Source organism: Phascolarctos cinereus, unplaced genomic scaffold (genome assembly GCF_003287225.1).
Source record: "Phascolarctos cinereus isolate Bilbo 61053 unplaced genomic scaffold, phaCin_HiC Scaffold_4;HRSCAF=312, whole genome shotgun sequence".
Classification (NCBI taxonomy): Eukaryota; Metazoa; Chordata; class Mammalia; order Diprotodontia; family Phascolarctidae; genus Phascolarctos; species Phascolarctos cinereus.
This window is the reverse complement of record NW_027555847.1, coordinates 560,273,304-560,340,356: the sequence shown is the minus strand read 5'-3', so window position 1 is coordinate 560,340,356 and position 67,053 is coordinate 560,273,304. Positions and strand designations below refer to the sequence as shown.

Below are 67,053 nucleotides of genomic sequence, written 5' to 3'. Positions count from 1 at the left end.
GAAGGAAAAAGGACTATGTGGGCTTAGGTTGTTACGGACTGGGAGGGATCAGGAAAGGTTTTGCAAAGAAGGTGACATTTGAGTTCTTCAAGTAAAAAGAGGAAGAGAGAGGTTCTAAGTGTGTTGTCCAGTCATCTTAGTTGCATGCAACTCCATGACCCCATTTGGGGTTTTCTTGGCAAAGATACTAGAATGGTTTGTCATTTCTTCCTCCAGCTCATTTTACAGATGAGGAACTGAGGCATATAGGGTTAAGTGACTTGCCCAGCATCACACGGTTGATAAGGGTCCGAGAGCAGATTTGAACTCAGGTCCTCCTGACCCAGGCTCAATGCTCTATCTGCTGTGCTACCTAGCTGCCCTTCTGAGTACAGAGAGCACCATGAGTTAAAGTGAGGAAAGTTGAGGGCACAATGAATATTTAGGGATCCAAGAGTTTTGGTATGACAGAGTATACAGCAAGTAGGAATTTGAGAAAGGTAGGGTAGCTCCTACTGAATGCTTGGTAATGTTTACTTGGTGGACAACAGACAGCTAGTGAAGATTTTTGAGCAGAGATGAAACATAAGATTCATGGCAAAGACAATTCTCGGTGTCATAAAAGATGAATTAGAGGAAATGTGGGAGAGTGGAAGTAAAACCCCAATACTTTGACCTCACATGCCTTGGGCAAAGAACATGTAGAATGAGTTAGTGAGCATGAGTACACCAAATTAGCTGGCCTAGCTAGAATATATTTTTTCATTAGCAAACCAAGAGAAAAATAACATCTACCAGTTTAAGTTATGATGCCTCTAAAATTTCCTGGCAACTATTGCAAATAGAAGTTTGTGTAATGAATATAAGAAAACATTGGAAGAGCATTTGTGTGCCTTTTCCATTTTCTATTTTTAAAATTTAGCTTTTAAAAAAAGAGAGTGGGAGGGAAAAGAATGGAAATGAGGTTATTCTAATAGTTTAGAAGAGTGAAAGTGTTGGCCTTCAGCAGGATAGTGACTGTGGTAACAGAGAGGAAGGGATGGTTTTGAGTCAATAACATTGATAGGGCCTTATAATTTATTGTTTATTGAGTAGACCTATGATTTTGCTAGTACAGAGAATTCCCATCAACCAGACAGCAAGTATTTATTAAGCGCCTACTATGTGTTAGGCACTGTGCTAAGCACCAGGCGGTACAGAGAAAAGAAAAAACAAAAAACAAACAAACCAAAAAACCTCAGTCCCTTTTCTCAAGGAGCTCATAGTCTAATGGGGAAGATAACACGTAAACAACTCCATACAAACAAGATGCGTACAGGATATGTGGTGGATAGTCTCAGAGGGAAGGGCCTATGATTAAGGAGGAGCAAAAGAAGCTTCTTGCAGAAGGTAGGACTTTGGATGAGACTTGAAGGTAACCAGGGAAGGTCAGAGGCAGAGATGAAGAAGAAGAGAATTCCAGGCATGGGGGGGTCAGGCAGTGAAAATGCATGGTGTTGAAAGGTGAAGTGTCTTGTTTGAGGAATAAATAGCAAAGAAGCCAGGGTCACTGGATGACAGAGTGAGTAAAAAGGATTAGGAGGTAAGAAGACTGGAAAGGTAGGAAGGGATCAAATTATAATAAAGGGCTTTAAAAATTAAACAGATCAGACACTTACTAGCTATGTGACCCTGGGCAAGTCACTTAACCCCGATTGCCAAAAAAAAAAAAATGCTTAACAGAGAAGTTTATAATTGATCCTGAAGGTAATAGAGAGCCACTGGAGTTTACTTAATGGAAGGTGGTGATATACTTAGATCTACATTTTAGGAAGATCATTTCGACTAGGCTAGATGAAAGCCAACCAGCAGGTTACTGCAATAATCTAAGCATTAAGTGATGAGGGCCTGGACCAGGGTGGTGGCAGTGTCAAAGAAGAGGAGGAGTATACAAGAAATGCTACTAAGGTAGAAATGACAGGACTTTTCAATTGATTGACGGAGAGAAGAAAGAGGAGTTGAGGATGACACATGTTGTAAATCTAGGTCACTAGAAGTATGGTGGTGCCCTCCAATGTAATAAGAAAGCTAGAAAGAAGAGAGGGTTTGAGGATATAGAGAATTAATCCCATTTTGAACATACTGTTTCAGATGTTAATGAGATATCCAGTTTGAGATGTCCAATAGGCAGTTGAAGATGTGAGACTGGAGATCAGGAGAGAGATTAGAATTGAACAAATAAACCCAAGAATCATCTTCATAGAGAAGATAATTGAATTCATGGGAGCTGATGGGACAGATTATCAAGTGAAACTGTCCAGATAGAGAAGAGGACCCTGGACAGAGCCTTGAGGGACAACCATGATTCATAGTATAGCCTGGGTGAAGTTCAGCAAAGGCAACTGAGGAGGGATCAAATAGGCAGGAAGAGAGGGAGATAGTGGTGTCCTAAAAACCTAGAGAGAAGAAAGTGTCAAGAAGAGATTGACTGACAATGTCAAAGGCTGTAGAGAGGTCAAGAAAAGGCTGTACGATTTGGTATTTAAGAGATCATTGATAACTTTATCTATTTTTTAGGCAACTGGTGACTTGCCCAGGGTCACACAGCTAGTAAGTGTCAAGTGTTTGGTCTGAGGCTGGCTTTGAACTCAGTTCCTCCTGACTTCAGGGCCGGTGCTCTTTCCACTGCGCTACCTAGCTGCCCCAGATCATTGATAACTTTAAAGAAAGTGGTTTCGGTTGAATGGTGAGATGAGAAACCAGATTGTAGAGAGTTAAGAAGAAAATGAGAAAAATGGAAATGGAGGCACTTAGTAAAGATGGTCCTTGAACACAATACATAGTATTTATTATGTAGGTTTTCTTGAAATGCAAATTTATTGCTGTATATTTTGAATTCTCTCTTATATTCTGCTTTGTGCATGGCAATGTTATTTTTTTCTTCCTTAATTTTGTATTTAAGTTTTAATATTTAAGTTTATATTTCTTTTTCTCTTCTTATTGTATATTTAAGTTTTGTATTTAAGTTTAAAATAAATTAATTTTTAAAAAATAAAATTTTTTTAAAAAGATGGTCTCATGGAGATTAGCCATGAACAGGAAGAGAGATGTAGGATAATAGCTAATAGGGATGGATGGATCAAGTGGAGGTTTTTTGAGGGTGGGTGAGACATGCTTGTGTTTGTAGGCAGAAGGGAAGCAGCCAGTAGATAGGAAGAGACTAAAGATCAGTAAGAATAGGGATGAGAGAGTAGACAATCTTCCAAAGAAGACAACATGGAATGGGATCCTTTGTGCACATACAGGGATTGTCCTTGGCAAGGTGAAGGGCTACCTCTTCATGAGACACAGGAATAAAGGAGATGATGGTAGCTAAAGGCATCTGAGTATTGTGATATGAGGAGGAACAGAGGAGAGGGAGCTCCCGGTGAATGGTTTCAATTTTTTTTTCAGTGAAATATGAGGCAAAATTCTTAGCTGAGAGGGTGGAAAGAGGGAGATCTACAGAAGTATGAGGAAGGAAGAAAAGGTTTGGAAAAACTGCTGCAGTGAGTAGGATAATGAGTCTTAGGAAGGTATGAAGGGATTGTCTTATTGCAAGTGAAGGCCTAAACTTGTAGAGGACAGCACTGAGGAAAAGCCCTCTACTGATAGGGATCAATAACTGTCTCTGCTATGGATAGTCTTAGAGTAGGAGTGGGGAACCTGCAGCCTCAAGACCACACATGGCTCTCTAGGTCCTCAAGTGTGGCCCTTTGACTAAACCCAAACTTCACAGAACAAATCCCCTTAAATAAAAGGATTTGTTCTGTAAAACTTGGACTTGGTCAAAAGGCTGCACCCAATGACCTAGAAGGCCACAGGTGGCTTCAAGGCTGCAGGTTCCCCATCCCTAGTCTTAGAGGGTTGCCAGAACACTAAGGCTTTAAGTCACATACCTTCAGACACACACTACCATCACCACCATTTCAAAATTATGAAACTAAACAACTTAATCACAGAACCTTAGAGCTGGAAAGGACCTCAGAAACTATCTTGCCCAACCTGTAGCCAATAATCTCTTCTACAATATCAATAAATGGCTATCCCGCCTCTGCTTGAAGTTCTACAGTGAAAGAGAAACCACTACTCCTCCAACCTCCTTGAGGCAGCTTGTTTTACTTTGGGAAAGCTTTAATTATTAGGAGATTTTTCCTTACATCAAGACTAAATTGGCTTCTCTGGAAACTCCCATCCAATGTTTCCAGTTCTGCCTTTTAAGGTCACACAGAACAAATTTGATGTCTCCTACACAATTCAGCACTTCAGACTCTTGAAGACAGCTATCATAACCCCTTTATTGTTTAATTGTTTCAATTGTGGCTAACTCTCTCTGATCCCATTTGGGGTTTTCTTGGCAAAGATATTGAAGTGGTTTGCTATTTTCTTCTACACCCATTTTGCAGACAAGGAAGCTGAGGCAAACAGGGTTAAGTGATTTGCTCAGGGTCAAATAGCTAGTAAGTATCTGAGCCAGATTTTAACTCAGATCTTCCTGACTGCAGGCCCAGCATTTTATCCATTGCACTACCTAGCTGCCCCACGTGCCTTCTAGGTCTCTTTTTCAGAATGAACATGCCCACTTTCTTTGACCCATACTTATATGACATCTCTCCAGTTCTCTCACTTACTGTTTCCTCTCTTCTACTCCCATCCCAGCTTGTACACAGAACTGAACACCTATAATCCAGATATGGCCTTAAGACAGCAGTACACAATGGAATAGTCATCTCCTTCAATCTGGCCACTGGGCCTCTTGTTTAGCCTAAAATTTTAGCTTAGCCTAAAATCAGATTTATCATTTTTGGCTCCCATGTCACACTGTTGTGTTTGTGATCCACTAAGGTTTGCAATCCACTAAAATCATGATCTTTTTTTTGCACCCAAACCCAAATCTTCTCTCTATTCTGTATTTTTGAAGCTGGTCTTTTGAAACCCTGTGGAACTTTCCATTTATCTTTGTCTAATTTCATCATCTTTGATTCAGCCCATGCTTCTAGCTTGCCCAGAGATTTCTGAATCTGGACTCTGTCATACAATGTATTAGCTACTTCTCCATGCTTTCTAGCGTCTCCCAATTTGACAAACTCTCCCACTAGAACTGAGTAGAGATGCTTTATCCCATTAAGAGTAGGGATGGTTCATTCTTCGTACTTGTATCCTCAGCATTTAGCACAGTGCCAGGCACACAGTAGGTGCTTCATAAATACTTGCTGATTGATAAAGTGATTGAGTCTATGCTTTTAAATCACTGAAAAAACCTATAGAACTAATAATCCCTGGAGCATGCCACTAGAGACCTTCCTCCAAGCTGGCATTGACCCATTAATGGCTTCTTTAGAGCATTAGTCATCTAACAAGTTCCAAATTTACCTATTTTATCATCTACCACATTCTTTCTTTTTCTTTTTCTTTTCTTTTCTTTTTTTTTTTTGGCTAGGCAATGGGGATAAGTGACTTGACCAGGGTCACACAGCTAGTAAGTGTTATGTGTCTGAGGTCAGATTTGAACTCAGTTCCTCCTGACTCCAAGGCTGGTGCTATATCCACTGCGCCACCTAGTGCCTACCACATCCTTTCATCTTAACTACAAGCTAATCCTTTGTTGAAAGCTGAGCATGTGATATCTATGTTGTTGTCATCCAGTTGTATGTGCTTTTCATGGTCCTGTGGACCATACTGTCCAGCAGGTTTTCTTGGCAAAGATACTGGAGTTGTTTGCCATTTCCTTCTCCAGTGGATTAAGGCAAACAGAAGTTAAGTGACTTGCTCAGGGTCACACAGATAGTAAGTATCTGAGGCTAGATTTGAACTCAGGCCTTGCTGACTTCACACCTAGCACTCCAAAAAGAAAAGTTGTTACTCTGGCACGACTTGATCTTGATGAAATTGTGCTGACTTTTAGTGATTGCTCATAAACTATGCCCTTAATATGTTTTAGAATTTTGTCAGGAATAGAAACCCAACTCCCTAGTGGATAGTTATTCAGGTACCAATTAATTTAATTTTGTGAAAATCAGCACATTTGTTCTTTCCCAGTCCTGCCCTACTGCTCCTGTTTTTTACAATATTTTTAACTTCATGAACATGCTGAGTCACATGACCAATAAGACAGAAGATTAGACATTTTCTCCAATCTTTATGACTTTTCAAATCTCTCCAAAATAAAGAAGATAAATAAGAGATGGGCAATTTCAGCTATCTCTGTGGTCAATAATCCAAATGAGTTTAAAAAAAAATGAATTAATACATTAATCCCTCACCCTGAATGTATTCACTTGGTATCCCTTTTCCCACAGTTTACCATGCTGCACAAGCTTACACATGGATTTTTAACAGAACTCAACTCTCCACCCCCAGCCTCCTCTTGTGCCTCAAGAGACCCAAACAACACACATTTTCTCAGGTTAAGACAGCAGCTCACAGAATTTTGTGTCACAACAGAGTTCACCAAAGAACGGAAGAACAGAGGGGATTGGGGCAGGACATATGTAACACTCCACTTAGCCTGAGAGAGTCTAGCATCTAGATGGGGACAGTTTGTCTCTGTAGAAGTCACTTGAGGCACAGACCAAAGCTGGTAAACCATGAATTGCCCAATGTGGGAGAGGGCTGAGACAGCTTTGAGATCCAGCCCAAAGAAAAACTGCTGTCAAAGGGGAGAGTGCCAGAAAGTGAACAATAGGGGGAAATAAGGGGGGAAAGACTGAAATACAAAATAAGAGTCTTATTATTCATTTGTCTCACCATAGTCCTTTACCATCATCTCATCCAACCCAAGCAACAGTCCTAACCCTTCCTTGATCTTATGCTTATCCCTAATAGAGCTTTAAAAAAACGAAAAAAACTTTTTATTATCTTTACAAATAACTGTGAACTGACTTGACCTGTCTTCTTTCACATTTCAAACCTAAAATAATAAGTTTCGAATTCATCATGAATTTTTCTTACCAAAAATCATTATAACTTTAATTATCATGAAAATTGTACACATGAGAAGTGACATGAATACATAGTTATCATGGGGTTCAACAGCCACTTCAAAATTATACTCTGTAAGTACTGAAAATCACAATCAATCACAATCAAAAGTATACTTTGTAAGTACTGAAAATCACACTTAAAATGTTAAAACAAGAAGAAATCAGAACTTCTCCAGAGGGATTACACTAATTGTGGATAGATAATCAAGGTCCCAAAAAAAAAAGTTTAAACATGAAATAAAGAAAAAGATATTTTTTCTTTTTAAAAATTAACTAAGGATAACCAATATGTAGACAACCAAAACTCTTAGTTATACTTTTGAAACAAATATTGATTTTCTTTTAGTACAAAAAATGTTTTGAACTAATTAAGTATTTAATATAGGTTGCCCTTGGAGGGGCACAGCCAAGATGGCAGAGTGAAAGCAGTGACTTGCTTGAGCTCTCCCCCAAACCACTCCAAATAATTGTAAAAAATGGCTGTAAACAAATTCTAAAGCAGCAGAATCCACAAAAAGACCAAGTGAAGCAAATTTCTAGCCCACAACAACCTGGATGGTTGAGCAGAAAGGTATATTGTGCTGGGCTGGAAGAGGAGCCCAGTTTGGTGTGGGCCTGCAGGCCACAATGAACCTGGAACAGGCCTCTGAGGGCTGTATTGCAGGCAGCCGTGGAGGTTTCCAGACTTCACAACCTATGATCACCAAAGACAACTGAGAAGGTCAGTGGGAAAAGTCTGTTTCTGTGGTGCTGAGAGTGGAACATGGGGTCTCAGCTCCAGTTCCCCGAGAGCGTGGCCCTTGAGGGGGGACAGCTGCCATCTGAGCTTCTGGCCCACAGACTGAGGAGGAATCCAGTGGCTGATCAGAGAGGGATTGCAGGGATCTCTCTGCTGGTGCTGAGGAAGGAATCTCTTGCTTTGCCCCTGCTTGGATCTGGGTCACAGTCCCGAGGGGCGGTCCTGGGGCAAGGAGGAGCGTTGGCATGGTGGAGCTTGTAGTGGCTGTAGAGAGAAAACCCTTCTCACAGTTCCAGGACAGAAACGAGTGCTTGTGGTCATTAATACACCAGAGCACAGGCCAGGAAAAGAGTAAATACCTCGCTCCTTATCATACCACCTTGGAAGAACTGAAAATTTACAGGTCCTTACAAGTATCTCTGAAAACAGCTGTACAAACCCCCAAGCTTGGGACAGTACATTCTCCACATTGGAAGCAGATTCTTACCTTAACAAAGAGGTTAAAACTCGAGTAATTGGCTGGGATCATGAGCAAGCAGCACAAAAAGAGTCAGACTATATTATCTTACTTTGGTGACAAAGAAGATCAAAACATACAACCAGAAGAAGACAACAAAGTCAAAGTTCCTACATCCAAAGTCTCCAAGAAAAATATGAATCAGTCCCAGGCCTTAGAAGAGCTCAAAAGAAATTTTGAGAAGCAAATAAGAGAAGTAGAGGAAAAACTGGGAAGAGAAATGAGAGTGATGCAAGAAAATCATGAAAAACAAGTCAACAGCTTGCTACAGGAGACCCAAAAAAATACTGAAGAAAATAACACCTTAAAAAATAGCCTAATCCAAATGGCAAAAGAGGTCCAAAAAGCCCATGTGGAGAAGAATGCCCTAAAAAGAAAAAATTGGCCAAATGGAAAAGGAAGTCCGAAAGATTCCTGAAGAAAATACTTCCTTAAAAATTAGAATACAGCAATTGGAGGCTAGTGACTTAATGAGAAATCAAGAGACTGTAAAACAAATCCAAAAGAATGAAAAATTAGGAAAGCAATGTGAAATATCTCATTGGAAAAACAACTGACCTGGAAAATAGATCCAGGAGAGAGAATTTAAAAATTATTGGACTATCTGAAAGCCATGATCAAAAAAAGAGCCTAGACATCATCTTTCAAGAAATTATCAAGGAAAACTGCCCTGATAATTTAGAACCAGAGGGAAAAATAGAAATTGAAAGAATCCACTGATCTCCTGAAAGAGATCCCCAAAGGAAAACTCCTAGGAATATTGTAGCCAAATTTCAGAGTTCTCAGGTCAAGGAGAAAATATTACAAGCTTCCAGAAAGAAACAATTCAAGTATTATGGAAACACAATCAGGATAACACAAGATTTAGCAGCTTCTACATTAAAGGACTGCAGGGCAGGGAATATAATATTCCAGAGGACAAAGGAGATAGGATTACAACCAAGAATCACCTACCCAGCAAAACTGAGTATAATCCTTCAGGGGAAAAAGTGGTCATTCAGTGAAATAGAGGACTTTCAAGCATTCTTGATGAAAAGACCAGAGCTCAATAGATAGATAGATAGATAGAGGGCACAGGGTGAGTTGAAGATGAAGGGGTCATATCTGGAGAATAAAATTAAGGGATGAGAGAGGATTATACTAGGAGAAGAAGAAAGGGAGAGGTAGAATGGGGTAAATTATCTCACAAAAAAAAACAGAAAAGAAAAGTCTCTTACAGTGGAGGGGAAGCAGGGGAAGGTGAGAGGGAATGAGTGAATCTTATTCTCATCAGATTTGGCTTAAGGAGGGAATAATATACACATTCGATTGGGTATGGAAATCTGTCTTACCGTACAGGAAAATAGGGGGAGAAGGAGATAAGAGAGCAGGGGGATGATAGAGAGGAGGGCAGATTGGGAAAGGGGGTAATCAGAAGCAAATACTTCTGAGGAGGGACAGGGTCAAAAGAAAGAATAGAATAAATGGGGGCAGGGCAGGATAGGATTAAGGGAAATAGAGTTAGTTTTTTCACAACATGTCTACTATGGAAGTGTTTTGCATAACTGCACATGTATGGCCTGTATTGACTTGCTTGCCTTTTCAATGAGGGTGGGTGGGGAGGTAGGAAGGGAGAAAATTTGGAACCCAAAGTTTTGAAAACACATGTTTAAAAAAAATGTTTTCACATGCAACTAGGAAATAAGAAATACAGGAAATGGGGTACAGAAGTCTATCCTGCCATACAGGAAAATAGAAGGGGAAGGGGATAAGAGAAAAGGGGAGAGAGAGAAGAGAGGGTAGACTAGGGGAAGGGGTATTCAGAATGCATGCCATCTTGGGATGCGGGGAGAGATGAGATGGGGAGAAAATTTGGAACTCAAAATCTTGTGGAAGTAAATGTTGAAAACTAAAAATAAATAAATTATTAAATATATATGTGTGTATATATATATATATATATATATATATATATATATGTACATATATATGTATATAGGTTGCCCTTGAATCAAAATGCTTATTAACCTTATTGAACGTCTAAATTACGGTTCCTTATATTTTATGTCCCCATCCCTTTATGTGGGTAAGGCAAGTTTTAATCCTTGGTTTCTAAAGAAGATGCTGAGGAGTCCAACATGATCAAAAAACCAAGAATTTCTCTTCCTAGACCTAACAATGGTTATCACAAGCCTAATTAATTATCACAGAGAGAAGACAACACAGCATATTAGAGAGAGCTAGGCTTCAAGTCGGGAAGACCTTACCAAACTCCAACCTTGGCTTATTCTCACCATCTACTGCCTTCACTCTTACTTATTTATTGCTTTATGAGAAAATCATAAAACCAACATGGTCTGGGAATATTACAGATTGATGTGTAATCTAAACTGGGTTTTCACTAAAGCAAAGCTATTCTTTCATACTACTGTAATACAGTCTTTATTCCACTCACCACAGCATCTATTCCAAACCTTTTCATTCCTCCTTTTCTTCCCATGACATACCCCCCTCCAACCTTCTCAGTCAAGGACTTACCTTTACATTTCACTAAAAAAAGAAAGTACATTTGTGAAGAGTTCCCTCTTTTCCCCTCTCCCTCATCTCACTCATTCAAATGTCTTCCCCTACTGTCTACTCCTTCACAGACCTTCTCCTTACCAAGGCAAACCCTTCTATAAGTACCCTTGATCCCATTTTACCCCATCTTCCTGAGCAGATCTTTTCAATCATACTCACTCTCTCACTAATCTTGAATATCTCCCTATCTACTACTATCTGCTTCCTTGCTATTTAAAAACATAACCATACCTTCCCTCAACCTTAAACAACAACAACAACAACAACAACAAAAAACAACCCTACTTGATAAGTATCCTCACTAACTATAATATTACATCTATCTTCTTTTTGGTGGCTAAACTCCTTGAGAAAGACACTGACAACCACTGCCTTCACTTCTTCTCAATCTCTTCCAAACATTCTACAGTCTGGCTTCTGCCCTCATCATTCAAATGAAACTGCTGTTTCCAAAGGCACCATGATCTTTTTGTAAAGGGAATCTGGTGCATGTATAGAATCCATCAGTTTGCTAAGATGATGCATCCACGTGGAAGGCAATCGGGAGCCATTTCTGGGAGAAGCCTGAGGACCAAAGCATGCATGGGTATTCCAAAGGGCAAGCAACAAATGCATCTGAAAGAGCAAGGTGACTTCTTCATTAATGGCTTCCAGTAAGAGAACCATGCTGTTAGGGGAAGGGCTGTGGGCGCTTCTATCCCACTCCCACCAAAACCATGTGACCCTCCCCCAAAAAATCTGCTTGGCCTTTTCATTTGTTCTTTTCCATTTTAGATGCAAGGAATAGAGTCCCCAACCTGGACCAGGAGTAGGAGCCACAGGGATTCAGTAACCTAGGATTCCAGGACAGGTGTTACAGCCTGCCTTGCATTGATGCTTAAGGAGCAAAGGTCTAGGGCTCCAAACCAGTAGTAACTGGAAGTGATACTAGCTTTGGAGACACCAGTGTTGCATAAGAACTGAAGTAAATTGTAAGCTTAATCATCAGCTTTCTCCCTTCCTCTACCCCTAGAGACTGAGGTAGTATAGAAGGGATTATGTCTTCAAGAAGTTGGAGAAAATGTACTTTGTTCTGCCTAAATCTCTGAAGTAAATGTTCCTTTTAAAAGCTACCTAATGTTAAGTGGTAAAAATGGAACTGAGACCCTTAAAATGGGGGGGGAAAGGGACATAGCCAGTGGGGAGCTTGAGTCAAAAGCAGAGAAAAGATGCCTTAGAGTCTTGAGTTCCTGAGGGAGCTGAGAGAGTGGAGCCAAAACATTCCATGTTGCATCTGGATTGCCAGATTTAATGTTTTTTTCTCAGTCCTAATCCTTCTTGGCCTCTCTATAGCTTTTGACACCGTCAGTCACCCTCTTTTCCTGGATACTCTCCTTTCTCTAGGTTTTCATGACACTGCTCTATCCTAGTTCTCCGCATACCTGTCTAACATATCTTATCAGTCTCCTTGCTGGATCTTCATCTGATCAAGTCCATTAACCATGAATGTCCCTTAAGGGTCCTTTAAACTCTTTTGTTCTCCCTCAGTACCAAGCATTCTTAATCTGAGGTGCGTGAACTTTTTTTTTTAATAATTGGTTTCCTTTGCAATCCTATATATTTTATTTTATGCATTTAAAAACACTGTTCTGAGAAGGAGCCTATAGTCTTCACCAAACTAGCAAAGGAATCCATAACACATAAAGAAGGTAAAGAATTTTTACTCTATACTATTCCACTTGATAATCTCATAGGTTTCTATATGTTCAATTATCATCTCTATGCAGATGATTCTCAGATCTATTTATCCATACGTAACCTCTCCCCTGACCTCTAGACTCCTGTGACTAACTGCCTGTTGGACATCTTGAACTGATGTCCTGGAAACATATCATAATCAACATGTTCAAAACTGAACTCATTATGTTTTCCTCCAAAGACTCTCCTCTTCTGAACTTCCTTATTACAGCCATGTGTCGGGTATTCAAGAGAACCAGCACCCCTGGTTTTAGGGCTGTTCATCCATTTTGGGCTTCTCCCTGGCACTTGACTCTCACCTGTGGCTCAGAGAAGTTGTAGCATGCCCAGTGACCACATCCTGGTAAACCATCTTGGCAAATGGGCTAAACCAGGTTGAGGGTAACCAACAGGTCTCAAACCCGTCAGTGAGTCAGGGGGATGTCTACCCCAAGCATGTGAAGACTTCCCCTGGCAGAATGAGCAGATGAGAACAGTTTGTTCCAACAGCCATGAAGGCAACTGAAGCAGGTGCCATGGAGTGCTTAGAACTTCGTCAGACAACAAAGATGCCAAGGTCATTCAATGCATCCTGGGTCATTGCCAGTGGTCTTGACTCTTGTCTTACCACTGGACTTGGATAACTCTGGAAGACAGAGTGAGCCTGACAATTTCAAGCAACTCTGCCTCACTTAAATCCAATTCACACTCAAGTCAAGACCTCATCCCATGATGTCATTGGTCCTCTTTGAAAATGAAGGCCTAACAACAACAATTAAAGTTGAGGGCATCGCTATCCTTCCAATAGGGCTTACAACCTCAATATCATTCTCAGCTGCTTATCCACACTCATCCCACATATCCATTCTGTCGTCAGGTCTTAGCTTCTCTACTCTCACAACATCTCTGCATAAGTTTCTTTTCTCCATTTACAGCTGGCACCCAAGGGCTGATCCTCATCACCTCATACCTAGACTACTGCAATAGCTTGTTGATTAGTCTCCCCAGTCCAGTCTACCATCCACATGCTGCCAAAGTGGCCTTTTTTTTTTTTGGCTAGGCAATGGGATTAAGTGACTTGCCCAGGGTCACATAGCTAATAAGTGTTAGATGTCTGAGGCCAGATTTGAACTCAGGTCCTCTTGACTCCTGGACTGGTGCTCTATCCACTGCACCATCCAGCTACTCCTCAAAATTGCCTTCTCAAAGCATAGTTCTGACCATGTTACTTTCCTATTCTATCAACTCAGCACTTAGTACAGTACCAGGAACGTAGTAGGCCCTTAATACGTGGGTTATTGATTGATTGAACTCTGGTGACTCTCTACTACCTACCTACCTACATACACACACACACACATACACACACACACACACACATACACACACACACACACATATACACATATATATGAAAGTGTCTATGTATATATATGTGTATATATACATATAGAAGTATATGTGTGTATACATATACATAATCATACAAGCATATATACATATATATATGTTGTATATATGTAAATACTCCTCTATTTAGCTTTTAAAGCCCTTCACAACTAGATCCCTTCCTATCTTCCCAGGCTTCTTACACTTTACTCCCCTCCACAAACTCAATCCAGCAACACCTGCTTCCTTAATATTCCTTCATCTATTAATCCGATGACCTTTCTTTTTTGTGTTGTTTTCTTTTTCTTTATTTTTTATATTTTAAAGTTTTAAATAATATTTTATTCATTTATTTTGCCTCAGTTACATATAAAAGCAATTTTTAACATTCATTGGCATTTTTTTAAGTTTTGAGTTCCAAATTCTATCCCTCTCTCCCTCCACTCTCCCCTGCCTGAGATGGTAAGCAATCTGATACAGGTTGTACATGTGTAAAAATGTAAAACACTCCCATATTAGCTATTTTGTGCAAGAAAACTCAAACAAATAATAGAGAGTGAAAAATAGTATGCTTTGGCCTATATTCAAACAACATCAGTTCTTTCTCTGGAAGCAAAAGGCATTTTTCATCATGAGTCCTTTGGGATTGTCTTGGATCATTGTATGGCTGAGAATAGCCTAGTCATTCACAGAACTTCATCATACGATATTGCTCTTATTATGTACAATGTTCTACTCTTGATCCTGCTCACATTGGTTTGTATCAGTTCATGTAAGTCTTTCTGTTTTTTTCTGAAATCATCTTTTCTTATAATACAATAATATTCCATTACAATCATATACCACAATTTGTTCACCCATTCCCCAGCTGACGGGTATCCACTCAATTTCCAATTTTTAGCCACCACAAAAAAGAGCTGCTATAAATATTTTTGTACAAATATGTTCTTTTCTTGGGATATAGACCTAGAAGACCCTATGATTTTTCAGTGAATATCTGCCATGCTTAGAATGCACTTTCTCCTCTCCCTCACCTCCTGGATTTCCTAGTATCCTTCAAGACTCAGCGCAAATCCTATCTTCTTCCAGAGGCCTTTCTTGGTACCCCCATTAATAATGCCTTCTCTCTGAGATTTTCTCCCATTTAAACTGAATATATCTACAGGTACAATTTTTTTTTCCTTAATGTTATGGCCTCTATTAGAATACAAACTCCTTGAGGGAAGTCACCACATTTTTGCCTTTCTTTGTATCCTCAGTACTTAGCACAGTTCTTGGCTCATAGAAAGTGCATAATAAATGCTTGTTGACTAAGTGTCTGACTGGGTTGCTGTCCGATGTCTTAACACACCCAAGCTACAAGTAACATTGTTTCTCATCTGCATTAGTAAAGGATTTTTCCACAACAATGAAATCACAGATGCAGACCAATTATCATAGTTAATTAAGATAATAATCCATAATAGCTCAGGGAACCCCTAGGAGAAAAAGGTTCTCAGACTAATGAAGATTCTATTTTCTCTTCACATCCATCACATTTTATATAGATTCTTTGTAAAATGTTTAATTTTTCTGCATCAGGGTTGGGGAAGTAGAATGAGAAAAGGGGAGAGGCTGCTCCCCTGATCCTTCAAGCTTTGCCCAATGGTTCTGGCATGAATACATAATATAATGCACACAAAATGTACCTTACAAAGTATTAACTTACTGATTGGCCCAATCCACCATGTTCTACAGCTGATTCATTGTATTTATTCTACTTGGTTTGGACTCCCCAATGTTATGCCTTCCTTAGGATAAGTTAATCACTGAAATCTCATCCTCCCAAAGCCTTTATAAAGGGCTCAGAATTTTCCAGGTAATTTTCCATTTTCCATCTGAGGTATTTCCTGGTTTGGACTCCTGACAACATCATGCCTCCTTCCAGGATAAGCTGATCACCTGAAATCTCACCCAGCAGACTGACTCACCACTTCCTCAGCTGCTTCAGCTGCCTCTCCTCTCTGAGTAGAGAGCAGAGGGTAGGACCCTAAATTCGCAAAGCCTTACTTCATTAGAGGGCTCAGAATTTTCCAGGTAACTCTCCATTTTCCATCAGCAACTCTATTTGGTTTGGTCTCCACCAAAATCATGCCCCTGCTCCCATGCTGGGTACCTGCAGCTGGGTCTCCTCCCTGTTCTTAAGTTTCCTTTTGTGTATTGTCTTCCCCCATGAGATTGCAAGCTTCTCGAGGGAAAGGACTGTCTTTTTTTTATTTGTACCCTCAGTGCTTAGCAAAGTACCTGGCATATAGTAGTTATTTAATAAATGTTGAATGAATTGAATCGAAATTGTACTCCTTCAAATATCAATTAACCAGTTGATATCTCCCTAATGTTAGTTAACTAGTTAATATGAATTAACCTTTTTTTTTTTAAAAAAAGGAATATTTAGCTTTTTCAGCTCTGTTTCTTTCCTGTCTGGCTGGCTTTCAAGCAAGGAGGACAAGAGTCTGTGGGCTTCTGGGTGGAGGAGGCCCTTCCAGTATTCTCTCACTTGGAGCCAGGATGAAGCCAAGAAAGCATGGCCCTGATGTTTCTTCCGCCTTTATTGCATCTATTCTTTCCTGATTGGAGATTGCTATGACTTTATGAGCCACGGAAGGTAGCAGTGATGAGTCAGCAGAAGTTCTGGAGCTGGCCTCCACGCTAGGTTGTGCAGCCAGCCTCAGACACTACAGAATGATCTTCAACACCCAGCTTAGTTGGGTGACCCTTTAGAGCGACCTAAAGCACATAGGCCATAGTAGCTCAGATGAGAACTTATCCACTATCTATGATGCTACATTTGGAAGTAAATCCAGTAGGGGAGGATGTTATGTAGAAAACACTTTGAGTTTGATCCTGTTCTCCCCAAACACCAAGGTGGTATAGCAGAAAGTATGTCCCTGGGTCTTGAGAAAGAAATGTTTGTAACTTCTCTTCTTGCTATAGCTTCACAGTAAGTTACATCAATTAGTTAAATAGACCTGGGTTGATAATTCCTGGAATATAATAGTGAAAAGAAAGGGCAGTAGATAGAATACCAGGCCTGGAGTCAGGAAGATCTGAGTTCAAATCTGCCCTCAGACATTCACTCATTGTGTGATCCTGGGCAAGTAGCTTAACTTCAGTTCTTCATCTGTAAAATGGGGACATACAAAAGAAGAAAATGGCAAACCACTCCAGCATCTTTGCCAAGGAAACTCCATGGACAAAAAGTCAATAGGGGCAGATACAAGCAGACCTGACTGAAGAAGAACAAACAAAAAACAGTGAAGAGAGAACATAAGATTAGGCATTGTAGATGGTGTCAGTAGTTAAAGACATACCCTGACTCATTAGAAGTACCTCTAGAATTCTGAGTGTTGATCTAGCCAGCCTTACTCTGAGAGAATGAGTTTGGAATCTTACTATATGTCGTGCCTCTTCTGAGATAAAATTGGGCTCTTTTGCATTTGCGGAGATCCCCAGGAGAGATTATCCTTCAGTAATTTCATTATTCATCACCTTAGTTTTTGAGAATCACTAGAATGAAATTGGCAAAATGCTTTGTTTTAGGCTGTACTCATACACTCATTTTTTTAATGGGGGGGCAGTATGTGTTTTCCTTATAAGTCAGTACCTTTTGAATTGATTTTCGCAAAAGTTTACATCTGTTTAAACAACTTCTGTTTTGTTTATTTTGAGCTAGGCAATTGAGGTTAAGTTACTTGCCCAGGGTCACACAGCTAATAAGTATCAAATGTCTGAGGCCAGATTTGAACTCAGGTCCTCCTGACTCCAGGGCCAGTGCTTTATTTACTGTGCCACCTAGCTGTCCCACATCTGTTTATTCATTGAATATTTAACTACTATTACTTACTATATTACAAAACACTGTATCGGTATCGATATTGAAGGCAATATGACAAGTATAGGCTTTCATCATTAAAATGTTACTGCTTAAATAAGTAAATCTTCCTATTTTCTTTTTTTGCCATTAAACAGACCTGAGAGTTTGCCTTTTTGTGAGATCTTTATACATTGTAAGTCCATAGGGTAACATTTGCCTGCTGTCCTAGAAACTCCATATAACAGACCCTAAGGGCTTACTCCCTTCTTTGGGAGCTTGACCCTTTCTTTAGTGTCAAATTGAGCCTTTTTGCCCTGTTATTGGATGAGCTTAGAATTCACATAGGTGTACCTTGCACTGGAATCCATTGGTGGGAGTTTCTGTACCTTTTGGTACAGAATCTCAGAGGAAATTGCCCTGTATCTCTGAGTAGACAGTGAATAGTATAGGGACCCCTAGAAAAAATTTGGTGTGCACTATCTAGAAATGGACACCTAGAAAATTTTGTCTAGACCCCAAATTGATGCCCTTGTGCACTGAGGGAATCGTAGGTGAGTTTTTCACCCAGGACAGTTTGTTTTCTCACCTGGGAGTACAGAGGATAAACCCCAGACAATCCCAGGCCTCTAATTCCTATGAGAAGAGTCCCATATGCTCTGGGATTGCTGTAGGGATTTAGCTTTCCTTCTGAGGTGAGAAGCCCAATTTTCTGTTCCTTTTCAAGTTAATCAATGATTTAACCTGCTCGGTGAGTGGGTCCAAAGCAGAGAGAGGTGGGGCTTGGTGGCAGTGATTAAGGGCGAAGTGCCTAGGCCCTCTAGGACTCAGAGAATTTTCAAGTACTAAGCCAAATTGACATGATTTCTCACCTAAGGTGGAGTGACTACCAGTCCACTCCAGGTCCTAAATCCCTTCTGGATGAGTTTATTGTGGTTTGGGAAGCTCTGTAGGGACCAGGTTTCCTTCCAAGATTAAAAAAAAATGGATTTTCTTTGTCTTCTTCTTTTCCTTGTTGCCTTTGAGTTGGGAAGACCATTTTTGAGTACAAAGCAAGCGATACTGCTTGGCAAACTTTATGAAATGCTTTTTTTTTGTTGTTGAATCATTATAATTGCATTTGAGTACAGTTTTTTTTATCTTTACCTGTACATGTTGGACTTATATTAGATCATACCACATTAACTGTTTTGAGAATTTTTCCTCTGGCAAGAATAGCACTGAGGAAACAAGTGGAAAGACAATACTTACACTTGGGACCCCAGAGGACTATTCTGGACTGGAGATATGGAAAATATGTTCAAAACATACTCGTGCCAATTTGCTAAGAGCAGCAACTTTTTCCAGAGAAGGGAAAGAATATAATGGAGTAGTCAATGTAGAAGAGACTAGGGAGCCTGCTTCCAGAGAGGTATAATGATGTGTAATAGAAAGGCCCTGATCACCAATTTGGAGCACATGCAGACATTCTGTACTGGTTTTGGTCCGCTAAACACGTGGTTAAAAAAAGGAAGCTTTTTAATTTGCTATGGAGTCAAAGCCAAGTTGTATTCAAAGGGCTCTCGCCAGCCAAGGTGAATTTCTTGGCTCTGGCCCTTTCCAGACACTGGAATTAGAAGAGCAAGATGCTGTGGGCCTCCAGGTGGGGAGAGACCTTCAGCCAACAGGAAGAGGAGAGAGCATTGGGCCCTGCTGTCGCAGGCTCATTTTGAAGCTCACAAGATCATACATAACCTAGTCCCTTTTGTCTCCAGACACTTATTCACCTAAGATCAGAAAAGAAGAAACACAAGAAATAGAAGCACCGTAGGTGTTTACGGACACATGGGAGCTGGGTAGGAGATGGGACCTGGTGCCTCTCTCCCACATGGAAGAGGTCTTTCTCCTCACTAAAAAGCCTACAGGGAGGAGGAAAGTACAAAAAGAACTGAGGGATGGAGTATTCTCCTTTTGTATACAAATGCATACATGGTTATATGTCCTTTTGCATAAGAATTCAGTTCCAACCCTGTCACTAACCCTTTCTACTCTGAAGCCAAAGGAAAAATTCCTTGCCATAGCACAGCACCAGCTCCTCCATCATGGCCAGAAACTGGCTCCCCAAAGTTCCACATATTGGATGGAAACCAGAAGGAAATATTGCACATGCTTTAAGGACTGGGCCCTCCTTGGCCACTCCCCCATTATAGAAAGAAATGCAGAGCAGGAGTAGGAAAGGGAAAAGAAAGGAGAAGTTTTGGAATAGCTATTTTTAAGAATGTGGAAAAAAGAAGAAACAACTCAAAGTACTGTGGGTACAGTACAGCAATATTAATATCACAGAATTTAAAACCTTAATGAGACTTTACAGTTTCTCTATTCTAACCTCCTTGTTTTACTGACTAAGAAACTGAGGCCCAAGTGGGGCATGACTCAATCAAGATAGGAAGTGGCAAATCCAGAGTTAAAAGCCAACTATTGTCAGTCCAGGTCTTTTTCTAACTCCCGCCCACTACATGAAATAGGCACTTGATTGGATTTCAGTTCAGAAAAGAAGCCATTCTCTTGCAGAGGTAATGGCAAGAGACTCCCATGATGAGTTTGAAAGAAATCATTTCAGTTGTTCCCCAACCAGTTGGAAATGAGAGACTCAGCAACACCTTTTGTTTTGCTGATCTATTTGCTTCTTCTGATTAGAATAATTTTCATCTCTTCTTGTTCTGGGTCAAATAACCACTGAGATGCCCTCTCTGTAGAAAATTGCTTTGCACAGCTTCAGTCATAAACAACTGACACTGAATGACCCAGAAAATTAGCCTGGTGAGAGGACCTGAGGCAAGAGTGAAAAAAGTTGATTTTGATAGAGTTCTTTCTATTGAGACCATTAAATGATTCACTTCGTTGAACTCTACTAATTAAATCATGACTGCCTAATTGTGGAGTTTGCTGGAATTCAAAGGGAACTGAGTTTGAATTCTCTGCACATAGTTTGTACTTAGATTATTTGAAAATTAGAAAAAAGAGAAAGGGAAATTTTATTTCTAAGCTAACGCCCAAATGTATCTTGCATTCCTTTTAAAGGGAAATGCCCTGGGACTAATCACAGAGTATTTAACTTCTCCTTCAGACTTCTATGGAAAGTGCTATACTTGTGAGATACTCTAGCAAAAATGAAAAGGAAAAGGGAAAAATGGGAATCAGATTTAGTAATAACTCACATATAGACACACTGTTTACAAAATGTTTTTGTTAAATTACTATAGCATGATTTACACATAATTAATTATTGTATGTAACATTAATTGATATATGTAATTTATCAATGATTAATAATATTAATTCTTTAAATTGTTTCATTTGAAACTCCCAACCATTCCTCTGAGGTAGGGAGTCACAAGTACCACCATGACAGGGTAGATAAAGCCATAGGCTTGGAGTCAGGAAGATTTGAGTTAAAATCTGTCTTCAGACACATCCTAGCTATACGACTCTGAGCAAATTACTTAACTTCTGTTTGCCTCAGTTTCCTTAGCTGTAAAATGGAGATAACAATAGCACCCACCTCCTATGGTTGTTGTGAGGATTAAATGAGATAATAATTGTAAAGCGTTTACATTATGTACTTTGCGCATACTAAACACTATATAAACGTTAGCTATTACTATTATCTCCATTTTACAGATGAGGAAACTGAAGCTCAGAGAAATTAATTGACTTGGCTAAGATTACAAAGCTAATAAATGACACAATCAGGACTCAAACCCAAGTTCTCTGATTCCAAATCCAGTTGCTAACAAGGGATATAATGGTGACAAAGTGTAGTTGGAACCAACACTCAAGATCAGTGTCATCGATCCCATATACTTATAATGTAACACTTAGGACACAACCCTGGCTGACATGTGGGGTCCCTGGATAATCCATCTTAGATTCAATATACTCTGTAGGTACATATCCACTCAAAATTATAGTTCCTGAGCCCCCATCAATGTATTTACTTTTACTAGTCAGCCTGGGGAAAAAGTTCAAAGCAAAGGCATTTAATAAAATAGCATACTAAGAAAAATGGTAATATAACATTCTCCCCCATAAACTTGCAACACACCTTCCCACAAATGTGTACACCACAACTGGGAAAAGTGGGCATGCATAATAATCATACATGGAAGCACATATGTGGAGAGGCACTCACATAAGAAACCTGTATAACCAGTACACATACACACACACATACACGTGTTTGAGAACACGTGTATGTGTATGTGTATCTTGCTTGTAAATAGTGGTTTTCATATGCCACTCATGCCTCCAATACGTCAGGGCTATCCATGTCTTCCGGTGGTATCATCCTCTTGCTCCTTTGGGCCTGGTCCCTGCTGTGTTTGTACCTGAATGTAACGTGTCTTTGGTGGTCTCTGCTGCGCAATACTTTTGCCTACCAACTTAGATGCTTTAATGCATCTTCTAGCCATTTCAACTTTAATCTGCTAGGGTGTGATAACAGAAAGTCTCTGGCTTATTAGGGCAGAATGATAGCTCTTTAGTCATAGCTAGAGACTATGAGCCCTCACACTTAGCCAATAAAGCCAGACTCTAGGCTAAGGTTGGTTTTTCTTTTTTGTTTTTTGGGGCTTTTTTTGCTTTCTGGTGAGGCAAGTGGGTTAAGTGACCTGCCCAGGGTCACACAGCTAGTAAGTGTCAAGTGTCTGATGCCGGATTTGAACTCAGGTGCTCCTGACTCCAAGGCTGTAGCTCTATGTACTGAGCCACCTAGCTGCCTCTGTCTTTTTTTTTTTTAATTCTTTTTTTCTGGAAATAAGAACACTGCCCTTTCCGCAAAGCTATCTGATTTAGGGTTAGAAATCTCCAATACCCTCTCTAGCTTGGCATGCATTTGAATTTGAACAAGAATAAAAGTTAAGAGGAGTTATTCTCTATCCACACACCCACCCACCTACTCAACCTTGCTGCCTCCATCACGTGAAAGGAAATACTAAAGGAAATGTTCCAGAAAATAAGACCAAAGTAAATAATGACCCACGGAGGAGATTGACATAGCTATCTGCTAAACCTACCCCTTCAAAGTCAGAGCCCAGACCCAAAAAGGTACCTGCAAAGAAAGGAGAAGAGTTATCCAAAGAGAAAAAGGAAAAGTCTAACAGTAGGAAGGAGGACAACAACCTATAGAAGGTGCTAGAGATGTGAAATAAATTTCGTGAGTTTTTGGTAATTGATGACTGTACAGTTTGAAATACTATTTTAATTAAGTTTCATAAAAAGTCAGAATTGTATAATACTTTTTAGAAAAAGATAATGCTAACCATAACCCTTTAGTGTGTGCATATCCCTATAATGTCATATATATAATATATATATACCCATCCACCCACATATACACACACACACACATATAACTGACATTAAATGCATTGACAACAAAAATTTTATAGCTTTAGGGCTTCATTTTGACCATTGGAAAATTGCCTACCAACAGCAATAAAAGAGATGTTTAAACAAGTTTTGCACTGCTTTTAGTGCTGTTGTATGCTGCTTAGAGCAGTCCATCTTCTGCAAGAATCACAGTGTGGTCTATGAGAAAATGAGGAGGTGAACATCACACAAAGCTCTAAGGAACTTGTTACCCCGCTGTAGTGACTGGAGTTTTTCCCTATCTTCTTCTTTAATATTGTGGGAAGGCATACAAAAAGCTCATGTGTCCTGCTTATGTTTCCCCGGGTAGTTTCTACAGTCTATTATTGGGCCTTATCCGGACACATCTGAAAAGATCTTAGTGCTGATGGCTGATGACATTTCTGGCAGAGGGCTGAGAACTCCCAGAATCTTCAGGTCCCTCTCCACTTTCTTTCAGCAGGTCTGATTGGTTTTGACTCCACACAGCATCTTGCCCCATACCCAGTGTCCCCTGCGACCTCCTCCCTTTCCTCCTTTCAGCTTCCTTTTATGCATTGTCTTCCCCCCATTATATTATTTATAAGCTCTTTGAGGGCAGGGACTGTCTCTTTTCCTTATTTGTATCCCTAGTGCTTAGCACAGTGCCCAGCACACAGAAGATGCTTAATAAATATTAAGCCGCAGAACTGTGAATATGTTCCTTGATGAGGGCATTGGGGAAGGTTGCTCACTGATGGCATCTTAATGACAAATTGTGATTCTCCAAATTCCCTATGCCCTTTAATGCTGGTATTTTCCATCTCTTGATTATCTCCAATTTATCTCATATTAATCTTGTTGTATATATTTGTTTTCACATTGTCTCCCCCATTAGATTGTGAGCTCCTTGAGGTCAGGGCTGTCTTTTACCTTTCTTTGTATTTCCAGGGCTTGGTACAGTCTGGCTCATAGTCAGCACTTAATAAATGCTTGTTGACTGACTGGCTGATTCTAGTGCTCTTTCCGTACTGTCTCCTCTTACTATGGTTTTAAAGAAAAGAATTAAGAATTTATTAGCTTCCTTCTCTCTCTTTTTAAAAACAATGTTCAGGCACAACATGCAATTTTTGGAGCTAATTTATTCCATAATAGTGACCTCTAATCTAAACTATTTTTTCTAAAAATCAGTAGTCTAGAAAGGTTACTTTACAGAATGTAAATGCGATATAGGGAAAAGTAGGAAGAAAGGACAGTCGTGTTCTGCAACTGAAAGAGTGTTCAAGATTAATTTACAAACCAGTAACTCAGCAGGATTGTTGACCCTTCCTTTTCAGCATTCTCTTGAGTCAATAGTCAATATAAATCAGCTCAGGATATGGAAAGAACATACTAGTTAATTAATCTATTTTTTCCCTCTGACTTTTAAAGTGGCCTGAATTAAGTGCACCTTTTTTTTTTAAATGGAAGGTGTATTTTAGATTTTATTCATCCACTGAATCGTGCAAATCCCAATTTCCTCACTGGCTCACTTCCTGACTTTTTGCCACTCACTTAACCTTTGTATCTCCAACTTTGCATTTTTAAAAGGATGATATTAATGTTGACCTGAATAATGTAGTGGTGAGGAATAACCTGTATTAACAATTTCAGTGCACTTTAGAGGTATGGAGCACTGTAGAAGTCCTGCATGAAATAATAATGACATATTATAATGGCAAGGCAAAGTGAAAGAAAATCTCATTTCAGACCACCTTGGAACTAAAGACAAAGGCGAATATGCCTCCCTTGTCTCAACCTTTTGTTGTAAAATAACATGCACATATCAGAATACGTAGACAATCCAAAGAAAATTAATTATATCACCTTTTACCAAGTAGTGCATTGGGAGACTAATACTTTCTGCATCAGGATATGTCAGGTTTCTTCAGTTCCCTTTGCCAGTTTTTGACTAAGAGGATATAAGGTGATGGTGAAATAAACATGATAGTATTTATAGCTGCTAATAAAAAGAATAACTAATTTTGACTATTATAAATACCTAAGAGAACTAATAAATAGAATTATGTGTAGAATAAATTTACATATATATGTGTATGTATGTGTGTGTGTGTGTATTTATATATACTTGTTTGTGTCTAATGGTAGCCATCTCTAGAGTGGGGGGGGAGGGAAGAACAATAAGGAAAAAAAGAAATTTCCATGATAACTTTATTACATATTTAAAAGGAATAGCAAGTTGTACGTAAGAGATTTGCAGTTTCCTGTGCAATCATCTTTTTTATTTTATTCCATAAATTTAAAATAAAATTTAAAAAAAGAAATATAATTCTAAATTCTGAGCACTTTGGCTTACAGCATAGAAGGCAACAAACTTCCTTTTCTGCCCCCTCATTCTAATGGTAGGAAAAACAGGGAGTGAGTGATGGACTGGTAAATAGGAAGAAGCTCCTTCATACAGAGATGAAGGGAAGTAGAAAGCCTCTCCAGTAGGAAAGAGAGGAAAACCCCAGGAAAGCTGTAGACTGGGTTTCAAGTGCATCATTGACAATGGTTCCACCACTCTCACTCATGTACATATCTGGTCACCACTTGGCTCTATTCCCATTCTCCAACAATCCACCTCTGTTCTTGGTCATCAATGCCGGTCCAGCGTCTCCATCACCACCATCCTTAGGCTTGGTCATCAATGATGTTCCTTAGTCTTCAATGCTGGTCCAGTGTCTTCATCACCACCATCCTTAGGCTTGGTCATCAATGATGTTCCTTAGTCTTCAATGCTGGTCCAGTGTCTTCATCACCACCATTCTTAGGCTTGGTCATTAATGATGTTCCTTAGTCATCGATGCTGGTGCAGTGTCTTCATCACCACCATCCTTACGCTCCTTCCTGCCAGCACATGCAGGCAATCAGGTAGGAGTCACCTGAACATCCACTTAGATGCTGAGCAGTGCTCCTTCTCTATTCTCATTCTTTTTGCCTGGACATGAAGGCTTTTCTCAATAAATTCCTTTCAAAAGCCACAGGAATTCAGAAATGCTTGCTGCTTCCAGAGGGTGACCTTCACTCTTTTCTAGCCTGTTCATCCTAACCAGTAGTTCAGATAAATATTTAACAAAGTGGGGAAAAAATGTATACAAGACACATTTTGAAGTGCATAATTAACATTTTCTCCATCACTTTCTTAAGTCTAGACCAGGTGTGGGAACCTGCAGCCTCAAGGCCACATGTGGCTTCTAGATCTTCAAGTGCAGCCCTTTGACTGAATCCAAACTTCACAGAACAAATCCCCTCGATAAAAGGATTTGTTAGGTAAAACTTGGACTCAGTCAAAAGGCTGCACCCAAGGACTTAGAAGGCCACATGTGGCCATGAGGCCACAGGATCCCTACTTCTGGTCTAAACAATCCACAAAATAATAAATCAAGCCCTGATTGGTACCGTTTGATCATTTCAGAGGTTTAAATGCTCCCACTGAAAATTTAACAATAAGCTCTCACAACCCTGCTCTGGCACATCCCTGATCTCACCACATCTCAGTTCCAAATTTTTAGATTTATCTGATTTGGCCAGTGAGGGCAGAGAGATAAGGCCAATGAGTGAAAGTCATAGGGAAACAGATTTTGGTTCAAGTTAAGAACTCTCTAACAGCTATCCAAAAATGAACAGGCAAGAGGCAGAGAGTGTTTTGCAGTTAAAGGCATTGAGGCAGAGGCTGGATATTTGCATAGGGGATTCATGCTTCTTGCAGGAGTTGGACTAGATGACCCCTAAAGCTTCTTCCAGCTCTGAAATCCTAAGAAATATCATATCCATTTCATAATACCTTCACAAAAAGTGATCATGTGTCAGGAATAAAGTAATCAAAAACAAATGTGAAAAAGAAGAAATAGTAAACATAGCCTTTCAATACAATCACGTAATAAGAACAGTCTATAGTAAAAGAAATCAAGACGCAGCTCAGGCACCACCTTCTACATGTCAGTTTTCCTGATTTTCCTCAACTACTAGTGCCCTTACTCCCCAATTATCTTGTATTTAACTACCTTGTATTTATTTAATATGGATTCTTTACATACCTGTATGTACAAGTTCTGCACAAGCATGTCTCAGAGATATTGCAGATTCAGTTTCAGATTAGTGTAATAAAGTCACACGAATTTTTTGGTTTCCCAGTGCATATAAAAGTTATGTTTACATTGTACTGTAGACGATAAAGTGTGTGATAGTATTATGTCTAAGAAAACGATGTGTATACCTTAATTTAAAAATATTTTATTACTAAAAAAATACTAACCATCATCTGAGACTTCAGCAAGTCATAATCTTTTCACTGGTGGAGAGTCTTGCCTTGATGTTGATGGCTGCTGACAGATCAGGGTAGTGGTTGCTGAAGTTTGGGGTGGCCCTGGCAATTTCTTAAAATAAGAAAGACAGCAGTGAAGTTTGTTGCCTCGATTGACTCTTCCTTTCACTTGAACTCTTGGAGGCCATTGTAGGGTTATTAATTTGCCTGATTTTAATATTGTTGTGTCTCAGGGAAAGCTGGAGGAAAGGGAGAGAGAAGGGGGGGGTGAGCACTCAGAACACACACGTTGATTAAGTTAACCATCTTATATGGGCACAGTTCATGGATGCCCCAAAACAATAGTAACATTAAAAATCACTGATCATAGATCACCATAACAGATATGATAATAATGAAAAAGTTTGAAATATTGTAAGAATTACCAAAATGCAAAAAACAAACAAACAAACAAACAAATAAATAAATAAATACATGATGTAAGCATATGCTATTGGGAAAATGGCATGAACAGAACTGCTGGATGCAGGATTGCCATGAACCTTCAATTTGTAAAAAAACGCAGTATCTGTGAAGCTTAATAAAACAAAATATGCCTGTATGTACAGAATCAGTAGTTTTAGATTGCACTAAGACTTTTAGGACACCCTTTGTTTGTTATGTCTATATTTTCGTATGTCTATGTCTCTATCTATACCATCTATACCTATATATATGTTGTCACCCCCAATAGAATGTAAGTTCCTTGAGTGTAAGGATTATTTCATTCCCTGTATTTGTATTCTTGGCACATAGCAGGTAATGAATGTTTTTTGATTATTTGATTGAGTAAAGAATACAGACCTGAATGGAGACTAAGTAATGATATCCTAAATGAGGTTCAAAGAACAAACAGAAACAATAAATGACTAAGAGTGATACAACATATTAAAACTTATAGGATTGATTTATAGAATTCCTCAGAGGAAAATTTATATTTCTGAAAACTTATATTAGCAAAATAGAGGCTCAGTGAGCTGATTGTGACATTTAAAAATCTAGAAAATAAACTAATTAGCACCTACCTATTAAACAAGTGTAAAAGAAGAAATCTTTTAAATTACAGTATAAATTGAGAAACTTTAAAATAAAAAAGGCTATCAAATTAATAAACAAATCTAAGAGATGGTTTCTTTAAAAGAATAAAAATCTCAATATATCATTCACTAACTTGATCAAGGAAAAAAGAGGGAAAAGTCAAATTAACCAAAAAAAGAACCAGGTGAATTGACAACAGAGATGAAATAAACAGAAATATAAGAAAAAACTATACAAAATTCTTGCCAGCAAAACTGAGACTTCAAAAAAGTGAATGATTACAAAGACATAAAATATTCAGACTAATGAAACAAGAAATAGAAATGTCTTAATTGACCCAATCTCAGAAAAATAAATCAAGCAAAACATAAATTAAATATTAAAGAAAAAACTTTGTGGGCCATATGGATTTACAAGTGAGTTCTGTCAGACGTTTAAAGAGAAATTAATACCTACGCTACAAAAATTATCCTCAAATGTAGAGATAAATGGCATCAAACTGCTTTTATGAAACCAGCAAGGTCCTGATAATCAAACCAGTAAGAAAAAGAAAAAGATAACTGTGAGAGGCACCATGGTGCAGTGAAGAGTATTGGATTTGGCACCAGAGGACCTGAGTTCAAATTTCTGGGTCAGCTTCTTAACTGTTTATGTGACCCTGGACAATTCGCTTACCCTCACTAGGCCTTATTTCTCTCACTTATACAATATAGACAATGAGAAGTGCTCCAGATCTAAGATACTATGAATTATAGACAAATTTAACTAATTAATATTGATATGAAGATTTTAAATAAATTTCTTGTAAGGAAATTCCAATAATATAGCCAGAAACAATTTACTGTGTTTAAGTGGGATTCACAATAGGAATTCAAGGCTAATTCAACATTAAGAACTAGCATAATTAATCACATAAACAACAAAATTAACAAAAATACATGATTATTTCAATAGATTCCAAAAAAAGAACATATTCTGAGTTCCAAACAATGACTTATAGATGAACTTTTTAAAACTTCTTTGTTAACATACAACACTAATATAAGTTAAAAATCATAGATATGAATAGGCCTCTCTTCAAAAGGAGCAAAACCATATATCTAACATCAAGAGCTGGCATTATTTCCAATGGAGAAACATTAGAAGCTTTATCATCACAAATGAGTAAAACAGGGATGCCTCTTCTCCCTATTATTATTTTCGATTACATATTATACTATTCTACATAGTTCTAGAATTGCTGGCTACAGCAAAAAGACAAATAGATTCCTCACTCTGGAATCAGTGCATCTGAATTTAATCCCACCCTTGACTGGCTTACTACCTGCATGACCTTCAGAAAATTATTTAACCTGCCTGGGCCTCAATTTCCTCACATATAAAGTAATGGGGGTGGGACTGGCCTCTTAGGTTTCTTCCAGGTCTAAATCTGTAATCCTATGAATTAATTAGAGATATATACTTTGACAAAGAGGAAGTCAGGAAGGGTGGGTATATGGAAAGGAATCTGGATTGTGAGACAGAAGATATACAGAGTTCATTATTTTGTGGGATTTTTTTATGGATTTAACTTTCTTTTTCATTTTTCAAATAGCAATTATTTTAAAAATTTATCTCTCCCTTTCTCTATACCTCTCCCCCATTGAGCAAATATTAAAAAACAACAGAAAACAAATTCCTCAAAACATATCTACCACATCTAGTAAAACAAATTCCCACATTAGCCACGTGTAAAAATATGTCTCTATATTTTAAGTTCTTCACCTCTCTGTCAGGAGGCAAGTGGTATGTTTTATCTCCATTCTTTTGGATTTGTGGTTTATCATTGGGTTGATTGGAGAACTTTCAAAGTCTTTCAAAATTGTTTTGTTCTTATCATCATAAAAACTGTCCTAGTTCTGATCATTTCACTGCATTTGTCATAAAGCTCTCTCCAGTTTCTTCAGAAATTATCCATTTCATTACTTCCTATGGCAAAATATTACTCCATTACATTCATATAGTACAATTTGTTTAGACATTCTCCAGTAAGAAGACATCCTTCTCCCTTTAGTTTCCAATTTGGGGTTACCATGAAAAGAGCTACTATAACTATTTTTGTTCATATAAATCCTTTTCTTCTTTCTTTCATTTCTTTGGGGTATAGGTCTAGTTATGGTACATCTGGGTCAAAGGACATGCATAGTTTGGTAACTTTTCCAGCATAATTCCAAATTGCTTTCCAGAATGGCTAGACCAATTCATAGCTTCCCCAACAGTGCACTAGGGTACCTGTTTTCCCATAATTATTCCAAGATTTTTCATTTTCTTCTTTTGTCATGTTTGTCAGTCTGATAGGTTGAGAGTTGAACCTTAAAGTGGCTTTAATTTGCATTTCTCTAGTTTTTAGTGATTTAGACTTTAGGATATTTTTTCATGTGATTGTTGGTAATTGGGATTTCTTCCTTTGAAAACTATCTACTCATATCCTTTAACTATTTGTCTATTGGAGAATAGTTCTTAGTCAAATAAATTCAAACCAGTTCTCCACGTATCTTTATGAGAGAAACTTGTTGCAAAGCTTCCTCCCACCCCTAGTTATATACTCCCCCTCTAATTTTTATTACATTAGATTTGTGTAAAAATTTCCCTTTTTATATAGTCAAAATTGTTCATTTTATCTTGTGTGATCCTCTCTATAAACTTGTTTAGTAATGAACTCTTCCTTTAACCATAAATCTGAAATGTAATTTCTTCTTCACTTTTCTAATGTTAATGATGTGACTTTTATATCTAAGTTACATATCCATTTGGAGATTAACACATTATACATTGTGAGGTATTGGACTACACTTACTTTCTGCCAGGCTTCTGTCTAGTTTTCCCAGCAGTTTTTGTAAATATTGAGTCTTTCCCCCACCAACCAGCGTCTTTGGATTTATCAAACACTATGTTACATGTTTGCTTCTGAATATTGTGCACCTTATCTCTTCAACTGCTTCACTTCTTTTTAATCAATACCAGATCATTTTAATGATTACTACTTTGTAATATAGCTTGAGATCTGCTGCTGATAGACTCCCTTCCTTCCCAATTTTTTTTATTATTACTCTTGAGATTCTTGACCTGTTATTTCTCCACATGAATTTCATTATTTTTTCTAGCTCCATAAAATATTCTTTGGAGACTTTGGCACAGCTTTGAATAAAGAAATTAATTTAGGTAATGTTACCATTTTTATTGTTTTGTCTCTACTCATGAGCAACGAACATTTCCCCAATGATTTAGGTCTTTATTTCTACAAAGAATGTTTTATGGTTAGATTCATATGGTTCCTTGGTGAATCTTAGAAGATATACGCCCAAGTGTTTTATAGCTTCAATAGTTATTTTGAATGGAATTTCTCTAAGTCTTTTTTGCTGGGTTTTGTTGGTTTTATAAATACATACTTTATATATGCATATATGATACCTCATTTTTCAGTTCTGTACAACTCTTCATGATCCCATTTGGGGTTTCCTTGGAAGAGATACTGGAGTAGCCATTTCCTTCTCCAGTATATGTGTGTGTGTGTGTGTGTGTGTGTGTGTGTGTGTACACACATATACACATGCACAAGTGTATATATATATATATATATATACATATATAACTGCTAATGATTTATGTAGGTTTGTCTTACATCTTGAAATTTTGTTGACATTATTTCAATTTTTTAGTTGACTCTCTAAAGTTCTCTAATATAGTATCATGTCATCTACAAGAAGTAAAAATTTTGTTTTCTCTTTGCCTATGCTTAATTCCCTCAATTTCTTTTTCTTGTCTTATTGATATAGTTAGCATTTCTAGTGCTATGTTCAATATTTGTAGTGATGATGGGCATCTTTACTCAACCCCTATTCTTATTGTAAAAGCCCTCTAACTTCTCTCCATTACATACAATGGTTGTTCTTGGCTATACAAAAATACTATTTACTATATTAATTACTAATGTAATTACTATATTAACACTATTTACTATATTAGAAAGGTTCATTTATTCCTATGATTTCTAGAATTTTTAATAGAAATGACCATTGGATTTTGTCCAAAAGGCTTTTAAGCATCTGCTGATGTAATCATGTTTCATTTATATTATTAAAATGCTTTATCATATTTATAATCATCCCTATGTTGAGTGGGTCCTCCATTACTAGTATAAACCCAATCTGGTAATAGAGTATCATCCCTCTAATATCTTGCTGTAGCCTACTTGCTAATATTTTAACATTTTTATTTAAAATAGGATATAGTCTATACTTTTCTTGCTCTACTTTGTCTCTCCTTGGTTTAGGTATCAAGACCATATTTGTAACATAGATTTGGAAGATTGGAAATTGGGAGACTGGAAGAGTGTCTTCTTTTCTTACAATGCATTTTATGTATTATTGGAATGAATTGGGTTTTTGATTGTTTCATCAGATTCACTTGTGAATTCATCTGGTCCTGAAGTTTTTTTTCATTGAGTGCTCATTTATGGCTTATTCAATCTCTTTTCCTAAAGTTGGGTTATTTAAAGTCAGTTTGTATCTTTTGTTAATCTGCATGTTTTATGTTTATACTTTTGTTAAGTATTCCACTACTTTTATGCTTCTGTCAATGCCAAGTTAACAGCTACTCATGAATAAAGAGAATGTTCTTCCTAGGGTGAGAAAGTGAGAGACAATATTCAAAAATGGAATCCAGGGCGTCAATAAAACCGAGGGTTTCAGATGTCAATGAACAAATGCACGAAGTATAGGTAATAAAACAAGGTGACCTAGAACGCTTAACATAAAGAGATATATTTAGACTTAAATAGTATCATTAAGATTTGGTGGGATGGTAGTAATGACTAGAGTATGACTCTCCTTTAAATACCTCTTTTAAAAGCAAAAAGTACAAATAAGAGTGAGGTGGTATTGGCAGAGTGGGGTGGGGTAGTACTATGTATTATTCTCATGAGAAAATCTGGAAACCAGAAGGAACAGGCACGGTGGTGAGCAGTTGGATAAGAGTCAGTAGAGCTGTTAAACCAAGTCCTCCTTAATCTAAATGCCTGCTCTCAGAGATTACTTCCAATTGCTCCCGGATATATCTAGCAGTTTGTTCGCACGTTGTCTTTCCACTAGATTCCTTGAGGACAAGGATGGTCTCTTACCTCTGTTTTGCATACCCGCCGCTAGGAGCAGTACCTGGCGCATGCTCAACACTTAAATGTTTGTTGATTTGACTTGACCCATGGGGAGCATACTATTCATTACTGGTCCGCAGCATTACAGAGACCTGCAGCTTAGCTTCTGCAGTGAACAGTAAGTGTATTGCACAAGTTTTTCTACAAACAAATGGAAAGCGTGAAATTCCCCGCCTAGGCAGGGGAATGGAATAGCCAGAGTGGACCAAAAATCACGCTATGCCCACACCACATTTTGGCGTTCTCTCCCCTCCCCCACCCGCATTGTGCAACTGGGCCCTAACAAGGGAGGGCTCCGCCGGGTGGCAGTAGAGCTCCCGGGGCGTGACAGCGCAGTCTCCGCCCCCTTCCTCCCTTCCGCCTTCCCTCCCCGGGGCGGACGCTGGAGCCGCTGCTGGGCGTCGGGGGGTGGTCTAGCCCCTGGTACTTCCTCCTGCCGCGCCGTCAGCTGCCCCTGCAGGTGGGTGCTCGCCCGGGTGTCGCCAGGCGAGCCCACCACCCCGCTCCGGGGCCTGCCTGGATCCCCCGCCCCTCCTCCTGCCTTAACGCGCCAGGCTTTTGCCTCGGTGGGCGCTCTCTCCTCCCTTCCCCTCGCGTCCCCGCCCGGTTCCCGCCCTCTGCCGAAGCACGAAAGAGCGGGTGCGAGCTAGGTCCCAGCCTGCAGCGGCCGCAGGCCCCGGGGAGGCCGAGGGTGAAAGGGGGCTGGGAGGAGCGTGCGGGCTGGGGAGCTGCGGAGGCGGGCTGTGCCCGTGCGCTGGGAAGGAAAGAGTGCAGCTTGTGCTGGGGAGGGGCAGCCAGCGCCGCGGCCGAAACTACCACCGCCCCCTCCCCCCCCCGTTCCCGCGTATGCTCGGGAAGGGGCGGCGTGCCGGGGGTGGAGCAGGGGCGTCCCTTTCTGCTGTCTGTTCTTTGGTTGTTGCAGGGTCACATCCGGCCCTCTCCTCCCCTGCTCCAATCGGAGAGGGCCTCGGGGCTGCACGCGCTCACGCCTCCCCGACCTTGACCGCTGCTGTTTACCGGGTGAAGCGTGGTCAGCGCGTGCTGAGCCGGACGGCGGGGCTCCGGAGAGCGGCCACTGTCCGCCCGGCGCCGGGGGCCCCGCCTGGGGCAGTGGGCATTGAAAGTGAGGCCGCGCTGACCGCTGGTTTTTTGGCCTGCTTGTCCTTTTTATCTTCAGAGAGATTTTATTAGTTTCATTTGCTTATACCTCTCCTACCCGGAGAACTATCATTTAAAAAAAATAATAATTTAAAACTGGGAAAAGAAACTCAACTTTATGTAACTTTTATTAAGCGCTTGCCCCGAGCTAATCATTGGAGATACAAAGAAATGAAAAAACAAACACAAAAAAACCCAACCAGGCCCTGCTTTCGAGAAGCTTACATTCTAATCCCCATTGGATTACAATGGACAGTACAGGAAGGTAGTTTTACGTGGCAGCATGGCACGCCACTAAACAAGAGGAGGGTGCATCCTCATCTTTTCCTCACGGGCAAGTCTAGTCCTTCTCTAGTGGTTCCATGGTTTTTTGCTCTTTGCAGTTGTGTGGTAGTGGTGTTTATTGTTTTTTGTCATTCTGCATACTTCCATTTGGTATTAGGCTTCATATCATATCCACTTAATAGCATATAAGTCTTCCTTATATAGCTGTGTGACCTTGAGCAAGTCACTTAACTCCGTTGCCTAGCAAAACAAAACAAAACTAGAAGTGTATCAGAGCTAGCTCAAAAAGCTCATGAGAACTGATTGTTAAAAAAAAAATTCCTTCAGCCATTTTATTCATACTTATATTTTTTTCTCCAACATGTTTTCATCAGTTTAGAGGGCTTCCAGGGAGGAGCTTCCTCTACCAGTCAGATCAACACCTTCTCTTCAACTTCAAGTCTTAGAGCATTGAGAAAGTGCCCTGGGTTGAACTGCCAAAGTGTGTTAGAGAGGAGTTTACCTGGCTCAACTTTCTCTCCACCAGCCAAGTTGCCTCTCCCTCCACTTTTTTTAACAGCAAAATAATATTCTATTACATTCATATACCGCAATTTGTTTAGCCATTCCTTGGTTGATTGACATCTACTTTGCAGAGGTTTTTTGTTGTTGTTACTAGTACAAAAAGTGCCGATGATATTTTGGTGTGTAAGGGATCTTTCTATCTTTGACTTCCTTGGTGTATATGCCCAGGGGTAGGCTCTCTGGGTCCAAGGATATGGCCATTTTAGTCACTTTCTTAGCATGGCTCTACTGCCTTTCCCTTTAAACTGAACCTCACTAACTTTGCTTGGAAAAGACAGGCGGCTATGTAAAAGAGAATATGAGTTTATGTAAAATGCAACTTCTTTTGGGCTTTCGAGCAGTATGTGTGCTGGGAACAACACTGAATTTGGACAGTCCTGGCTCCTAATCTTCTGAGATATGTAAGCTTGAATAAGTCAAGTAATTTTGCTGAGTCTCAGTTTCCTCCTTTATAAATTGGCAGTGGGGGGCAGCTAGGTGGCCCAGTGGATGGAGCACCGGCCCTGAAGTCAGGAGGACCTGAGTTCAAATACGGCCTCAGACCAAACACTTGACACTTACTAGCTGTGTGACCCTGGGCAAGTCACTTAACCCCAATTGCCTAAAAGCAAAAAAAAAATGAAGTAAATAAAATAAAATATAAATTGGCAGTGACAGTAATTTATGCTACTTATTGCGCAAGGTTATTGTGAGGGAAACACTTTATAAAACTTTATGCACTGAGACACTGGCTCATGAAGTTTCATGGTGGTGAGTCAAGTAGCATGGAGAGAACACTGGATTTGAAGCCAGAAGTCCAGGTTTCAGTCTAGGTTCTAGGGAAATAACTGCTCTATGCCTCCATTTCCTCATCTGTGAGGTGATTTTAACACAATTTCCTACAAAAGTTGGTGTAAAGCAATTGACACGAGAGAGGAAAAGGGAGTTTTCAGTTGTTAATCAAGTCATCCAAAGGCTGGTTGCTAGTTGTCTTCCTTCTCTCTTGAGACAGTAACTTAAGGAAGCATTTACTAATGGTCCTTTCCTCTAAGACAGTCATCCAAAAAAGGTAACCATTAGCTTTACTAGCTGCCCTTTTCTTCCTCTCTCTTGAGAGAAAGAATACATCATTTCTTTTTACTAGAATCACCTATCAGTAAGAATAACACAGAGATTTGTTAAATATATCCCTACATTAGCCTAGCTTCTTGAGAAAAGCAAGTCTCTAAGTTCCCCTTACTTGGAGATATGGTTTACCTGAAGTTACTAAAAGTAGAGAAAGATTCTGTGCTAAATATTATACCAACGAATTTCTTGCATATCCTTTGTATACATGTATACTTTGTTATATATATAACAAATATATAATTTGTTATATGTATAACAAATATATATAGTATAAATATATAAATAAGTAAATAAAATATATATAGTATATAAATATATAATATATTATTTTACTCAGAAAACCAGATGTATTAGGAAAAGGGAGTCACATGTATATATGGGAGCTGTGAATGAATATGTGCATACGTATACATATATGCACAAGTGTACATATATGTGCATATATTTGTATGCTACATATCATATTTATTGTGTATTTATAGATTACATACATTTATTTATGTATTTATATATTTCTTTGTACCCTGATTTAGTTGGGAAAAAATGCCTTGGTGGTTTTTTATTCATCATTGACCTTTAATTCCCATAGATAATATGGCCTTTCTTCATTTTTTTGTAAAAACAATGAGCTCATGGATTAGTCCCCCTCATAGGCCAGGATGAAGAAGTGATACTCCTTATGTATGAGAAAGGACCAAAGTCCTACTTTGAAACTATTACTTTCTTCTAGGACCTGCAATTAGCAGAGACACTGCTGGCCTAGCAGAATATACACCAACTGGAATTGCCTGGGGCACAAATCATAGCTGTGTTCCTCTATCTTGACAGTTGACTGGCTCCAGTAATTTATCTAATGTTCAGTTATTTTTCAGTCATACCTAACTCTTTGTGACCCAATTTGTGGTTTTCTTAGCCAAGATATTAGAGTGTTTGCCATTTCCTTCTCCAGCTCATTTTACAGATGAGGAAAGTAAGGCAAATAAGGTTAAGTGACTTGCCCAGGGTCACACAGCTAGGAAGTATCTGAGGTTAGATTTGAGTTAAGGAAGGTAAGCCTTCCTGACTTCAAGCTACCACTCTACCCTCTGCTACCTAACTGCCTCATCTCGTGTTACTAATGATGATTTGTATGCCAAAAGTAGCATGAAATGCATCCAGGAAATAGATAGTTGGAAGAGTACAATATACAAGCCAGTTAGATAGTAAAAGTTTGGGTACTGGTGGACAGCACAAGGGCTGTTCTTTGACCATCTATAATTGGAGAATGTGTAATAAAGTTGTATTTCAGAATGGGAGAGCTTAGCTCATCTTTTAAAGGAGCCTCACTGTGAATCACTTTGTAAAGTAAAAATTATTTTGCAGTATATTATTGTACTTTGTTTACTTTTTCAGTTAGCAAGCATTTATTTCCTGTCTTTACTCCAATTTTAAAAGAAAAAATAAAGTCCTTGTAACAAATGTACATAGGCAAGCAAATTATTGGCCATGTGCAAAATAATTCATATCTCAATCTATACTATGGGTCCTTTTGCTTTTCTCTGAGGAAGTAGCTCACATACTTCATCATGAGTCCTTTGGAATTGTGGTTGGTCATTGCATTGATCAGAGATCTTAAGTCTGTTTTTATAATATTGCTATTCAGAAGTGTATCTGAGCTAGCTGAAAAGGCTCATGAGAACTGATTGCTAAATACACCTCAGAAATTGGTAAATGCTACAAATCAGTATTTTATTGATTGTTTTATTAATTGTCTCAACTCAAGAATGTGATGGAGGAAATGTTTATAGTGCAGATTAAATTTAAGAGTGTGTTGTGTACATTTCTCCCCCATTCCAGGAGGTGGTTGTTAAATATTTACTACCATATCCCTGTTGTTTATTGTATAAATTCTTACCCCTGTTTCTGCTCACTTGCCAGTTCGTACATCTTTCCGAGTTTCTATGAAATTGTCCTCTTTGGAGGCAGCTAGGTGGCGCAGTGGATAGAGCACTGGCCTTGGAGTCAGGAAGACCTGAGTTCAGATCCAGCCTGAGACACTTGACACTTACTAGCTGTGTGACCCTGGGCAAGTCACTTGACTCCAATTGCCTCACCAAAAAAAAAAAAAGAAAAGAAAAGCAGTTGTTCTCTTTATTATTTCTTGTGGCACAGTAGTGTTCAATTACATTTGTAAATATGTGTGTGTGTGTGTGTGTGTGTGTGTTGAACATTCAGCTTATGTGTATCTACATGAGTGTGTCTAGATGTGGCTTGCAGGAAGGCATAAATGGATAACTCTAGAGTTTTTTCCTCCCACCCTTCTGTCTGAGGGAGATTAAATCTAAGAACTCCTTCTCTACGTGGATTTTGGAAAAACCAGGAAAGACTTACACGAACTGATACTGAGTGAAGTGAGCAGAACCAGAACATATGCACCATAACAGCAACTTGTGCAATGATCAGCTTTGATAGACTTAGCTCTTCGCAGCAATATAATGATCTAAGACAATTCCAAAAGATTCATGACGGAAAATGCTGTCCACATCCAAAGAAAGAACTATGGAGTCTGAATGCAGATTGAAGCATACTATCTTCTCTTTTTTTTGTCTTTTTCATGGTTTTTCCCTTTTGTTCTGATTCTTCTTTCATAACATGACCAATGTGGAAATATGTTTAATATGATTGTATATGTATAGCCTATATCAGATTGTTTGCCATGTTGGGAAGGGGGGAGGGGAATGAGGGAGAGAAAAATTCGAAACTCAAAATCTTATAAAAGTGAATTTTGAAAAGTATTTTTACATGTAATTGGAAAAAATAAAATACTGTTAAATGGGGGGGGGGGAGAAAGAATCCCTGCTCTAACCTCTCCTAGCATTTTATCTGTACCTCTTCCATGCATTTGTCACATTGTGTATACCTCATATTATTTTAGATATTTGGGTTCATATTTTATCTACTCTACTAAATTGAAAAAGGGATCCATTTGACAGATGTTTATTAAATGCAAAGCTCTATATAGTAAGTTAGATACACCAAAGTAACTGAAATGTGGTATCTGTTGCTCTCATGGAGTTTACAATCTGGTGAAGGGTGGGGGAGAAGGAGGAGGCAGGAAATAGGACACATACACTAAGATGTAATGCTGTACAATAAATGCATGTGTGGAGATAAGAAACATCTATATACAGATGATATATAGAATACAATGTGATGACCATAAAAGGACTTTGCAAGGTAATCAAGGTGTTCAGAAAAGGTAAGGTTTTGAAGGATGATGGGTAGGATGCAGAAGACAGAGTTATTCTTTTAACCAGAATGGCATAAGCAAAGATATGAATGAATGAATGAATGAATCAATGGATTGATAAGTCAAAAGCATTTAAGTGCTAACTTACACACACTGTAGAGGTGCTAGGGATATAGGGACAGAGGTATACCCTTCTAAGTGCCTAAGAAATTCTAGTGAGTGCTTGTTGAATGAATAGCAACCAAAGAAATGTGTTTTCTGATCATGTCCATTACATTTTTTCCCCTTCAAGAATTATTAAGAAAATCCTGATGAGTCTGCTCCATTTTGCAACTAGACATCTGATTCTCCAAGTGCTTCGTGAATTGGGATTGAAGGCTCGTCCTGCCCATAAAACCTTTAAGACTTGTGTAGCAATGTCTCATGCAAGTTCAAGTAAGAGAATTTATAGTTATTCAACCCATTTCATCTTCCACATGAGTTTTGAAAGATATGAAAATTATGATTGTTTATCAGAGAGCTAAAGGTGGCATAGGGAAATTCATTAAACATTTACTAAGGGCCTACTGTGGGTCAGGCACTGTGCTTAGCTCTAGGGGTTCAAAAAGGGGCAAAAGACAGTCTCTGCCCTCCAGGAGCTTACAGTCTAAAGAGGTTTAATGATAAAACTGGCCTTAGAGAAAACTGAAAATACAGGCATCCTTGTTTTCATAGCCCTCATGTGACTCTTTCTGTGCTCTGAACCATCCTAAACCCCCACTCCCCCAGAGCCCAAGAACCTTATACCTTGATGCAAATTTAATTTGGTATGTTAGTTCTCCCACATATATTTGCATTTAATACCTTTTTTCTAAATGTGAAATGAAAGTCAGTTAACTGAATTTCTGGTGTCAGTAGGGAGGCATTGGGAGGAGATTTTAATTGTCCTTCAAGGTTAAGAAATTTGCCAGGGTACCTCCTCTCAGTCCTATGTTCTTTCTATCATATTATTTCCCAAGTTTTTTTTTAATCAGCTAAGAAGCATATTTTTGTTTGTTTAAGATTTTATGGTTCTTTAACATAACTAGATTCTAAACCTAGTCATCAATGAATTAAATAATTTTTTCCTTTTTTAATGTAGTCATTTTTAATATAGCATAATATCGTTTTACTATTAACAACCTTTTAATAATCTGTTGATCCCCAGCATGAGAATGCTTTGGAAAGACCTTCAAGGTTAAAGAGTTTTAAAATATCCTTATATTCTCATACTTTCTTGCCCTTCCACAAAATCTAATCTCAGGAATGAGCATAGTGTTGGTATCAAGTCACTTACAAACCATTCACCTAGACAACATGGCCGGAAAAAGAAAACACAACAAAATTAGGGCTTATAAGTCTTTGATCACAAGGGAGTCTTTCTTTAGGAGAGGAATATTAATCTCACCTGATCATATTTATTAAATTTTGCATGTCATATAATAAGCCTTTTATCTCCAGAATATACTTTAAATAGTTTTCATTTTTGCTACCCAAACACTAGTAACATTCATTCAGTGTTTATGATTAACTTAATAGTATTTGAATATAGCATCCTTGTAGACACTTAGTAGCTAAGTGCTGTTTGCCTTTTTAAAATATTTTTAAACTACTTATACATTTTCATATTAACTTTCCTAGCATTTTAGTAGATTAGATCAGTACAAACTGCTTCAATGAGATCAATCATGTTTGTTTGAGCTCCTCTAGGATGAACATTTTTAGTCCCAAAATGTAGCCTTTTTTTTTTTTTGACAAAAAGAAAAAAAGTCTTTTTCAGATGATTTCCCAAAGTTATGGATGTTTCAGCAAAGGGGTGAGGTGATTGGGACCAAAGTGATATGAAAGACTAGATGAGCTGGTTAAGTTTCTTCTCCCCCAGTGATTTTCAAAGTGTAGTCTTCAGAAGAGGGTCCCCAAAACCCTTTCAAGGGATCCTTGGGGTAAAAATTATTTTCTTAATAATTCTGAAACATTGTCCGACTGTTAAAATACTCCTCCTTTTTCCAACTACATCTGTCTGTGAGGCTGGATTGTCTTCATGTGTTTCAACCAAAATAGCGAATCTCAAGAGATTAAACACAGAAGCAGATATGGAATCTACCTGTCTTTTATGAAGTCAGCCTTTAAAGAGATTTGCAAAAATATATGAAACAGTGCCACTCTTTTCACTAATTTCTTTTCATTTTGGAAAATATGTTCTCATAAAAATATTTTCTCCCGTAAAAATAGTTGATGTGTAATGGTTTCTGTTATTTTTTAATGAATTAACAAATGTTTTTAATGTCTAATATTGATAGATATACTGGTATGGATATGATAATATAAATATAGATATATTTATGTAATGACCAAATATATTTAAATAATTTAAATTTAAATAATAAATATAGATATAAATCACATAAACACAAGGTCTTTGGGAGCCTCAGAAATTTTTAAGGGTGCTTTTTGAAGGGGTCCTGAGACCAAAAAGTTTGAGAACAACTGCTTTAGCCCTCTGATGCCATACTAAGCACATAGTTCCAGGATATATTAGAGGCATTCAGTTCCTTTCTCCCCTTAATAGTAGAGCAGGCACTCCCATTTTGTTTTTGTTGATAAAACTGTACAAACTGGTGGAGCAGGAAAGTGGTAAGACAGAATCAGTCTATACAGTGGTACTGGATCTGAGGCATATGTCTAATTGCAGAGTAATTCTTTTTAGGTTAAAATGTATGAGCCTGATTATAAGGTATGCATCCTAAATGTTAGGTTTAGAACTATAGGAAATGGGCATATCAGGTTACATAGCTATGTGTGCGTATGAATAATACATTGAGTTTATCTTTTTATGCCTCTTTGTTTTTTAGACATAGCAGATTTTCGGAAGTTCTTTGCCAAGGCAAAGCATATAGCCATCATTACAGGGGCTGGGGTCAGTGCTGAAAGTGGTGTGCCAACATTCAGAGGACCTGGTGGTTTCTGGAGAAAATGGAAAGCTGAGGTTGGTGTTGCATTCAGAAGTTTAAAAGTGTTCTGTGACTAGTCTGATGACTGTTAACATTAATTAGAGTGGGCTTTCTCTTATTTGGTATTAGCCCTGTGTTCTGGGTGAGGTTGATCCAGTGGCCCAGCCTTGGGATTGGAAGGAAGAATAGAAGACAAAGGATAGGAACAGGCAGTTTTCAAAAGAAGAAATAAAAGCTGTCAGCCATCATATGAAAAAAATGTTCCAGCCCATTTAATAATGAGAGAAATATACATTAAAACCATTTTTAGGTTCCAACTCACCCATCAGACATGAAAAAGATGAAAAAAGGGGAAATGACAAATGTTGGAGGGATTGTGAGAGGACAGTCACGCTAATGCACTGTTGCCGGCACTGTGAATTGATCCACCTATTCTGGAAAATAGAGGTATTTGGACAAAAAGTCCCTTACACACACACACACACACACACACATAATTATATACACACATACACACACATATGTGGGTGTTTTAACCTAGAGATACCACTACTAAGCATATACTTCCCTCCTCGAAAGAGGCAGAAAATCAGATATAAAGGTATCAATAGGAACAAAAATATTTATAGCTATACCTATCACTGTGGAAAAACCTTAAAGTGAATTGTTCAGTTGCATCTGACCCCATTTAGGGTTTTCTTGGTAAGGATACTGGAGTAGTTTGCCATGTCCTTCTCCAGCTCATTTTACAGATGAGGAAAGTAAGGCAAACAGGGTTAAATGACTTGCCTAGCACCACACGACTATTATGTGTCAGAGGCCAGATTTGAACTCGTGAAGATGAGTCTTCTGGACTCAAGGCCCAACACTCTATCCACTGTGCCACCTAGAGGGCCTGGCTAAAGATATAATGGAATTGTGCCATAAGAAATGACAAAAGGGACAAATTCAAAGAAACCTGGAAAGACTTGTATGAATTAATATAGTGTGAAATGACCAGAACCAGGAGAGCAGTTTATGCAATGACTACAATAATGTGAAGGAAGATAACTTGGAAAGACTTGACATTATTGAAAAAATCAATGTACTGACTCCATAGACTGAGGATGAAGCATGCCTTCCACCTTTTGGCAGAGAAGAAACTCTGAGAGTCTTCCCCTCCCAGGTGGATTGTTTTAAGAAGGCAAACTAGGCCATCTTTTTTTTTTTTTTAAGGCAGTTGGGGTTAAATGACTTGCCCAGAGTTGCACAGCTGGTAAGTGTCAAGTGTTTGGTCTGAGGCCGGATTTGAACTCAGATCCTCCTGACTTCAGAGCCGGTGCTCTATCCACTGTGTCACCTAGCTGCCCCTAGGCCATCTTTTGCCTCAATTCTTACCTAGCCTTTAATTATGAATGAGTGTTGCCCCAGACAAATTGAGATTTGGGGAAGACCTTAGCTTAAAAGACCAAGGCCTCCTACTGCATCCTGGGCCATCTCCAGTAGTCTTGACGTATGTCTTGCCACTGAACTCTGATGCCTGGAGGAGCGAGTGAGGTGGATGACTTTGCACAGCTTTACCTCACTTAAATCCAGTTCACTCACAACTCAAGACATCACCCTCCTGATGTCATTGGTCCTCTTTGAGAGCAAAGGAAGAACAACAGCAGTGATGAGCTGGAGGTGAAGAATGAGACACCCATTTTTCAGACTTGACCAGTGTGCAAATTTGTTTTGCATGACTAGACTTAGTTGTTATAAGGAAGTATTTTTATTTGGGGGTGAGAGGTGGAGTTGAACTGAGAAGCGAGTAATAATATGGGGGGGGTGGGGGGGTGGAAATGAATATGAATGAAAAGCGTCAATAAAACACAAATTTACCAAGAAGAGAGAAGCAGGCAATTCAGAAGAGGAAGTAAGTATGGCAAGGCTGGTACTGTCATTAAATTTGCTGTACTTTATTCATTTTCTTCACTTATCAAACATTTATTTCCTCTCTTTTCTATCTTCCCCTCCTATTGAGAAAGAAAAAAAGAAACACAAAACTCTTCTAACAAGTGAATATACACATGAATATAACAAATGAATAAAATGAATTTTAAAAAGCTGCATGTAATAGATAACAATTTTCTATACAACCTTTTCTGTCTTTTGTATAAAGAATATAATTATGCTTAAGTTCATAGTTTTTACAGTTAATAAAGTAATTAGCTGATTTTACAATTAATATTTAGGTTTAGTTCATATTACGTAGGGTCTTGCTTTCAAAGTTGAGGATTTTAGACTTTGTGCTGTAGACATATATAAGGAACCAGTAAATCTTTTTTTTTTTTTAGCAAGGTAGGAGCATGAGCAAAGAGGTGTTTTAGGACAATTTATCTTAGCAATACAGGATGAATTAGAATGGGGAAATACTACAAACAGTGATTACTAGTTGGGAGATGATAAATAGTCCGTGCTAAAGTGATAAAGTTATGAACAAAACAGTACTGGTGAAAATATTAAGGAAGAGATGGTTAGAAGAGCTATTTTGAAGGAACAATCAGAACAACATGATGATAAACTGGATGTGTTGGGGACAAAAAATAAGCTTGAAGAAAGAGTCAAGTATAACAGGTTTGGGTACAGTAGTGATGGTATAATTGAAGAAGTAAGGAAGGAAAACTGGTTTTCTGAGGGAAAATGAATTTTATTTTAGATATGGTGAATATGATGTGATAAAAAATAGACAAGAACAGAAATATTCCTGGAAGATTGCACAGTGAAAAGCTAGAGGAATAATTCTGCTTGATGCCTCTTAAAAATAACAAGAAAATATCAGGAGAAAGACATATGAAAACAATTTTAGAAGTCGTACTAGAAACATCAAATGAAAAATCCCAAGGGATAAGGTTCAACAGAAAACAGACACCCAAGAAACTAAAGGAAGAACTCAAATTTTTTTAATCGTGAGAAGAATTAAAAGCAGGATTCAATATTTTCTTTTAAATCCCCTGGGGATTATAGAACTGATAGCAGCTAAAAATCTCAAGGCTCAGGCAAATAGAGACTGCCATGAAGAATTTGAAAGTATCAGTGAGTGCAGGGAAAAGCAGGATTAGTGGAGAGGGAGAAGAGCGAGTGCCTCAACTCCTCAGGGCCCAGTAGCCCAGTGTTTGTATTGTTATAGATACATACCACTCTAAAGTTTTTTTTTAATTTTAATTATGAATTTGATGAACATCAACAAACAAGGATCTTATGTGCAAAGAATAACAAAAAAGTGGATTGTATATGAAATTGTAAATCTATTATGTATTGCTTATTTTTTAATGTTCTATAGTAAATTTAACATGGTAGTCCCAACATTTCCCTACTTGTCTGTGCCCCCTTCTGAATGTCCTTCTACTCTTTTATGTAATTATCAAATGTTTCATTGGCACTTTTTTTTACATCATTATTATTACTCCTGTTGATGTTCAGTTGTGTCGTACTCTGTGACCCTCTGGATCATAGCACACCAGTACTGTCCATGAAGTTTTCTTGGCAAAGATACTGGTGGGGTCTGCCATTTCCTTCTCCAGTGATTACGCCCATTACCCGCTCATAACCGGACTCCCCCCCCCCAAAAAAAAATGGAAACCATCGCTCGTAACAGATAGGTATAGTCAAGCCGGAAGGGACCTCAAAGGCCATCTAGTCCATGGCTGGAAAATGTATGTTTAATATTGCTCTCATAGTCTCCCACCTCAGCCAGGAGGTAGAACTCCCCAACTGGAAGCATGGAGTCCAGAATATTACAGAGAATGACGTGGTCATAGAAGGAAGAAAACAAAAGAAGCTTTTGAGTAGGCAAGGCTTAATCCCAAAGAGATACATACATAAATCTAAAGAGTCACTTAAAGAGCCAAATATGAGAACTCCTCTGGTGCAGATCTCCTACCAGCTCTCTGCTGGTTCAGTGTGGAGACAGGGTCTCTTTTTCATTCTGTCCTGACACTCCTCAAGGTTCTCTCGTGTAGTCTTCACATTGTTTCAGGAAAGTCTTAACATTTTTCCCCAGCCTGTATTTGTGAAATTTTTGGAATTCAGGAGTGGAACTTGAAATTTAGTAGGGATAAATGTAATCTTACTCAGTTCCTTACTCATTGATGGTAACCTATTGATTTTTTTTTTAAAAAATCTGGATTCTGCCATCCCTTCATGGTTTCTAGCAATTCCATGTCTGTGCCCTAATCCTAGTCTTTAACAGATTTTGAATAGCACAGGGTCAAAGATAGGTCCCCGGGGTAGTTTACCAAAGACTTCTTTCTAAATTGACAATGATACATTCAGTCAATTCCATTTTATTTATAGATTTTGACAGATCAAATTGTCATTCATTTAAATAATTCAACAATTATTTCATCCATGATAAAATAATATTTCAAACTATGATTTCATCTATGTGGATGCTTCCTCATCCATACACATCACAGTCCTCTACTACGTGGTAGACAGTCTTCAGGCATTACTGGGGCCAAAACATACATCACTGTGACCTACCTAGTGCTAAGTCTCACTGAGTTTAACGAGGTCTTCACGTGATTACTATATATTGCTTGCTACTAATTTTTAAAAATAATTTAAAAGGATAAAATTCTCTGTTGTTTGGAAAGTAGCAAAACAAGGATGCTATTATAGGAGAGGTTTTTAACCTAGGTCTATAAACTTAAAAAATATTTGACAACTAATTCAATATAATTAGTTTCCTTTATAATCCTATGTATTTTTGTATTCATTTAAAAACATTATTCAGAAAGGGTTCATTAGCTTCAGCAAGCTGCCAAAGGGGGTCTATGACACACAAAAAAGATTAGGAACCCCTCTATTTCATTATTGATAAAACTGTATACATTGGTCAAATCTTTTCAGAGAACAGTGTGTCATTGTATATATACTGTTCCCTCTAGGGTTATTCCCTAGTTTGTCTTGGCAAGTATTGATTATCTCAGATTGAAAATACTCTGAGAGTCAGTACTGCTAAAAACTATAGTGCATGAGCCCCCACTGGTATGGTTACCTTTAGTAGTTCCCAACCCAGAGACTTAAGAGACAGGTAAGAGACACACATGTCCTAGTTCCCAGACTTTGTGCCTCAGTTTTAAAGATTGATCACATTTTGATAGTTCATATGTATTTCCCCCTCTAGGACCTAGCCACCCCTAAGGCCTTTTTGAAGAATCCCTCTCTGGTGTGGGAGTTCTACCATTACCGGCGAGAATTGATGCTAAAGAAGCATCCCAACCCAGCCCACATAGCAATTGCAGAATGTGAGGCCCGGCTGAGTGTCCAAGGAAGGCGTGTGGTAGTCATTACTCAGAACATTGATGAGCTCCATCGCAGAGCAGGCACGAAGAACCTCCTGGAACTTCATGGTAAGGCATCTGTCAAGGAGGTCTGCTCAGCTACATACCATGATCTGGATAATATACATTTTTCATCTGCTTTATTTTTCCGTTATCAGTGGTTAAACTGATCTCTTGAAAAATATTCATTCATTAGCACTTAAGTTTAAGTTACTAATAAGGGTTAATAGGTTATTTTTTCAAATGCAGAAGTGCACAGGCAAAATTTAAGGCTGCCAAAATTTAGGGGACCCATTCCATCATGGTCACGAGGCAGTCCTAGTAGCAAGTGTAAGTGAAGGTAACGTATTGCCTCGCTCCTTCATTCTGCTGAGATCAGCTAAATTACCGAAGAACTAATATACTAATTACTAAGTACTTATGAAAGCCTACTATGTGCCTACCATGGAAGAATTGGGTTTTTGTGTGCTGTTTTTATTTTTGTATAGTGACATGGAATGTAAACAGTGAGAAAGACATTCTGCCAAAGAATTCTTTCCCTCTCTACCACTATTGTTTCTTGTTCCATAGTAACAATGTTGAGCTTTTTTTTTAAGCAAAACTTTATTTTAATAGTCGAAGTTGTCAATTTTTTTTAAAAACCGCATATGGAACATTTATCAAATATGGTCCTTGCCCTCAAAGAGCTAACGTCTTGTTGGAGAGACAAGGCATAGATATGTTTAACATTTGCCAGTGACTTGGATACATACATAGGTGAAGTGATTGTTTATTTTTCAGATGTCACAAAGCTGGGATGAATAGTTACATCCTAGATGAGAGAGTCGGGATCTAAAAGGACCCTGACAAGTTAGAAATTAGAGTGAATATAAGATGAAGTTCAATATAGGTAAATGCGAAGTCTTGCATTTGAATGTGACACATATATTATAAGTTAATAAACATTACTAAGCTTTTCACCAAAATGTCATCATGGAGATGAACTCAGGCTAGATATCAACATCTTCTCAGATGTCTCTCCCTTCTGATTGGAGTGCTGAAGGGTGGAGCAGTAAACTTTGCCCAAAGCCTTCCTTTGTAGAGGTCTCCTTTTATTAATTTATTTTTTAGCTCAGAATTTTCCAGCTAACTCTTTAGCGTCCATCAGCTGCTCTGCTTGGTTTTGAGTCCTCCAAAATCATGCCCTATCACAGGTACCCTCTGGCACCCACACATGCACACACCTTCTCAGTTTTGTTTTGTGTATTGCCTTTCCTTGTTAGATTGTAAATTCCTTGTGGGCAGAGACTGTGTTTTTCTTTTTTGCATGCTCAGTGCCTGGCATGTAGTAGGTGCTTAATCATGTTTACTGTCTGTGGCAATGACTGTGGCTGTGAGGGGTCCACAGTCTGGCAGTTACATGGAAGGCCTGGCAGAGTGGGGGAATGATGAAGTAGATAGGACGGTAGGGTTGGAAACAAACCCAAGCCTTCTTGGGCTTATTTGATCGTCCTGACTTTGAAGGCCTCTATAGTAACCGATCTCTAAGGTCTCTGCTAGCTTTGATGTCCTGTGTTCAAAAATAGGATTACTTTACACCTTATCAAGAATGCTGATTGTTGTTTATGTTTTTCAGGCAGCTTATTTAAAACTCGATGCACCAGTTGTGGCAATGTGGTAGAGAATTACAAGAGTCCAATCTGTCCAGCTTTAGAAGGAAAAGGGTAATTACACTATGCTGTTAAAAACAAAACAAAACAAAAAGTATATGTTGTAACACGGTTATCCTCCTCTTAGTAGACGTAGAGGGGTTCATTTGAAAGCTTTATTCATGGACTTTAGACTCCAAGATTCAAACATAGAGTAACATGACTTGATAATTTACCCAAAGTTTTAAGACAAAAGAAACTAAACAGGATTAGTATTTAATACAAAAGTTCCAAAAGTCTTAATGCACTGCTAAACTTTGTTAACTTAATAACCATTTTCAGCTTTTTAAAAACTATTAAGTTTTAACTTAAAACTTCACTAAAACATTTGGACACATTGTTATGATGATTATGGGGCTAGTACTATTCAGTGACTATAAAAACCTAATGATCCCATATAGCTCTTTGAGGAAAGAGTTTTCAGGTTATATGAGTGATAGTCATTCTCATTTAACTATTACAATAGACATTTATTATCTCTGGATTTTGAAGTAGCCTCCTAATTGGCCCCTCTGCCTCAAGTCTCTCTCCACTCCAACCCATCCTACCCATAGGTGGCAAAAATTTTTCCTAAAGCTCCAGTCTGACCACTTTGTTGCTTGATAAACTCCAGTGGCTCCCACACCCTCCAAGATCAAATATAAACCACTGTCTTGGGCACATAAACCCTCAATCTGTCCCTATGTTTGGACTGCCCTCCCTCCTTACTTGCATTTCTTAGAATCCCTAGTTTCCTGAAGAACTCAAGTCAAAGCCCATTGAATACATGAAGCCTTTCCTGATTCCACCACTGCTAGGACCTTTTCCCTTTACTCCTCACAAAATTACCTTGTATTTATGATTTTCATATCTATATATGTGCATGTTGTCCCACTTTATAGGATGTAAGCTTCTTGAGAACTTTTGCCGTTGTATCCACAATGCCTAGAATAGTGCCTGGTACTAGTAGGTGCTTCATAAAGGCTGATTGATTGATTGATCTTATTTTAACTCTAGTGCCCCAGATCTTGATGTTCCAGATGCCCAAATCCCAGTTGACAAGCTTCCTAGGTAGGTAAAAATTGTTGTCTGTCTCTAATGTTGCAGGAAAGAAGGAAGAAAAAACCAGGGACAGAAATCTGGAAGTTTGTGTAGTTCTTTCTTTCCTTAGTCAGCTGTGAAAACTAGCCTTTGTCAAAGAATAGAGAAATATTGGCTGCTTCTCTTTCCCATTCCTCTTTTGTGTTGTTTTGGGGGCTAGAGGTACTTTCAATAAGTATGCTGTTAATGAGCTTTTGTTCTCCTTATCTGAGCCTCAGTTTCTTCATCTGTAGAATCAAAATCTAAATCTATGATTGTCTTACAAGGAAACAATAAAAAGAATTAGAGAATTGACAGAATAAGATACGGGTATAACGCCAAAGAAGATTATAATGCAAAACAAGTAGACTTTTCGAAAACTGTTTCCAAGAGTGGCTCAAGATAATTTTCAAGGAACCAGACACAAATCATAACAAGGTAGAAAGGAAATACAAATTAGGAAAGTACAGTTGGTAAGGGCAGAAAGGTGGCACAGTGGATAGAGTATCAGGTGTGGAGTCAGGAGGACCCCAGTTCAAATCTACCCTCAGACACTTACTAGCTGTGTGACCCTGGGTAAATCACTTAACCCTGTTTGCCTCAGTTTCCTCATCTGTAAAATGAGCAGGAGAAGGAAATGACAAACCACTCCAGTGTCTTTGCCAAGAAAACTCCAAGAGGGGTCATGAAGAGTCAGACGTGACTGAACAACAAAAATAGTGGGGAGCTAAAAAATTAATGCTACATATAGAAACTGTAAATAAGAAGGTGTATATAAAAGGGTTTTTATTCCCTTTATTCCTTCCTTGAGAAGTCTGGATTTGATATATTAGCAGAAATTCTTCACCTTTTTTGAGTCATGGACCCATTCTCAGAAGAATATTTTAAATGCAGACAATAAAATAAATAGCATTACAAAGGAAACCAACTATATTTTGAAGTACAGCTATCAAAAAAATTTTTTTTTAATTTGAGGACCCCAGGTTAAGAGGCCTTGTGTGAAAGGGTAAATAGCAGTGATATGATAAAAATGGTGAACTAAAAATAAATTAACTTTTTTTTAAAATGGTGTTTAGGGGGGAAAATCATTACAATAGTTATTTTTAATAAGTTGGACTGAAGAAGAGACAGAAAGATGACCAGTTAGGAGTCCAGTGTGGTAGTAATAACAATTTCAATTTATTTGATATTTTAAGGTTTGCCGAATTTAGTTGTTCAGTCATTTTTAGTTGTGTCTGACTCTTTGTGACCCTATTTGGGATTTTCTTGACAAAGATACTAGACTGGTTTGCCATTTCCTTCTTCAGCTTATTTTACAGATGAAGAAATTGAGGCAAACAGGGTTAAGTGACTTGCCCAAGGTCGCATAGCTAGTAAGTGTCTGAGGCCAGATTTAAACTCGGGAATATGAGTTTTCCTGACTTCAGGCCCAGTGCTCTATCCACTGTGCCACCTAGTTGCCCCATGCCAGATACTCTGCATCTGTTGTCTTATTTGAGCCCCACAACAACTTTGAAAGGTAGGTACTTCTGCTATTTTACCATGCCCCACACCCCCCCATTTTATAGAAATGGAAATTTAATAGGAAATCAGAGCACAGAGAGATTAAGTGATTTTCTCATATCATACAGTTGGAAACAGACTTTGCACCAGGTATCTCCTAGCTGTAAGTTCAGTTCTTTCCCTTTTTTCCATAATCCAAGGTTTAAAGAGATGAGCACCTAAACTGTTGTGGGGGCAACATTAGAAAGAGGAAGAAAGAATGATTCTGAGAGATATACTTAGGCACTTAGACAGATGCACGATATTATTAGTGCCTCTCCTCCCCTTCACTGGAGTAGATCATATCCACATAGTCCTTCACATCCTTCTCAATTCTTCTCCATATTTGTTTGTCTTCTGCAAGAAGACTTAGTACATTTCAGGAATATCTCAGAGCAGCAATAGAACATTAGATAAATAATACAATTATGAGCATCCTTGATGTGAATGGACCCAGCAATAGTCTCTTGTTTAAAGACCAGTCTAGGTAATGACACAGAGTCTCATACTAAGAAATTGTTCACCAAGGGATGTTTTTGTCTTTGTTTTATCAAATACTACACGTGAGAGGTTGTTGAGAAATTAATGGAGAAAGGGGTTGCGTGCAAAGAAGTGAGGTAAGTTAAAAATGACTTTAAAGATTGAGTTAATAGGAATAGAATGGTGCTCATCATAATCAGGAAATTGAGGAAGGAGGCAAGAGATTAAGTTGAGAGATGCCATGTAGAATATACAACAACCAAAAAAAAAATCGCTGCCTGAAGGGACAGTGAAAAATTTATTATATACACAAGTCAGGGAGGTATATTCTTCAGTATGAGTACAAGTGCAGAATTGGTGGATGAGTGGGGATGGTGTTTGTGGGGTTTTCAAGGGTTCCAAGAAGGTATTAACTTTATTCTTTGTATGAGAGCTAGGATTTCAGCAGCTAAGTGAGTAATGTCCACATTCACAGATGTGAAGAAAAAGATTGCAGTGGCCTCCTTCGACCCCATGTGGTATGGTTTGGAGAAAATCTGGACCCTGACGTTCTTGACCAGGTCAACAAAGAACTTGCTGTGTGTGACTTATGTTTAGTGGTAAGTGATTCCCTGCTTACTCAGTCCAAGTATTTTCTAAGACTTTCCAGAAGGTTGTTTAGAGATTTAAAAAAAAAAAAGGTATACTGAGGTCTTCTACCAAAAAAAAAAATGCAGAGTAAAAGTGTTCATTTTTTTACCTGGCATTGTGAGACTTACGGATAGGAGAAGGATTTATGAATAAACAAGAGATAGAGAACACTGTGAGGTGTAAAATGGATAATTTTGATTACATTAAAAAGGTTTTATACAAATAAAAGCCATGTTGTCAAGGTTAGAAGGAAAGCAGAAAATTTTGGGGAAAAAATTTGTAGACAGTTTCTTAGATAGAGGTCTCATATCTCAATATGTAGAGAACTTTGTCTAATTTATAAGAATGTGAGTTGAGAACTTTGTCTACTTTATAAGAATATAAGTCATTCCCCAATTGATAAATGGTCAGAAGGATATGAACAGGCAGTTTTTTGATGAAAAAATGAAAACTACATATAGTCATATGGAAAAAAAATGCTTTAAATCATTATTGATTACAGAGATGCAAATTCAAACAACTTTGAGGTTATCTTACATTTATCAGATTGGCTAAAATGAGAGAAGGGGGAAATGACAAATATTGGAAGGGATGTAGAAAATTCGGACACTGGTGCTATTGGTGGAACTGTGATCTGATGCCACCATTTTGGAGAGCAATCTGGAAGCATGTCCAGAGAGTTATAAAGCTATGTATACCCTTTGACCCAACAATGTCACTATTAGCTCTGTTTCCCAAGGTGGTCAGGGGAAAAGGAAAAGAACCTACATGTTCTAAAATATTTATAGCAGCTCTCATTGTGGGTAGCAAAGAACTGGAAATTGAGGGGGATGCCCATCAATTGGAGAATGGCTAAACAAGTTGTGGTATATGATTGTGATGGAATACTACTGTAATATAAGAAATGATATGAGCTCAATGATTTTAGGAAAACATAGAAAGGCTCGTGTGAAATATTGTAGAGTGAAATGAGCAGAACCAAGAAAACATTGTATACAGTAACAGCAATATTGTTTGAAGAACAGCTCTGAACAACTCTGTGTGTGTGTGTGTGTGTGTGAAATGGTGGCCTTCTCTAGTGCAGAGTGTGGAAGGAGGGAGAGAGCCAATTCAGAACTTAAAATGTAACAAGAAATAAATAAAATTTAAACATTTTTAAGTGGCATTAAAATATGAAAGACTAGACATGATATTTTACTCCTGTAGTCTTCAGTACAATTTTGGAGGCATCTTCTTATCTCTTTTTTTCCTTTTGTATAACTAGAGATTTTTCTGTTTTGTTGTTCTTTTTGAACACCTGTGCCTTTGTATCCATTCAGCTTTAGCTGTGTCCACACACCTGGATCCCCAAACCCTGTCAGAGTTTGTGGAATTGGGGAGATGGGAGTAGAAATAAACTTAACTATCAGCAGTGTAGTAATACTGCTTCTTTGATCTTTTTGCTCATTAGGTGGGAACGTCCTCTGTGGTTTATCCCGCAGCTATGTTTGCTCCGCATGTATCAATTAGGGGAGTACCAGTGGCCGAATTTAACATGGAAACCACCCCTGTTACACAGAACTTCAGGTAAAGACAAGAAACTAAGTGACAAGGGGGGAAGGTGTGGCAGGTGCGTCTGTGATGACTGCATCATTTCGCATCTGTGCTAGAGGAAGAGAATCAGCACATAGAGGGGCCCATTTTAAAAGCCAGCCTATATTAGCCTTTATGAAAAAGTAGGATCAGCTACTGCGACACATACATTTAACTATTGTTGGTCATTTTGAATGTTAAGAGAAATATTCTGTAATTTAAATTTATAAGTAGGAATTAATTGAAAACTGATTTTTCAGCTGCTTAGTTTTGAGAATTATATTGTTTAGTTCCCTATAGTGGACATTTAGAATCCCATCTTTTTTTTCCCCCAAGTAAATACCATACCTCAGGTATTTATGAGCTCCACATATATAGCACACATGTAGACTTAAAATTTTAATACTTATTTCATTTCTTCTTTTTTTTTAAGATTGGTGAGTGCTGGTAACTTTTACATTTAAATTTAAATTTAAATACTTTTCCCCTTTAGTTGTCTCCTGGCCCTTTTATTTTATTTTTTATTAAGCAAATAAAAAGAAAAAAAATACAGCCCTCATTATGTAGCTGCATAATCTGAAAAAAAAAAACATTCCTGCATTAGCCATGTCTGAAAATGTATATCTCTTTCTGCATTTTAAGTTCATCACATCTCTCGGAGATGAGTGGCATGTTTCTTCTTCATTCTTGGTTCATTATTGCATTGATCAGAGTTCCTAAGGTCTTCTAAAGTTGTTTTTCTCTATAATGTGGTTACCGTTATATAAATTGTTCTTTGGGCTCTGTTCATTTTAGTCTGTATCAGTTCATGGAGATCTTCCCAGTTTCCTCTGAAACTGTCCATTTTGTCATTTCTTATGATGCAGCTATATTCCTTTATGTTCAGTACTATAGTTGGTTTATCTATTCCCCGAAAGGAGGATGCCATCTTAGTTTCCAGTTCTTGTCTCCACAAAAAGAGCTGCTGTGCATGCTCTTGTGCACGTAGGTCCTTTCCATCTTTTCATTTATTTTTGGGAGGCATAGTCCTAGTCAGTAAATGTTTATTAAGCACCCACTGTGCACCAGGCACTATCCTGAGTTCTGGGGTTACAAAAAGAGGCACAAGGTAGTCTCTGCCTTCAAGGAGCTCACAACCTAGTTTTAGTAATGTTAACATTGGGTCAAAGACTATGCACACTTAAGTGACTTTCTGGGCATTCTTCCAAATTGCTCTCCAGAATGGCCACACCAATTTATGGCTCTATCAGTAGTGCACTAGTAATGATAAGAATAATAATAACTGGCATTTATGTAATGCTTCATAGGTTTGCAGCATGCTTTACAAATATTATCTCACTATTATCCTCACAACAACCCTGGGAGGGAGGTGCTATTATCATTATCCTCATTTTGCAGATGAGGAAACTGAGACTAGAAAAGGTTAAGTGACTTGCCCGAGGTCACATAGCTAGTAAGTGTCTGAGGCTGGATTTGAATTCAGTTCTTCCTAACTCTAGCTTACATGTTAATATTTTATTTGTTGTCATCATTGTTGTTTGTATTGATGTTCATTAGGGATGTTGGTCTGTAGTTTTCTTACTCTGATTTGTCTCTTCCCATTTTAGGTAGTAAGACCTTGTTTGTATCATAGAAAAAGACTGGAAGGGTGCCTTCTTATTATTGTAAAAAATTGATGTGTTATTGAAATTAATTATTCTTTGAATTTTTGATAGAATTCACATGAAAATCTGTCTGATCCTGGGGTCTCTTTTCTTTGGGATTTCATTTATGCCTTGTTCAATTTCTGTTTCTAATATTGAGTTATTTAAATAGTCCTTTTCTTGTTCTGTGTTTTATATTTTTGTAAGTTTATATATCCTCAGAGTTATGAGTTTTGTTGATATGTAATTAGGCATAGTGGTTTCTGATATTTTCCTTTAATTCCTCTTCAGTAGTTGAGTTTTCATTTTTAATTTTTTATATGAACAATTTGATTTTCTTCTGTTAAGTTAGTGATTTATCTATTTTATTGATTTTTTAAAAATACTTCCTACTTTTATTTATCAATTCAATGGCCTTTTTTCTTTCAATTTCATTAATGTCTTCTTCAATTTTCAGAATTTCTACTGTGTTATTTAGTTGAGGATTTTTTACTTGTTCAAGTTTTTTTTTTTAATTGCATGCCCAGTCCATTGTTCTTTTTCCTTTCTGTTGTTGAAAATGTTTAGAGATATAAATATTTCCCCTCAAAACTACTTTAGCAGTATTCTTTCGGCTCTGGTATTTTGTCTCATTTTTTGTCATTTTCTTTGATGAAATTTTTTTCTATTGTTTCTGTAACTTGTTCTTTGACCCTCCAGTTCTTTTAATGCACCCTTTAAGGGCCTGTCCTGAATGTGATTTTTATTGGATTGTGATCAGTAAGCCATGATTTAGGTATTTCTTCATTTCTGCATTTTTTGGTGAGGTCTTTATGCTCCAGTACATGGTCAGTTTTTGTAAAGGTACCAAGTAGTTTTGAATTATGCATGATCTTTCTCTTCTCAGTCAGTAATTTCCAGAGATCTGTCATGTCTAATTTTTTGCAAGTTCTATTCAAGACTTTAATTTCTTTCTTATTCTTCTTTTGGTTACAATTGTCTAGGTCTGAAAAATATATTAAAGTTCTCCATTGTTATAGTTTTCTGTAACTTCTCCCTCTATTTCAATGAGCTTTCCCTTCAGGTATTTAAATACTATGTTATTAAATACATTTACATTAAGTGTTGAAGTTGATTCATCATCTACAGTGCCTTTCAGCATAATGTAATTTTCTCCTCTTTCTGTTTATCTTGTTCATATTTACTGTAACTTTATATGAAATTGAGATTGCTAACCCTGTTTTTTTAAAAATTAAGCTGAAGTACAAGAGATTTTGCTCCAGCCCCCTATTATAACTCAATGCTCATATTTGTGTTTCAGTTGTATTATTTACAAACAATATATAAATTCTGCTCCTGATCTGCTGTCCTCTTTCACTTTATGAGTAAGGTTATCCCATTCACACTCACAATTATGATTGTCAATTGTTCTATTTCCCTCCATCCTGTCCTCTTGTACTTGAATTTCCTCTACTCCTAACCTCCCTTTTTACAGATAGTAAGACAGTAGAAGAGGAGTCTGTCTGATGCTTTGTAATCTTATAAGTGAAAGTCTGTTTCTTCTCTGTTACAGCTCTTCTCTTTCTCCTTACCTTGCCTCTGATCCTAGGTTTTGCTCTTTCTTCCTTTTCTCTTAATCTCCTTTTCACATTCCTCTTCTCCAACATTTGATTTGTTTTGCTTATGACTGTTCTCTTACCTGTCTTGAACTCCTTCTTAGATCTCTCTACCTCTCCTTTATTTCTAGCTTCTCCCTTTTCCCTTTTGAGTTAATGTATTTCTTTTTTTATTTGTTTGTTGTTTGTTTGTTTGTTTGTTTGATTTGGTTTGGTAAGGCAATTGGAGTTAAGTGACTTGCCCAGGGTCCCACAGCTAGTAAGTGTCAAGTGTCTGGTCTGAGGCCAGCTTTGAACTGAAGTCCTCCTGACTCTAGGCCTGGTGCTCTATCCACTGCGACACGTGGCTGCCCCAGAGTTAATGTATTTCTATACTGAAATGCCTATGTGTGGGAGGAAAATGGGTATTAAGGGGGGATAGATGAGATGAAGAAATAAGTAATTATGTTCAAATTTCCTTTATCCAGCTGAGATGAAAGTGAGCTTCATGGGCTGTCCTTCTCCCACCCCATCCCTTCCTCCGTGAGGATATACTCTTCATCTTCTGTACCTGTATTATGCAAGTGATTTCCTTCCCCTTCTTCCACTTCCCAAGTATAGTCCCACTGTCCCTCCCATTTTTATCTTCTCCCAAGAACATTAAAACAGAATAAAACCACCCACAAATCCTCTCTCATTTTAACCTTTACTGTGATCCTTGAATATATTAAGGTTCTATTAACATATGGACAATTCATCTCCATACATTCCCTTTCAGTTGAATAAATGTTTATCTTTCTTTGTTTCTCTTGGTATGTTTTGAAATGGCTACTCAGCTGTGACTTTTTCATCAGGAATATTTGGAAATCTTCTATCCCATTAAGTAGCCACTTTTTTCCCCCTATAGGATTATACTTACTTTTGCCAGACAAGTTATATTTGGTTGTAAGCTTTTATCTCTTGCTTTCTGTTATATAGACAGTTCTCACTTTATGTAAATTTCCATTATACAAATTCAACTCCCTGGGCTTCAGGACCTCAAGCCTTCATGCTGTGGCTCTGGGCAGGGGCAGCAGCAGCAGTGGTGGCAGCAGGGTCTTTCTCTCCAGGCACTGAAGCTGTTCCCAATGTAGGAGCCCCAGGCACTAAAGCTGAGCTCTGGCTGTAGGGGCTGCAGAGCCATGGAGGGGGCAAGGTCATACAGAAGCTCTCCCAAAGGGATGAGGAGGTCTGCAGAATGGTCCCTTAACATTCAGCAAAAACTGGCTATTATGTTCTGAGTTTTTCTCTCCTATATAGTGTGAGTTGCTAAGTCTTGTGTGATCCATATTGTGGTTCCTTGATATTTGAACTACTTTGTAGCTCTTTGTATTTTTTTTTCTTTGATCTGAAAGCTCTTCATTTTGGCTACTTATTTTGGGATTTCTTTCCAGAGATACCACTGCATTCTTTCTATTTTAACATTGCTTTCTAAGAACCCTATCTTTTTTTTTTTTTAACAGAAGGGCACTGTGAAGAGATACAGAGGGGTGAACTCTTTAACAGTATCATTATTTGAAACTGCCTATTATAAAAACTTAACAGCTGATTGAAAACTAAATAGTTTGTCTCTAAACTTGGGCCACAATAGTTTAGTCCAGGGGTGGGGAACCCATGACCTAGAGACCACATGTGGCCTTCTAAGTCCTTGGATGCAGCCTTTTGACTGAGTCCAAATTATACAGAACAAATCCTTTTATTAAGAGGATTTGTTCTGTGAAGTTTGGATTCAGTCAAAGAGCCACACTTGAGGACCTAGAGGGCCACATGTGACCTTGAGGCAGCAGGTTCCCCACCCTGTTTAGCCAGTTAAATTTCTAAGGGAAATGGGGCATCATTTAGGTAAGCTTGCAAAGATATACTTTTTTTTTTAAGTTTTCAACATTCACTTCCATAAGATTTTAAATTTTAAATTTTCTCCCTTCCCTCTCCTCCCCCCTCCCCAAGACATCGTGCAATCTGATATAGGCTTTACATATACATTTATATTAAACATATTTTCCCATTAGTCATGATGTAAAGAAGAATTAGAACTAATGGGAGGAACCAAGAGAAAGAAGAAACAAAACAAAACAACAAAAGAAAAGGAGAGCAAATAGTATGATTCCATCTACATTCCGACTCCAGAGTTCTTTCTTTGGATATGGATAGCATTTTCCATCATTGTGTCTTTTGGAGTTGTCTTAGGTCATTGTATTGCTGAGAAGAGCTAAGTCTATCAAAGTTAGTCATCACACAGCGTGGCTGTTACTGTGTACAGTGTTCTCCTGATTCTGCTCATTTCACTCAGCATCAGTTCATCTAAATCTTTCCAGGTTTTTTTTTTTTTTTTTCTTTTTCTAATTATCTTTTTTCTTTTCATTTTTATTATTAATTTTAGTTTTCAACAATCACTTCAATACGCTTTTGAGTTTTAAATTTTTCTCTTCCCCTCACCAAGGCGGCTCGCAATCTGATACAGGCTCTACATATACATTCCTATTAAACATATTTTCACATTAGTCATGTTGTAAGGAAGAATTGGAACCAAAAGGAGGAACCACAAGAAAGAGGAAAGTCTATCAAAGTTAGTCATTGCACAGTGTGGCTGTTACTCTGTACGACGTTGTGCTGGTTCTGCTCACTTCACTCAGCATCAATCCATACAGGTCTTTCCAGGTTTTTCTGAAGTCTGCCTGTTCATCATTTCTTATAGCACAATAGTATTCCATAACATTCATATTCCAGAACTTGTTCAGCCATTCCCCAATTGATGGGCATCCCCTCGATTTCCAGTTCTTTGCCACCACATAAAGAGCTGCTATAAATATTTTTGTACATGTGGGTCCTTTTCCCATTTGTATGATCTCTTTGGGATATAGACGTAGAAGTGGTTATTGCTGGATAAAAAGGTATGCACATTTTTATAACCCTTTGAGCACAGTTCCAAATTGCTCTCTAGAATGGTTGGATCAGTTCACAACTCTACTCACAATGCATTAGTGTTCCAATTTTCCCACATCTTCTCCAGCATTTATCATTTTCCTGTTTTGTCATGTTAGCCTACCTGATAGGTGTGATGTGGTACCTCAGAGTTGTTTTGATTTGCATTTCTCTAATCAATAACGATTTAGAGCATTTTTTCATATGACTGTAGATGGCTTTAATTTCTTCAGCTGACAACTGTCTGTTCATATCCTTTGACCATTTATCAATTGGGGAATGGCTTGTGTTCTTATAAATTTGTCTGAATTCTCTATATATTTTGGAAATGAGGCCTTTATCAGAGACACTGCCTGTAAAAATTGTTTCCCAGTTTTCTGCTTCCCTTCTAATCTTGGTTGCACTGGCTTTGTGCAAAAACTTTTCAATTTAATGTAATCAAAATCATCCATTTTGCATTTCATATTGTTCTTTATGTCTTTTTTGGTCATAAATTCTCCCGTTCTCCATATATCTGACAGGTAAACTATTCCTTGCTCTCCTAGTTTGCTGATAGTATCATTGCTTTTATATCTAAATCATGTACCCATTTTGACTTTACAACATACACTCTTAACCTCATCTTAAAACTGGGAATAGTACTTAATAAAAAGGTTGAATTCCACTCTTGCTTCTTAAAACTGGAAACAGTACTTAACAAAACCTGAATTCTGCTGCTACTTCTATAATAACTAAATAGAATGAGGGATGGGATTATATCTTATTCATATTTGTATCACTCACAGTGCTTAGAAAAGTGTTTATTTTTAAAGATTAGGTCTTCCTATCTCACTCAGGCTGGAAGTACAAGGGCTACTCGTGGGCTTGATCCCACTGTGATCGGCATCGGGCTTTGACCTCCATTTTCCAGCCTTGGACAATTTGCTCATCCTTAGACAATGTGGTGGTGCCCACTCCCTAGGACAAACCATAACAATGCCAAACTTAGTTCAGACATCCTATTGATTTGGCCCACTGTGGCTCAAAACTCCCGAGTTCAAGAGACCTGACAGTGACTATTCCCCAGTAGCAGGGAATATAAGCATGTATCACCATGACCAGCAGAAGAGCTCTTTGCACATAGCACATAATCAGTTGATTTTTTTTTGTTTTGGTTAGGCAGTGGGGTTAAGTGACTTGCCCAGGGTCACACAGCTAGTAAGTGTTATGTGTCTGAGGCCAGATTTGAACTGAGATCCTCCTGAATCCAGGGACGGTGCTCTATCCACTACACCACTTAGCTGCCCTCTCAACTGATTTTTTTAATGAAAATAATTTTAATAGAGATAGCTTAGAGTTTTGGGGTTTACTTTGTTTAATTCATCTTCCTTTCCTTCATTTTTTCCTATAGACATCTGTAATAATAATTAGACTTAAACCTAAAATTGGACTGGTACATTATGAAAGAATACATAGTAAACTTCATTATAACTTAGTCTTTCTTGAAAGATAGTAATATACTCTGAATGGTATTGAAACATACATAGACTTTGTCTTTATCAAATGGGTCTAGCATTTTTCTATTCTTCACAAAATGGCTTATATTTGTATAGACTAAAAAAGCTTTGAGAGCACTTTCATGTATGTTATCACACTTCATCTTTGTCTCTCACTAGCCCTAAGCCCATACTTTACCGTATTTATATAATGATTGTATATTTAAGTGATGTATGTTTAAGAGAAGAGGTAATGCAGAGTAGTGGACAAAGAACTGACCTCAGGAAAAGTCAGGAAAGCAAGTCCTGCCCCTAACACATACTTGATTTTCGATCCTGAGCAAGGTTTAACTCTCATGGCACTTCTTACAAATACAACTTGCAGAAAAGTTTGCTTGTTGGAAGTTCCTGACACCAATGAAGTCACATGTCCAAACAAGGGAAAAAAAATATAAGAAAAGCTGTGTTGTTTGTCTTTTGTTCTCAAAGAGGAGCACGACTTCAGGGAAGTGATCCCATGACATGCAACTGAATTGGATTTAAGTGAGGGAGGGCTGTTCACTTTCTCCTCACAGCCATCTGGGTCCAGTGGCAAGCTGTAGGTCAGGATGACTGGAGATGGTCCCCAGACTCAGTGGGGGACCTGGGCTTTTTAGGCTAAGGTCTTTAACAGGCCTCAGTTTGACTGAGGCAGTGCCTATTCAGTGATTAAAGCTAGGTAAAAAATGAGGCAGAGAATGGCCTCTTTGACCTAGTCAGAAAAAAAAAATCAATCTGGGAAGGACAGACCCTCAAGTTTTCTGGCCAAAACAGAAACAGCTGCTATTTACATTCACTCTGAGCCGATCAGGGTCCAAACAATGACCTAGTAGGGCTTGGCCTGGGACCTATTGTTGGTCAGTCAATGAGAGCCAGAATGATTTGGGTTTAAGGCATGGTCTTTAGAGGAAAAAAAAGTTTCAGAGATCAAAATTTACATTCCTTTGAGCAGAGCATCAGAAGGTAAGGGTATGATACTCTATATGGACAGAGAAAAGAAAAGTAAAGAAGCAGTGGTGCATGTTGCCCAGCTAACCAGTTCCAGTTGTTCCCCAGTAGGCAGCTCCTCTTCTACTCACAGAGGTTGCTGTTTGTTTTCAAAGAGGACCATGACAAAACCTGGAAAGACTTGTATGGTCTGATGCTGAGTGAAGTGAGCAGAACCAAAAGAACATTGTTGTGCAATGACTAATATTGATAAACTTAACCCTTCTCAGCAATACAAGGATCTAAGACATCCCCAGAGGCCTCATGATGGAAAATGCTATCCACATCCAAAGAAAGAACTATAGAAGCTGAATCGCTGTCATTTTTTTTCTCTTCTGTTGAGTTTTGTTTCCTCTTTCTAATGGTTCGTCCTATTGGTTTTAATTTTTACTTATAACTTCACTAATGTGAAAATATATTTAATAGGAATGTAAATGTATAGCCTATATGAGATTGTGTGCCGTCTTGGGGAGGGTGGTGGGGAGGAAGGGGGAGAAAAATTTTAAACTCAAAAGCATATGGAAGTGATTGTTGATAAATCAAAATAAATTAATAAAATTTTTAAAAAAAGAAGAAGAGGACCATGAGATTGGGGAGGTGATGCCATGACATGCAAGTGAATTGGATTTAAGTGAGGCAGGGCTGTGCAAAGTCACAAAGTCACCAGCTTCACTTTCTCCAGAGTAAGGCCAGGAAGACCTGGATTTAGGTTTTGTTTCTTCTGACCCATACTAGCTTTCTGACCATCACCAAATCACTTGACCTAATAGTGCCCTGGGCTACTCTTTGAATAAGTTACAAATTGATGGAGGTAATTTCCATTCCTCAAATTCCTTACACTGATTACATTACCTGAGTGAGTGTGTGTGTGTGTGTGTGTGTGTGTGTGTGTGTGTTTATTAGACTCTAAGAAGCCATTTCCAAAGGGTGGTTTTCTGATTTGCCCAGTAAAAACAACAAATGTACACTTTGATTTGTGTTATGGAACAAGCTACTGCTGGTCATTAGTCAAAGAGAAAACTTCTGGACAAAGTGGTGTGAGTAGAGGCACAGCAGCCCAATTCTCATACAAGCATTCCAGAAAAGATCAAAAAATAATACCACAATGATCAAGAAATAGAAAAAAAAAAGTGCAGCTAGTTGGTGCAGTGGATAGAACACCAGCCTGGACTCAGGAGGACCTGAGTTCAAATGTGACTTCAAACATATAATACTCACTAGCTGTGTGACTCAGGGCAAGTCACTTAACCCCAATTGCCTCACCAACAAAAACAAAAAAAAGAAAAATGACAGTGAGTACCTTCGAGTGGCACAATGGAGAGAGCATCGGCTGAGCCTGGGGTCAAGAAGACCCGAGTTCAAATCATAATTTGGACACTTACTGGCTTTGCACTTAACCTGTCTGCCTCAGTTTCCTCAACTATAAAATGGGAATAATAATAGCACCTACCTTCAAACTTCAAAGTGCTATATAAATGTCAGATATTATTTTACTTAATGTAAGAATTATTTTGCTCAGGGCACTGTGATTAAGTAACTTGCTGAGGATTCCCAGGATGTGTCACTGGTAGGGTTGGGTGCCCCCAAGGCTTCCCCATCCCCAAATCTGGTGTCTGTCCTCTGTGCTGTTTCTGGGAAGGATAATAGTCATGTCTGAGTATCTGAAGGACCCTAAGCATTTTCTAAGACTATAAGTTGCAGAAAAGGTGCCAGTCCACATTGGTGGAGGGAGCTTCCTTACACTGGTAAAATCATAGGTCCAACCCCTGATGCTATAATAGTTAAGAATTATTTTAAAGAAATACGTGATTTCAGTTTGGTAAACCATATTTAATTTCAATATTCTTTATTCTTGTTTCAGGTTTCATTTCTCAGGACCCTGTGGCACCACTCTCCCTGAAGCACTTGCCTGCCATGAATCTGAAAAAGTTGGTTGATTATTTGTGAGCATGAGAAAAAAAAATTATTTCATGAGTACTTGGTTACAAATAGTTAAGCCAATGGGGGGGTGGGAAGAAGCAGGGGAAACCTTGTAGGTAGACACAGAATGGTCTCCTGCCCTCAGAACTGGGAATGTAACCAATCAGTAGACATTCAAGTGGTCAGTCATAATGATGATATCAAACACCCATTTTGTGTGGACTGAAACCTGACTTCCAAATGATTATTCCATATTTTATAGTTGTGGTAAAAACTATTTTCAGCTATATAACATGTAATTTATCTGTAATTCTAATAGTATTTTTTTTATGTTCCTAATGGGAGTGTGTAGATTTGCTTTTTTGGGCAGGGGCTAAAGTATTACTTTTCCTCAGTTCTGATGTTTACATAAATACTTTGGCAGAAAATAAATTCACTGTAATTTGTGGTATAAAGAAGTTCATCCAGGATATTTCTCTGTTGGTATACTTTATTATTTTTTTTTCTGTTAATGTATTTTAATGGTGTGGCACATGTTATTTATGTTTAGTGTTTATCTTAGCATCACCCATCCTTTCAGCCTTTTTTCAGTCTTTTTCATAGTCTATTAGACTAATTTCATAGTCATCCTTGACGTTGCCTTCTCACACTTACATCCAGTCATTTACCACATCCTGTTGCCTACTTCCATAGCATCTGTGGAGGGAGTTTCCACAGTGGGGTATGAAAGTACCCACAAGGGGCAGCTAGGTAGGTGGTGCAATGGATGGAGCACCGGCCCTGAAGTCAGGAGAATCTGAGTTCAAATCTCGCCTCGGACCAAACACTTAATACTTACTAGCTGTGTGACCTTGGGCAAGTCACTTAACCCCAACTGCCTTAAAAAAGAAAGAAAAGAAAGTACCCACAAGATTAATATGTCGTGTTGTTTTTTTTTTTTTCTTCAGTCTGGGATTACTTCCAAACTAGCTGCCTTCCATCTTGGTACTAAAACAGTAAGGCCATCAATATTCAGGAAAAATTATCTAGGTGCTATTTGCCTTAAAATCTTTTACATAATTTAATTCTTATTTTTACTTAAAACAAAGTCCAGATTGGTACCCCAAAACTTACTAAGATATTTCAGAATGGAGTGAGTTCTTAGAATTACCAAAATCCTAGGAGTTCTCTCCTG

The 67,053-nt window shown here is 38.2% G+C and overlaps 1 protein-coding gene across 1 annotated transcript; it reads left to right on the top strand.

Moving 5' to 3' along the window:
• Window positions 1-34,038: 34,038 nt before the first annotated feature.
• Window positions 34,039-66,349, top strand: SIRT5 (sirtuin 5). Its single transcript, XM_020986778.2, has 9 exons — window positions 34,039-34,151; window positions 40,327-40,469; window positions 42,905-43,038; window positions 48,153-48,378; window positions 49,925-50,012; window positions 50,994-51,047; window positions 53,554-53,677; window positions 55,159-55,274; window positions 65,821-66,349. The coding sequence occupies exons 2-9, from the start codon at window positions 40,346-40,348 to the stop codon at window positions 65,894-65,896; spliced, it is 942 nt and encodes a 313-aa protein (XP_020842437.1). The 5' UTR covers window positions 34,039-34,151; window positions 40,327-40,345; the 3' UTR covers window positions 65,897-66,349.
• Window positions 66,350-67,053: the final 704 nt, after the last annotated feature.

Coding starts and splice junctions, on each gene's coding strand:
- SIRT5 (XM_020986778.2), top strand. CDS start 40,346: ATGAGTCTGCTCCATTTTGCAACTAGACATCTGATTCTCCAAGTGCTT. Junction 43,039..48,152: donor GGAGAAAATGGAAAGCTGAG/GTTGGTGTTGCA, acceptor TTCCCCCTCTAG/GACCTAGCCACCCCTAAGGC. Junction 53,678..55,158: donor TGTGTGACTTATGTTTAGTG/GTAAGTGATTCC, acceptor TTTGCTCATTAG/GTGGGAACGTCCTCTGTGGT.